Raw genomic sequence first — 72,089 nt, forward strand, 5'->3', positions numbered from 1 at the left:
AAAAAAAAAAAAGAAACAAACAAACATAGAAACATAGATAATTTTCTTCTCCTATAATTTCTAAGTTGATAAAAATCTTAATTTGATTACAATCTAAATTCTTCATCTTATACATGTAATAATTAGAAACATGGATAATATAACTAATTTACTTAGATTAGGATCGAGTAACCATTAGTATTTTATTTAAAATTATAAATTATAAATAAAAAATCATTTTAGAAAAAAATACCCATTTTTTATAAATTAGCAAATATTTTGCTCAGTTGCAGTGGTATGCCAACTGAATGCGTTCATGTGAATCAGCAGTGTGACCTTATTCTCTCCTTTAAATATTTTTTCTTTATTTAAATTGCCATAATCCTTCATATCCTAGAGGAATCTATACATGGATTATGTGCGAAATACACTAATAATGTTTCTAAACTTTAACAATATATAATTTGTAGGGACACGATTCTCAAGCGGTCCAGCGTTGACGTTGGGCTCGCACGTGATGGATCCCTCACAATAAATTTTGTAGAGAGTGGGTTTGAAAGGCTGGAGTTGGGTCACGGGACGTTAGTACAGGCCGGACATTAGATAAACCTAGACTGGAAAAGGCTTTAGTCCGGTTATCTAAGCCCATTAACTTTACGAATTGAGGGATTGGGCTCCTCGGATCCTGTCCGAGGAGCACTAGTATTTTTCTCCGGTTACCCGTCGATGGGTTTTCCATGGTGGAGCGCATATACTATCCGGGCGTTCTCATTCCTAGAGTCTTTTTTAGGAAGTGAGATGGGGGATCCCCTCCTTATTAGTTTACCTTTCCTTTTATACTAGCCTACGCTTGTTGTCCCCCGTCCACGTGTAGGGTCGATCTTTCCAGGACAGAGATTTGTCCCATCAGTCTAATCCCGAAATTGTGGGAGATGGTCAATAAAGTCTAAGAATCCGGCTCTGTTAGGTGCGGTGTCATGTCAATGAAGGGTATTAAGGACTATTTCCCTGAGATATTTTCTGATCTTTTAAGTTTGCTTGTATTCCACTTTCGTCAATGGGATTCTGGGTCTTCCGAGGACTGAGCGGTCCTCGGACGTATCTTCGGGCCACTTCGGGCTTCCTATATTTTGGACTTGGGCCCTGGCCTCCTTTAGTTTGGGGCCTGTGGATTCCCTATAAGCGAGTGAGCCGGGCCCATAAACTATTGGGCCCCACATAATTGATTAGAATTTCACATAGGATAGGTGTTTCTTTTTTCTTTTTCTTTTTGGAATAAGGATAGGTGTTTCTTTAATTCTAAACCATCTAATAATTTCTCTTATAATTTAACTTCAATATAATTTGAAATTCTATATCTAATAGAACTCTCCGAGTCCTAACTTCCAAGTTTTTTGGATAAACATGCATCATAAGTGATGAGTTTTACGTTGTTTTTTTTTTTTTTTTTTTTTTTTTTTTTTAGATAGAAACGCTACTTATTGTTCTAATCAATTTTTCTCTCCCCATTATTAATAATAAGTTTGTATCTCCCTTTTTGTTTGCAATAGAATAGTTTATTAAAACCACACTATTATAGTTATGTTTCTATTCTATGGTTTTATTTCTATGGTTTTGTTTATGAGTCATAAATGCAATTTTAAATCCATTAAATGAACCTCTATAAATATTTCACCTTTATGATTAGTCAGGCATCAATTATTATTTGAGTTTGTTTTGTATGTAGTAGAATGTTATATCAAAGCCACCATCCACACTATTAAAGGTATGTTTCTTCTCTTTGTTTTTGTTTTCTATGGTCTTTTTATGAGTCATAAAGTCAATTTTAAATCCATGAAATGCATATATAAGCCTATATAAATATTTCACATTTATAATCTGTCCGGCATTAGTTAACATTTGTAGTAGAATACTTTATCAAAGCCACCATCCATATTATTACAGGTATGTTTCTCTTCTTTGTTATTTTTGTGTGTGTGTGTTTTTATTTATGGTTTTTCTTGAGTCATTAGAAGGTAATTTTAAATCCATGAAATCTACTATATAAACCTCTATAAATATTTCACCTTCTTCTATAAATATTTCACCTTCATGATTTGTCTGCATCAATTATTATTTGAGTTAAACTTTGAGTCTTCTTCTTTTGTTTGGTTTTGCATTTATGAATTATTTGTACTCATCTTTTCTTTTTCTTTTTTTTCCTCTCATGGGCTTTATCTCTTTATTATTTAAGAATTATCAAATTTTGTATTTCCTCCTACAACAAGGGTTTCATTTTTTTTTATTTTTTTTATTTCTAGGTTGTATTTGAGTTATGCTTATATGTGCATTATTAGATTAAATTAATTTTCTTGAATAGTAAAATTTTTATGTTACTATTTCTCTTCTTTTTTTTTCTTTTTTTTTTGTTAGTAATATTATATGTGCAATTATGTTTATTTTTTTGGCAAATGAAATACCTTTGGTTAAGTTTCCATAGGTTTTTAATTATTAGATTTAGGAATTTTTTTCATATAAATATGTTGTATTATTGCTTGATACTTTTAAGAACAATAATTTATATGCAATTTATATAATCTAGATTCAAGTGATTATTAATTTATTATTTCTCAATAAAATTATACTAAAAGTTTATAACTAAAACCATGCAACGCACGGGCATAATACTAGTATATATATATTTTTCATATTTGGGATTTGGGAAGAACATAAAGAAAAGAAAAGGAACAAATATTAAGGAGTAAGCTCTTACTTGTTTTGGATTTTATTTTATCAATAACAGTGTTTGGATTTTTTACTAAAAAAAAAAAAAAAAAAAAACCCCAAAACTTGTTCCCAAAAACTATTTAAGCCTATACACCAATTTTTGTACAAATTCAAAAACTTGTATTAACAAATCCATCCAAAAAAAGAAAAATAGTTTACTAATTCAACAACTAATTTCTATATACATAGCATGTTATGCTAAATATATAGATCTGACCGTCACTAGCAAAATCAAACAAATTTGAAACTCAAATTTACGGTCCAGAGTAAAAAAAATCAAAAATTAATTCAACTCATCCAATTTTCCCCTTCATCTTCTCACCAACAATCAAAAGTAACAAGACATACTGCGATTTACACTAAAGAAAGAAGTCTATGTGAGCTCTAAGGCACCATGAAGGAGACTAGGTTGTGACGGTGATACTGGTCACGATATTGGTTGAGTCATAGTGAAGATTTGGGTCTCTACGAGAGAGAGAGAGAGAGAGAGAGAGAGAGAGAGAGAGAGAGAGAGAGAGAGAGAGAGAGAGAGAGAGAGAGAGAGAGAGAGAGAGAGAGTATTTTCAACTTTTTTTTTTTTTAAATAATGGTTTTTGAACTTGTTATAATATTTAAAATCAAAAGACAGTGGATGAAAGAACTACAATGAATATACAAATCAAAGTTATAAGACTAAAATTAAAAACTTCAAAGTTATAGAATTGAGTAGAAAATTAATAAAATTTAGATTCTACAATTTGTAATTTAGCTAAATATTTTTGAGCTGAAATAAACATGACTTTTTGTCCTAATTTGACTACTCATACCATTGCCACGAGTCCAATGCATGCAACCCTAATTAACTGTCGTCGTTAAGTTGTTAATAAAGTAAAGACAACACACTACATTAATTATATTGCTTTAAAATTCTCTAAATTTTTCAATCAAATTTACATGGAGTTTCTAAAATTTTATCTATCCATTTTTATATGAATGGAATAGATTTTGTCACATCATTAGCAATTTAAATCTAATTCAAAATAATGACAATTAATATTGTTTAAACCTTGATAATAAAGTTTCTAAATTTTACTCAAACAGAAAAATAATACTGATGCCGAGGTAAAATTTAATCCATTCATTTTTAATATGAAGTTATTCTAAATTATATCCTTATTCATAATCTTCTTAATTTCACGTTATATCTTTTGTGGAGCAAACACCGTGACAGATAAACTAGCAAAAAGGAGGACGGAGCACCAATGTAATTTCAGAGGATATAATGAATGTTCAAATTTTGTTTATGTAAAATACGTGTATGATATTTTGCAAATAGACACTCGAGAATGGACAATAATACTTGTTAATAAATAAATCCTCTTTCTTAAAAAAAAAGAAAAAAAAAAAAGGTTTATAGGTTTAATTACACATCAGATTCAGGTATCATTTTGTTGTTGTAGCCTTTGATAAGAACAAGATTTTAAAAAGAGAGGCATGGCGTGAAGAAAACGATCTTGGCGGAACAATTCATTCCTTATTTTTCCTCTCCACAGCTTTTCTTAAATGTATGCCTCTCTTCTTCTTCTTCTTCTCTTTCTTAATTCCTCTTTTTTATTATTTCCGTCTCGGTAGTTGGGGACTTAATTACCTCTTTTTTTTTCATATATATATATATATATATATATATATATAAACACCAATTCTAATTCTAATTAAATTCTTGTTTTGCAATTGCATCTATTAATTAATTAATTTATCAGAAGATATGTGCCGCCAAGATTCTCGTGTGCGTTTATCTGCCGAAGAAGAAATGGAAGCCGAAGAAAGCCTCTCAATTTACTGCAAACCCGTTGAGCTCTACAACATTCTTCAACGCCGCGCTATACGAAACGTAAATGCTTCTCTAATTCTCTCTCTCTTTTCTTTTCTCTCTCCAATTCTCTAACTCATAACACTTTTTTTGTTTTTGTTTTTTGTTTAGCCTTCGTTTCTGCAGAGATGTTTGCGTTACAAAATACAGGCGAAACACAAAAGGAGGTAAATCCTTTTTCCAGTTCTCGAAATTTTCATTTCCTTTTTGAATTCTGGTACTTAAGCTTACTTGCTTGGTTTTTATTTTTATTTTTATTTATTTATATATTTATTTTTTGTGTTGGTTGATTATGTAGAATACAAATGACGATTTCGCTATCGGCGACCGTGAATGAAGTTTTAAAGAGTCAGAATCTGTCTCCTATTTGCATTTTTTTGGCCAGATTAGTTTCTAATGTTGAGGTAACAATGCAAATATACAATGAGCTTTTTTTTTTCTTAGCTAATGCTTAATATTGTTGATGCTTAAAGTTGAGCTCATGAGCAATTTTAGTCCTTGAAGTTTAAAATGATCGTTTCTAGCTAAATTGACATGTCATCACTCCATTAGACACGTTGGGGAATAAAAACGATCACTTTTCTTAGCTAATGCTTAGTATTATTGGTGCTTAAAGTTGAGCTCACAAGCAATTTTAGTCCTTGAAGTTTAAAGTGATCGTTTTTAGTTAAACTGATACATCATCACTCATTGGAGAATAAAAACGATCACTTTGAGTTTGTTAGGGACTGAAATCGTACAATTTAAGGTTTTTAGGGACTAAAAGTAATCACTTTAAATTTCAGGGACTAAAATTGATCACGAGCTAAAGTTTAGGGATTGACAGTATATTTTGGACTAAGCTAAATAATTGATCAATTAACTCTACTAGTTTTTATTGACATTAATTTGTAGTTTGTTTTACCTTCTAAATTGTTCAATTTTTGTGCGTTTGTTTTTATTAACATCATCTTTTGACTACACAACAAAGTATTTGGCCATATACCGATTTAGTCGAGGATGCGTATTGGATAGTTCTGCTGGAGTTGAGGGGAGTACTCAAATTCAAGCTCATTTTATACTTCCCGAGATTAATAAGCTAGCGCCGGAGGCCAAATCCGGCTCACTTGCCATCTTGCTTGTCAGCTGGGGTATTGATTTTATTAAAATTTGTTTCATTTAAACAATATGGAGCAATTTTAAAAGTTTGATCCTCATTGCGAAATCGGTGGCGTTTTTATTTTCTTGCAGTTGGAGTTGAAATCCCTTTGGGAACTAATTTGTCGAAGGGTTCTTTGGATCCCAATCTTTTACCATGTAAGATACGCTTTTGTTGCTTAACTCAGTTGTGAATAAAACCATTGGGTGCATGTTCTAGCTTAGCTGTTTCTATTGCTTCACAGTTTATGAGTCATTGGCTCTCTTTTTTAATAACTTCTCTGAAAAGTCTTATAGATTTTTGTAATTTTGATTTGCTATTTTTGATCATGCAAAATGTGTGCAAGTTTTGTAGGACAATTTTAGAGACAAACTTATATATTTAACCTAGGATCACCCAGAAGGTAAAAGCTTTTGTTATATATAACATTTAAAGTACTCTACAGTGATATAGTTATTTGGAAGGAAAGAAACAACTTAGAAAAAATTAATAAATTGGACAAAGAATGCCAATGAGCTATAGCTCAAATGGCACCTTCTCATTTCCTTGTAAGAATAAGGTGGAGGGTTCAAGACTCATTGGGTGTGTGTTACCAATAAAAAGAAAGATTGGTTGATGAACATACTTTTGAAATATTGGGTTCCAACTTTATATACCGTATTGTAGCATCTGGATCAATTGAAAGTGCATTTTCCACCCCAAGATACATAGAGTAAGAACCAATATTAGTTTTTCTTGGGCATAAGATTTTCTTTTTTGATGACCTGGTTTCATTTTTACTTGACAGCAACTGGTGGGGGATACTGCTTTTGGGGCAAGATTCCATTGGAATCACTTTATATGTCATGGGAGAATTCTCAAAACTTTAGTTTGGGGCAGAGGGCTGAAATTATGACAACTGTAAACATGAATTCTTGTTTCTCGAAGGTATTGTATTATTAGATGTATTGATTATTTGCCTAGCTATGCCTTATGCTATTCTCATTGTCTAACAAGTTTACTTCCACTTTTACTCAGTTGAGCTGTTTGAATGAGGACAAATGCATCTCGGTTCAACTTCCCTCTAATCCTGAAACAGTGGTAATTTCTGCCCTCAGTGTTTACTTGTTCATTGGAGACAAATGATTTAGGAAGCATGGATACTTCATTTGGGGTGCCGTACCCATGTTGGACATGCGTCAAACACTTGATACTCTTCGGATACTTCTGCGTGGGTGTTCCAGTAGTGTTGTTTTAAAAAATTAAAAAAAAAAAAAAGCAGGACACAATTGGGACACAAGAACAAGAGGAATCAAATACCATTTTACAAAACAAAGAGAACATTCATGCTCTGAATAATAATATTTCATTTTAAAATTAATAAATATCTTTATCCTTGATTGTATTCTAATTTTTGAATATCCTTTAATAGTAATGAATTTTCTTTATTATCCATTATTACTCCTAATTTGATAAAAAAAAATGATTAATAATATATATAGAAATAAAATATTCATTATTTTTCTTAAATTGATATATGTTTAATATTATATGGAAAATAAATGCTTAACCATATATAAAAATATATTTAATAATTAATTAATATACGTATCCCTGCTGTACCTGTTTTACTTTTTCAAAAATTGCACTCATACCCATGTTTGTATCTGTGCAAGTGCTTCCTAGCAAATGAGTATATTCCCCCCCCCCCCCCCCTCTGTATATCTTTCTTTCTTTGTTTATATTTTATTTATTTTTGTGCTTTCACATTAGTGTGCTAGATCACTGTTATTGATAATATCTGTTACGTTCTTTATTGTTTGGGTTTCCAAAGACTACATTGCAGCAGGTCCAAGTAACCATTTCTGCAGAAGAGATGGGAGCCAAGGAGAAATCTCCTTATAATTCATACATATGTGGTGACATTCCTTCTTCATCGTTGTCTCATATTATTCGGTAATCTTCCTTCCTCTCTTATTTATATATGCAAACAGATTCAGACAGACAGACACATAGACACATATATTGATAATTATTTAAATATGCAGCACTTGTGTATTTTAGAAAATCTATGGTGAGTGTTGCCCTATCAAGGCTAATACAATTTTTCCTATGTTCACATACAAAAGTGGGATAGTATGTAGACGCATATCATTCAAATGAATTAACAAAGCATAATGGAGAATTTTGTTGAGCACGTAGTTTTCTATCTTTTCTTATATTTTAATGGAGAGTTTTGTTGAATTTATGAGCCAAATATTATTAATTATTTTTCAAATGGAGTCATTTAATGCATATTTTTTACTTTCTTATCTCTTAGATGGGGGATCTCTATACATTGAATGTGTTAAAATTGTGATAAAGACTCATAATTTTATTCTCACCAACTCACCAGAAAAAAGTTGCTATCTTATGCAAAAAATCGACAAGGTCCTAACAGTCTTGCTGGGAGCAACAACCCCCCCCCCCCCCCCCCCCCCCCCTCTAAAACAAACACACAATTATGTCATTATGGCCCCTGTAATCATTCTCATATATATTTCCTTTTAAGATTATTTTAAAACTTAATAGTCTCCTAGATTAATTGACCAGTATTTTATCCAAATTTGCATGGTATGGCTGTTCACAAGCCAAAAATTTAGAAATCCTTATTTCAGTATTTTGAAAAATAACTCCTCTCTCCCTCTTGCCTAATTTTACTACTTGGAATTCATATAGCACACATAATTTTTGTCTGTGCCATTAACATAAACAAACATTGATTCAAGAATGCTGTGACATGTTTAGGGTAAATTGTAAAAAATTAAGCCTCAAGTGGATCAATCCATAGCTCAATTGGTAAAAATCAAAGGTGTAACTTGATCCTGACTATATGTGTGTGTGTGTGATACTTTTTTTTTTTTTTTTGGGGATAGGTATGATACATGTTAGATGATGTGTGTAAGATCTCTATCTTGGGGGGACTTTTTCCTTTTTTCTTCTCCTCCTATTTATCAGTTTAATTGATACATGGAATTCCCATATGTACTATATTGGAGTAGCTGCTATTGTTAGTGACTTTATGTGATATGGTTAATGTCTATTTGAACTATCATATTGAGAATTAAAGAACACACTGTCGATGTGGGTGGGTGCATAGTGCAACAAATCATCCAAATTTTAGACGTTAATTAATTAAGGGTAATTTTAAATAATTCAATCTTTGCTAATTTCTTAACCATTCTTGTAGTAACTGTCAAGTTTCCCACATGTCTGTCTTTATTGGATGGCTGTAGTGTGGGAGGAGTGGTAGTCTTGTGCTTAGCATGTGCATGAATCTTACCTCCTTCAAGTCCCTTTCTAGTGACTCTTAAGTTTAGGTTGTTTGTACAAATTGAGTGTTACTAAATTTAATATTTTACACCTATGCCAACTTTGTGTATTGCTGTTCATTGTGAAAATTAGAATTTGTGCATTTGGCATGCTTATTGGTTACCGTATTCAACATTGGACCAATATATTCTTTATTTTCCCACAACTATGAATAAAAAAATTTGGCTGCTTGTGTTATCCAGGTTAAGGGCAGGAAATGTCATTTTTAATTATCGGTACTACAACAATAAGCTGCAGAGGACAGAAGGTGATATAGATTTATTTTTTCTTTTTCATTTTGGTTAATCTATATAAGTATTTGGTTTTTGTCCCCTTTTCTTATGTTTTCTTTTCTTTTTCCCCACTCTTCAACTCTTCCTTTTAATACATGAACCTACACACACACATGGACACACCCCTAGTGATGCTTGAATCCATGACTTCACCCTTCGCCTCATCCTTTTAATGGAATAAGGTGCTATTTGAGTTAGTGCTTATTGGCTTTTCTCTTCATCTTCCTGAACCTTTGTTGAGGCATTGATTATTTATTATTGCTTTAACAACATGCTGAAATTCATAAAATCATGAAGGATAGAAATAAAAAGATAAGAGCTAGAGGAGATGGGAAGTGGCCTGGTGCTTGGGGCTGGCTTTAATTTTTTACAGTTCCCTAATGAAAGGAGGGGCTGTCAAAATTTCTCTTTTGCTATGTATAACTACCCAGATTTCTCTAACGAGCACGAACTATTAGATATTCACTTGATGGAGGCTCTTTTACTTGGAGTAGTAATCATGGCATGCCTTTCTTTCTAGATTTGATAGGTTCTTGGTTTCAATGTCATGGGAAGAAAAATTACAATGTTTGGTGCCTTGACCCCTGTCCAATACTTAACTCTTTTGCTAGATTGTGGTGGCATGAGAAGGGGCAAAAGTCTGTTTAGATTCAAGAACATGTGGTCAAAGGAATTGGGCTTCACTGATAAAGTAAATAAGTGGTGGAATAATTACAATGTGGAAGGATAAGCTAGTTTTGTACTTGTGAGGAAGCTTCAAGCTTTGATGTTTGATGATGTTGGAGTTCAGAAAATTATAATGTTGGCAGAATTATCTATGCTGGATTGAAGGAGGAGGAAAACGGTTTGAGTGAAAAGGAGAGAGGAAATGGAGTCTCCCAAGGCAGAAATTGAGACTTTCAATTTTGGAGGAAATAAGCTTGACGACAATCTAGAGTATTAATATACCAACTTTTTCTATTGGTTGGCAAATGCACATGGGTTTTTGAACAATATAATGGGGGGATGGAAGTGGATGGATGTTGATAGATGAGGAGATGGATGTAAAGGAGGGATTGTACTGTTTTATGAAAATCTTTGCATGGAATTGGTAGACTGGCACCAGAGGGTGGATAATATTTCTCGATAGATGTAGCACCATTGCATTAACTCAAGTATTGCCATCATATGTGAATCATAATGTGAGTCATACTATGTGGAAAATTAAGATTAATTTGATGCCAGTCCTCCAAAATTTGAAATGTTATCAATTTATATATTTTTTGGGAATCTTATGTTTATTAATAAACATGTGATGTATAAACTATTGTCTATGAAAGCTATTTGTATTGCTGGTTTTCCAATTTCTTAAAAATTTTGGGCTATCAAGAAGTGGGCTAGCAATGTAAATCAAGCTAAGCATATACTTACACGTCCCTCTCAAGCAGACATAAAATGTATATAGATTTAAGTGGGGGTTCCTTTTCAGGCTTTGCTACCATGTTAGGAAGCAGGAATTTTTTGTTTTCAAGCTTACACTAACTTGTATGATCTAAATTGTAATGCAGTCTGGTATTTTATATGGTTCTTTTAAATTTATTTCTTACCTATAAATTTTTAAAATTTTTTTTTTATTTTTTTTAATTTCTATGAACTTATGGTTCCATTAGTCAACAAATCGAAGTTGTTAGAATAATGGTTAAATGATTAAATTCACTTATAAAAAAAATTGGTTAAATGATTAAATTCACCATCTTGTAACAGTTTTAAGTTTTGGGACAAGTGGTAGTTTATCATGGTATCAGAGCAAGTAGTCTTGAGGTCAAAACTTCTTTCTACTCTACCTCCTTTTGTTAAAAATTCCATGTGTTTGGGCCCACTTATTAAGGGGGAGTGTAGACCCGCATGTGAGGGGGTGTTAGAATAATAGTTTAACGATTAAATTCACCATTTCCTAACAATTTACACTTTTAGGACAAGTTTACTTTAGTTTGCCTAAGGTTTTAGTTAGAAGAACTAAATTCTCCTCATACTTCTGCGCTGCAAGGAACTCTAAGATATCAAAAGGCTGAGTTTCTTGCTAAACTTAATATGCAAACGCATACAAACACATGCATAGGCACATATGTATCCATGAATATGCACATAAGTGTATAAATGTTTGTGATTTGTAAACAAAATTTTATATTATTTAGAGCTATGATGTCTCTAAAAAATCTGGGTAGCTTCCAAGGCTATCATGTGCAACTTATTGGATATATTTGCACCATTTCCTCCGTTTATGAGAAGTTGGTGTGTGCTTGTTTGATGCGGCTAGCATAAATAGAATATAGAGATCTGTCTATCGTTTTCCAAAGTGGTGTGGGCATATCATCGGAGAAAAAATAATTTTTTTCTTTGTGTGTGGGTGGGGGGGAGTTCATGGCTTTGCAGAAAACATGAAGGTAAATCATAAATCAAGGTACTCTTGGTGCTTCAAAAACACCCCTGAATTCTATGATTCCCTTGATTGCTGTCAGCTTTATATGTATGGTCCTCCTTCTTATTTATTTGTGGGGTTAGCATATGTTTTCAGTAATTCTTTTTGACTTCATTATCATATTTTGGTTTTGGGCGAAGTTTACTTGTTTGAGCTTCATAAAAGAGAGAAGCAGTTTTATTTTACGCTTTCATTTACTTGTCGGATATGAGGTACATTTACAGGAACTTATTTTTAGTTATTTCAGTTTATCTGGGTAATGTACAATTTGTTAGAGCTGTACTTTTTCTAGCTGCAGCTGTTCCTTTCCTAGCTTTTTTTTCTTCCTAAAAGCCCAATAAGTAATGGAAATAAGCTCTCCCAAACAAAAATAATAGATGTAGGAGCTTATGATTAATGATGACTGGTTCTCTGGGAAACCACCCCCTCCGCCCCCCCTCCCCACCCCAAAAAAAATTTCCTAATATTTTTTTACATGTCTGTTTATTTTTTTCCTGTCTTTAACACATGGTATTATTTGTGAGCTATAACCTGGTTAATTCTGTCTTGCAGTTACCGAGGACTTTTCTTGCCCATTCTGCTTGGTAAAATGTGCTAGCTTTAAGGTGAAACTTTTTTCTGACTTATTTTCCTTTATATTTATAGTTCTTGTCATATGAAATGAACAGAGTATGTTTTCACAATGATGCTTATAAATTTTTAACCTTTTTCTATAGGGTCTAAGATATCACTTGTCTTCATCACATGATCTCTTCAACTTTGAGTTTTGGGTTGGTAATCTTCAAAAATCTTGTGTGATTCTGATATTAAGCTTTGGTGAAGCATAACTACTAAAGCATGGGTGTATTATATAGGTGACTGAAGAGTATCAGGCTGTAAATGTGTCTGTGAAAACTGATACCTGGAGATCTGAGGTGAGAACAATTTCACCCTGAAAATTACTTTGGGTTTGATCCTTCATTCTCCTTAGTAAATTTTTTACAGTCTTGCATTATTGGGTTGTATATGTATGTATATATGTATCCGCAGGCGTGTATAATATATATGTTATATATAATTTATATGCATGTGTGTTGAATTGAAACCCAGTTTTGATTCATCCCTCTGTTTGGCTATTTCTTGCTCATGTGTGATATATGATAAACCCATATGATGTGGATTCAGTCAAGATTGCCCATGTAGTACTTTAGGTGAAGTTCTTTGTTTGTGTACATTAGTTGAACTGTTGGTTGAATAATTGATCCAAAGCTTGAATTGGGTTTTCACTGGTCCTGTACTTTTTATTTTATTATTTTAAATCTTGTTCTTCTAGTAGTTCGGTGTTGTAGACAACAGCAGATTGTGGAATTTCTGAAAAAGGCATTTCCTTCTCCCTTATGAATGGACGGAGGCAAGGTCATGGTTTCAGAACCCATTGGGTGCACATATAACATACCATTAAAAAAAAAGAATAATGACTTAATAAAAGTGTTTCTCTGCAAATAAGATATGCAAGAGAAAATGGCATTGTGAACATTGCATACTTGTGAACTATATTAGATGTGTGGTCAGTACTTAACACATGATTACAATCAAATGATATTGAACATGCTGCTTCAGTTATGCTTGAAGCATGAGAAAATGGGAGAGGCTTTAATATCTGTTTTGTTAGCATAAGAAGTTACATTGTGCTAAAATGGAAAAGTTGTATTGGATTGATACTTCATTTTGGTTGAAAAATTGTAATTGGTTAATTTTGTTGAGCCTGTGTTCCTAGAACTCAAGTTTCAATTTCTGATTACGATTTGTCATGTGATTTGACTTGTGGAACATATTTTTATAATAATCTGTTATTATAGTACAAAATAAATAATGAAACATTTTAATTTTTTTGAAACTTTTGGTAGTTGAGTTTTAATTGAAGAAATATTTAAGATTTCTTGAAATCTTTTTTTGTAATAAAGTTTGGAGTGAACTATGTCGGTGTACCACATGACAAAAGTAGCTCATACGAAATGAATTTCTTAGATTGATCCATGTAGTGCAAGTATAACGTGGAAGACAACTTTTATTATTAAAACAAAAAATAATACAGTAAATGATTTGAATAATTTATAATAAATAATGAAACTTAATTTAAATTTCTAAAAACTTTTGGTTCTAGAATTTTAATTGTAGTAATATTTTTAAACTTGCTGAAACTTTGACTACAGAGTTTCATTTATGCTATGTTTGGAAGTTTGGAGGGAGGGGAGAGGAGAGGAGAGGAGAGGGGGAGTAGAGGGGAGGAGAGTAGCGGAGAGGAGAGTAGAGTACTATGAAGCACATGTGTGTTTTTGGATTCAGGTGCGGGTGCGGGACTCGGTAATTTTTGAAAAAGTAAGGTGCGGGTGTAGCAGGGTGCGGCAATTAAAAAATTATTAAAAATATTTTTATTTATATTTTTTATATATTTTTAGTATTAAAATGTTTTTAAAAAATACATTACCATGCCTTGATTCACAAAACAAAGAAAGAAGAAGGCAAGAAATACAAAACAAAACACAAAACAAAAAAGAAAACACAAAAAAAGCAACAAATATTCAGAATAAAATTGAGGAAGGATAGATTTAGGATGTTTGGGCCTCATTCAAAGCCGATTTCGGCTATTCTGGCTATTCCGGCATGATTCAAGGCCGATTTCGGCCGTTTTGGTCACTGGACGATATGACTTGATTCGGCTGATATGGCCCGATTCTGGCCGAATCGACCGGTTCGGTGCGAATTGAGCCGAGTCGGTGCGAATCCATGAAAAAAAAAAAAAAAAAAAGCTCAGACGCAGCACCAATGCGTGGGTAGTTGCGTTGGACGCCGCACCCCGTGTCGGACTCTAGTGTGGCACCCTCCCAGTCATGTCTGTGCTTCATAGGTCGAGTAGAGGGGAATGGTTATCTTCCACCTTATTTAGATGTTTTTAAAATTAAGTAAGGGGAAGGGGAATAATTAGCCTTTTCATAGTTTGTAATGTTGTTAATATGGTAAGGGTAAATTTGGTAATTCATTTGGTCAAACATTTCTATACTCTACTCTTCCTCCAAATCTCTTCAATTTGGGGGAATTAAAAATGAGAGGTTAAAAGTAGTTAGAATCCCTCCAGATCTTTCCCCCTCCTCCCTTAAAAAACATCCAAATAAGGTAATTTAACTTACTTTCCCTCTCTCTACTCTACTCCACTCTATTCCCCCTCCATCCAAACAAGTTATTAGAGAAAAATTAATAATTTTGATGTACTTATCATGCACCACATGGCAAAAGAAAAAAATATGAAAAATAAGAGGTAAAGAAAAAAAGGAGAGAAATACAAAGAGAAACAAAAAACGACAACAGTGCGTAAGACAACTTTTATTACAGGAAAGAAAAACAAAAAACGAAATACAAAGAGAAAAGGAGAGGACAATAACTTGGCTCAATCATAGAGTACATGATATTAAGAATCTTCCATATAATTATTCTTGCAAGAGTTGAGAAAATCTATGAAATTTTAGCATGTACACGTAAAATATGAAATCCTTCATAGTTATTACTGTGCAGAATTTATATCCAAATTTGTTTCTCTTCAGGCTGTTGCGGATGGTGTTGATCCTAAGCAACAAACGTTCTCCTTTTGGTAAGTCATTTACTCTTTTTCCATTGTATGCGCCAATAAATTTCCTTTGTTGTGTGCCATTTACGTTAATATATATCAATGCCTCAAAATAAGTGTGGAGGCTCATTTCTATACAGCTCAAAGCCACTTAGACGCAGAAGACCTAAGAACCTGGTTCAAAATGCAAAGCATGTACATCCGCTTGTCTTAGAGTCAGAATTGCCATCAGGAGTCTGTGAACTTCAAGACAAGGCTGACGGTATGCGTTCTTTTCTTGTATCTATATCAACAAATTGAGCTAATCTATGAATTTTCTTATAAACTTTTTATGAATAGGTTTATACATAGCGTAATTTACTCTATTAAAAAAAAATTTTGATATGAAAACACAACTCATTCATTCATAAGGGATTGAACCCATATCCTTACCCTCCACCCCTTGTTTATTGGAAAGGAGATGCTATGGAATCAAAACAAGATGAATGGAATCACTGTAATTTTTTGATAGGCAAACACAACTCATTCATTCATAAGGGATTGAACCCACATCCTTACCCTCAACTCCTTGTTTATTGGAAAGGAGATGCCAAGGAATCAAAACGAGATGAATGGAATCACTGTTTTAGCTAAAACTAAATACTCTGAATTATTTCAACATACTTAAATTAGCTGCTTTGGGGGGGGGGGGGCGAGGGGAACCCGCATACTCCTGGGTCAACCTATAGAGTGCTGTTACGGAGGCCCCAGCTGGAGAGATGGATTTTCCTGCTATCCACCTTTCAAAAAGTTGTTTCATTTATTTCTTTCACAATCTCTAGAGGATGGCAGATATCACAGGATTCAAAGCATCTATTCCTTGGGTCTGGAAAAATATTACAAACCTGCTTTCCAGACAAACAAGTAATGCCTAACAATGGGTGAAAAAAAAAAAGGAAAAGAAACATTGTGCTGGAGAAAGCTAACAATGAATGTAGTGTTGGTGTATGAACTTGCCGTAATGCTAGTGCATGACTTGTCTACAATGAATCACTGACCCTCTATGATAAAGCGTGTGACCTGAGTGTGAAGTTCCAGTGAGAGTTTGGCAGCCTCTTTAGAGCCCCAACACAGACACACGCGCCCATGCCCTGAATATATGGACATGGTTAACCCAGAATAGATCTCATACTCAGTTATGTAATAACTATTCAAAATAGTAGTTGTAAGGTGGCCTTTTGATCAATTTCCATAATATGGAAAATACTTTAAAAAAAAAAATAATAATAATAATGAGTGCTCGCTCAACTCAAATTAGTATTTATCCAAGAAATTGTGGTTGACTAAAATAATAAAATTACAAGCTTTCATTGAATGAATAAATCTTACAAATAAGTTTCAATTTAGTCACATTCTACCCTCTCAATGGGAGAGAAATCTGCTATTTGCACTTTCAATCCATTCACATTCTACCCTCTCATAGGTACATTCTCGATGATCAAAGTGCTCAAACCCTGAGTGCCTATAACCAATGAAACTCCACTGATGAGCTTCCTGATTTTCATCCCAACATTGCTGCCTAGGGGTGGGAGGGACAAATATTTTCTGCTAAAATGTAATCTGCTGTGTGCAAATTGCATTTTTGTGAATGACTTCCTGGAGTTGACTGGCAAATTGTGAAATGACCTTTTCAGTTGCCCTATCATTCTTTGTTACCAAAATAATATAAAAGTAGGACTGAATTGCTGATAAATTATCTATCCTTGTGTAACACTTGTTGAGTGACATTTTTAGAAAAGGTGGGGCAAACTAATTTTTTCATGTTTATAGGAAATCATATTTTTAGTTAAGTCTATGAGAGAGCGGATTTATTAAATGAATTTCACTGTTAATTTAGATATGTTGATCCTGAGAAGGAATCTTGCAGTGGATTATTTGTTTCAAGTAGTATCCCTTTTTTTGCACATACTCCTACTGATTTTAATAATGGACAATGAACATTTTGTTTCAGATGCTCATTCTAGCAAAGGTGATAAGGCTCATTTCTCAGATGGGAATGATTTGCAGAATGCTAGTGTTGGTGCTGCAGAGTGTTTATAATTGGTTTCATTCTGCTTTTGATGTTGCAGGGGTTTCAAGTGCTACACCACAATCATATGCTGATCCCGATTGTGTTCAATCAATATCAGGGAGCAATCTTGCACCCTCTACCATGCTAGCTTTTGCAAAGACAAGAAAATTATCTATTGAACGTTCTGATCCTAGAAAGTATGTTTTCCAGTCATCTCTCTCTAGCATGTTGTCAATTTTTTCGAAGGGTCTTGAATTCCCTATGGATGTGGTAGGTTCATTTCGATAGAGCTTTGATGAATTCAAAAGTATCAGGCAACAATCAAGATCTGCAGTAGGTCCTACATGGTTGGCAGTGGCGAAATAGTTAAAGATCCATATTGTTTCTTGGGCACATGGGTTCTAGTTAAATATATATATGTATGCATGTATGTATGTATGTATGTATGAAATAGTTAAGGATCCATATTCTGCCTTCCCAACAAAGTCTCCACTGAAGCTTCCTTATCAGAAGCATTATCAAACAAGACTGGAAAAGCCACTTTGAGAGTTTGGTCACCACACCAACGATCATGCCAAAACTGGATTCAAATCCCTACTCCCACCTCAAACCGAATAAACTGATTGAACCCCTCCCAACCCATCCTTATTCTCCTCCATTGACTGCAACCATGAGAACCACTACCCAACATTGAACTCCAATTCCCAACCCCCACCTCCCTTTTCTTCCCCAAATTTCAAGGCTACCACATGCTTCCACAACCTATTCTCCTCAACCCCAAACCGCCACAACCATTTCCCCAATAATACTTTGTTAAAAGAAGTAAGCTTTCTAATTCCTAATCCACCATTAGCAATAGGAGCACACACCTTATCCCAACCCACGAAATGAATCTTGAACTCATCCCCCATACCATACCACAAGAAATCCCTCTGTATCTTTTCAATCCTGTTAGCCACACTAGTGAGTATAGTGAACAAAGATAAATAATAAGATGGGAGGCTCAAAAGTGTGCTCCTAAGCAAAGTCAGCCAACCACCTTTGGAGAGGTAAATTTTCTTCCACCCTGCCAACCTTTCTTCAAACTTCTCCAATATAGGATTCCAAATAGAAGTCGACTTGTAAGAGGCCCTGGGGGCATCCCAAGATAAGACATAGGCAGCCCCCCCACTTTACAATCCCGGGGGCATAAACATTATGAACCACCCCAACTGGGACCATCTCAATCTTGCTCACATTAACCCTTAAACCAGTACCACTTCAAAGCAAATCAATAACATCCCGATGTTAAGGATCTGCTCAGCAGCATCACAAAACAGTATAGTGTCTTCTGCAAACAAGTGGGAATTGCATAACCCATCAACCCTACACCATTGTCCCTAAAACCTCTAATGAAGCCAGCCCCTCCATTCTCTAAATCATCCTCCCAAATGCCTCCATCATCAAAAGGAAGAGCATGGGGGATAATGGGTGCCTTTGCCTTGAATCCCTTGAGTTACTTTTAAAAAACCCAGTTGGAGATTCATTAATCAAAACCAAGAATTGTACTGTGGAAAAAATACAGGTATGTATCCACTGTCACCATCTATCACCAAAACCCATCCTCCCCAACAAGTATAGAAGGGCCTCCCAATTCACATGATAATAGGCCTTTTTCAATATCCAAATTGCAGAATAGCCAACGTCTTACTTTTTGATTAGACTATCGACACATTCATTAGCAAAAAGGTTTAGGCAATGTATTATTCTAAGCACTCTGATGTCACTTACAATATTATATGTCCAATTTCTTCAATAAAATTTTATTATTTATAACAAACATTTCATGTCCATTTTATATAAGACTTATCATTTTGAGGACTTAAGCTATAACGTAGAAGGTGGTCAAATTAATATAGAAAAATTGGGTGATGATTTGCCAAATTTTTTAGATAGAAATTGCTATTTACTAGTAATGCTAAATGAGAAATCTTTTTTTCTTTGGGGTTTTGTGGGTGGGGGGGAGGTGGGACAACAACTTGAGTTTTGGCTTTATTAATAGTATATGCGTGGGAACCATAAATGCTAAATGCTTAAGCTGATAACAAGTGGGCCAATAATGTAGTTCTGGTTTAACATTCTAACGCCCTCCTGGGCCCCCATCCAAGCCTATGGGCCTTGTAAATTTACATATTGTTAGAAAATAGAAAGATTCTAATATAGGTTGTACCCTTGTGATGTGTGGGTTATACTCTTCTAGAAGGGTTAGAAGTTTCTAGGTAGTTTCCTAGTCTTGAGGTGTCCCAGCCAGCTGTCCATTTTGAGAATATTACTTGTCCTTTTGTAACCATCACTTTCTATATAAGGTATGAGTAGTAAGAGGGCTGAAGAAAATATACATACAGCTCCTCATTTTTTTGTGTAATAATTTATCTTTCCATTAACCTAGGAAGCACAGATTACGGACACAGGTATGACATGGCGATATGAAAATTTTTGAAAAATTAGGACACAATATGGTGGGGATATGTATATTAACATTTATTTTTCATATTTTGTTAAACACATATCAATTTAAGAGAAATAATGGATAAAACTATAACAAATTCAAAAACAAAAATACACCCTGCCCATATCTTGTCATATCCTGTGTCCAATACATGTCGGACATAGACACAGCAGCCCAAATGTGGTCTCCGTGCTTCCTAGCCATTAACATATAATGCGGGTCTTGCTTGTGCACAACATATGATTTTATCACCAATTAGCTTTAGTACAAACAGGAACTCCTCCCCTAATAAAAATGGGGTAGAGCGTGCCAAGTTGTGTACAGAGTCCAATCGGAAAAAGCAAAAGAAATTACATAAAACCAAAAAATAACAAATTTGAATGAAAGATCTCACAGAAAACTAGTGCTTGATATCATGTCAGTGAATCGTCAATCTGAGAAGCTGAAGCTGATAAGAGCTAGGCTGACTACTTATATCAAGTTGGACAAATCATCAGTAGTCTCTATTGCCTTCCTTGTTCTCTCTTTAAGCAAGTATAATTGTTGAAAATGCAATGCCAGTCATTTACCAAAAACCATGTTAGCTTCTTATTTGCAAGAAGTATAAAAAGATTATACAGAGGTAGACAACTTTTATCTCCAAGGCATTTGCAATGGCATACCTTGCTCTGAGGCCCATTGACTTGCCTAGTTTCAGGACCTTAGAATTTCCCAAGTTAACATACTGCTTTAGTTGCATGCCTTGCCATTTGCTCAAACAAGTCAATCTATCTTCAAAAGGAGAAACCTTCGGATGCTAGAAAATAACTTTGAAAGAAATAAGTAAGCGTGGTAAAATTCAGTTCCAAGCCCTAGAATCCTCCTAGGATATTTTAAAATAACTATAACCAATAGGGACTTGGATTTTGGACTACATCAGATGACCAAATCCAACACTTATTTATTACTGACAGCATCTAGAAGATTTGGATTGTCTGAATCAGACTATCTAATATAAATTACTTTATTAATAAATCTAATTTTCATCAATTAGCCTGCTATAAAATATGAATACATATTTGATTCCATGGCAAATTCAAATGTTATAATTATTGTTTTTTAATCTTTTCAGCTGTGCCCTCTTGCGGAAGCGACAGTTCTTTCACTCACATAGAGCTCAGGTGTCAAGTGATTTTCATATATGAATGATGATCTTTGTTCCTAATATCTTATTTGTTTCCAGGCTTTTAGAGTTATTGGATATATCCTTTATGTTTCGCAATCGTCTGCTGTAGTAGCTTATGTTCAAATTGATAGGTACTTGAATTTTCATGTCATCTTGTTGAAGTGTGTGGCAGACAAATTCACTATTTTATTGGGCAGTTAGACATCTTTGAACTTCTATTTTCTTAGCACTTGTAATAAACTAGTACATTATTATGATTCGGGTTTCATCTCTTGAAGCATTCTAGTATCTGCATTCAACAATTTTTTTTTTTAATAAATTTTATTCTGGTGGAGAGATCCTAATTTGCCATGGTAGGCAAAGTAGACAGATTCACTGCCCATGGCATGTCCAAACATTGTAATGTACTTTAAGTTCAATTCATGGTAAAGGACTAGAGTTTTGAGTTATTTTAATAGATGAGGAAATTAAATGCCTCTGCAGAGGTACTGATCTGCAATGGCATGAAATTTTCAAGCACATGGGGTACATTAACAGGTTATTGATTGAAAGTGATAAATGATTCTAGCATTGGCTTTTGGTGCTAAATCCATGAAAGATGGTAACATCATTTTAAGGATAGAGGGTTTTTAGTATTATTTTTAGTGGGATTAATAATTGGCTGATTGGGAATAATATTGTTAGTTGTTTCAGGGGGCTTTTAGTATGGAAGAGGGAGGTGCACCTAGAGAAGTCAAATGTAATTCTTGAGAGAAATGGCTTGAGGGTAGAGTAAGGCATTCCCATACAGAATATTGTGTGGGTCCATGCTTCTATGAATGTGCTTCTTTTGGAATTTTTTTGACTGCGTTCTTCATTACTCATTCTTTTCAAACTACGAGCTTCATATGTCAGTGACTTAAAAATCTATGCATTTAGTGGGTATTGTCAATGAGCTATTGGCCAAGTTCTTGGTCAATGTGCTGAAGATAGTTCTGTGTAAGATGTCTAATTCTGACAGGTGATAAAACTTGGGTTTAGATTATAATTAGGTGTTCCAAGAATTTATGCAAGCTGGATTTTAGAAGCCTTTTAACTTACAAGCATGTTAGTTGGGGATTTTTCAAGTGCATTTTGAAATTCCTGGGCTTTGGGTGAAAAGAAGTTGGATCTACTGTTGCATTTATATGGTCAGGATCTCTATTCTTGTCAAATGGAGTTCCTTGGGTTTCGTCAGCAGTCTTTGGAGGACTAAGATGGAATTTTTTTTTATAGGTAAGATGGGGGGGTTTACTATCCCCTTTTCTTTTTGTACTGGCCTTCTGGAGTTTAGAAGGATGGCTACTAGAGCTACAGAGTGAGGTGTACGGTCAGGCTTTCAAGTGGGTGGCATGGGTGGTGTGGAAGTGATTATGATCTGGCATCTGTTTGTTGATGGTACCTTAATTTTCTGTGGGGTGGACCTGGGTCAGTTTGACACCTAGAGTTGGTTCTTATTTGCTTTGAGACAGTTTCAGGTTTGAGAATTTGAGCAAGAGCAAAAACTGTGCCTGTAGAAGGGGTATATACTATATAGGGGACGGAAGAAGTGGTGGATTTACTAGGTTGTGAGGGGGGCATACTCTGTCTCTAGGTTTGTCATTAATGATGGGGTGGTATGGGATGTTTTGATACTGAGGATGGAGAGGAGAAATGTGCTCGTTTGGTGCAGCTTTTTATGGGACGTTTGAAAACATTGTTCCTAGAAAAAAGTGCAGTTCTAAAAAGCTGTATTTTGAAAAAGTGTGGTTTTAAGCCCTCCTACCAAATGAGCCATAGTAAATATAGTTTCTGGTTTTAAGGTGAAAAATGAATTATACCTCCAATTGTTGGGCGAGAATCATTGAGGAACCCTATAATGAAAAATTATAATACTTAGTTAGGACAACTAATTTGTTATGGTTGATAATTAGATGGGAGATGAAAATCAAAGCTAACATTTCTTGGGAAGATCAAGAAAGCAATGAATGTCTTCAGGGGAATACAAGATTGACAAGTCCTACAGTTTCAGTTTGGATTTGTTTAGTTGTTTTAAGATTATGTGTTTATGAACAAAGTTTATGACCTATTTTGTTTTTATAGTAATGAGGGGTACTTGGTGGTGAATTTAATATCTTTCCTGCTGCTGTTGGCATGATTTTTATCAAGGCCATTGCAGCTTCTGTAGTGATTTAACTAACATCTTATTATTTAATTTCATTTTTGTTTTGATACTTTTACTCAAATATATTCATCAAAATATCTGAAAATAGATGTTATCTTGTGGTTGAAGCCAATGGCACTGGAGCAAGTATTATCAGAACGGGATAGTGAGGATGAAGTTGATGATGACGTTGCAGATTTTGAAGATCGAAGGGTACACTTAATGATTTCAAGACTAATACATTTATTTTTATTTTTATTTTTAAATTCGCAATTGTTTTTTTTGTTTAAACAACAAAGCTCTAGCTGCACCTAACAAGATAGATAATGGCTGGCCGAGGCAATGAAGGTTAAAATTTTGGGTAAGAGAATAGTTGATAGCTAGTTGAGGCATTTGGTAGCCTTCAAAAAGTATCAATTGGCCGGGCTCATAATTTTAGGACCTGATTGATCTGATTCTAGGACCTGCAATGCACAATTGATCTGATTCTAGGACCTGCAATGCACAAAATCAGTGATAGTGAGTGAAATCAAAGAAACGAAAACAATATGAGAAACAATTAAAATAAAACTTAAAAAAATATACATTGTCAATTCGAGGCTCAGTACCTAAAAGTGTTTTTTGGCTTATACATGAAATATTAAAAAAAATAAAATCAAAAGTACCACCAGCTTGCATGCCAACCAACTGAAAATTGACTGTGACTTTTCAGATGTCTCAACCATATGTTCTGGAATGGTTTTCAAAAGTTAATTGTTAGTGATTGTAACAAGTTGCATACTGTTTGTACATGGCTTCCAATTAGTGGTTCTTCCTTTTAAGGGAAATTACAAAGATAAAAAGAATTGCTTGGTCCAGTTATCCTTGAGTTGATGGTCAGTTTTCTGGACATAGTTGGGCCTCAGGTTGGGTAATATGGGTTCCTTCAGTTTAATAAGCACCTTTGACCATCTGTTACTGGCAGATGTTCTGTTCTTCCTTTTAAGGGAAATTACAAAGATAAAAAGAATTGCTTGGTCCAGTTATCCTTGAGTTGATGGTCGGTTTTCTGGACATAGTTGGGCCTCAGGTTGGGTAATATGGGTTCCTTCAGTTTAATAAGCACCTTTGACCATCTGTTACTGGCAGATGTTCTGTTATCTCAGATAACAGAACATTTATCTCTCCTTGTTAGTGGCTCAGAGGATTAGATTGCATTGATACACTCTAGCATGCTGCAGATGCTTGATGATTTTGTTGATGTGACCAAGGATGAGAAGCTAATGATGCATATGTGGAACTCGTTTGTGAGGAAGCAACGGTAATCTACTCTATCCACTTTCCTTTGAATTTCTTATTTTTGTTTCTTCACTAGGTATTTTCTCCCATTGTGGGAAGACATTCCATGTCTCTCTAAATTTCCCAAAAGGGTAATATTTTCTAGTTGTTTGAATCAGCCAAACTGAATGAAGTCACTAGTGCCATATCAGGGGTGTTTGGCCTACAGCATTGGTTCATTTTGGTTTTGAATCAATTCTAAAAAGAAAACAAAAGAGCAGTTCAACTTTGAACCAATTTGAGTTTTATGCAAATTGTCAAACCACTGAAGTAATTCATTTGAATTCTTTATGAAAAAAGCACGCACTAATTGTGGCTTTCTAAAATGAAAAAAAAAAAAGGATCAGTTTTGATATTTTGTAAAATTTAACAACATAAAAAGTTTTTGCTTGCTTATGCCCCACCCAAAAAAAAAAAAAAGATTTTTTGAAACTAATTGTACTAGTCAGAGCTAGCCTGCTTCTATGGTAAGCCAACCCCTTGCGTAATGTTTTAAAATTTAGCTATCCATGGCAACATCCTTGGCTATCGTGTCTTTTCTGGCTGGCCCAAAAGGTGCTCCTTTTGGGATTCCCCTTGTTTGGTGTGCAATCGCTGATTCATATTGGTGTCTCATGCATGTCTGAATCATGACTACAACCTATTTTCAAGACACCATTTTTATGGAAAAAGTTCCATAAGTTGTTTGCAATAGGATGAAATTTAAAGCTGGTATATGCATCACTAGAGTGCTTGTTGGATTTTGTGTGATCTTGTGGCAGTCCTCTTCATTGCACATTTGATCATAGTGCATGATGGTTTGGGAAAGGACCACCTCCAATTGAATCCTCCAGTTCCCTCCCATTTTTAGCCGGATGTGCAACACATGGAGGGAATAGAAGAATTCAATGGGAGGGGATCTTATTCCGGTTTGTCTCACTATTACCATTATTCATTTGAGGTTTTTGCTTTGAATGATCATGTCTTTGGTAATGTCAGGGTGCTAGCAGATGGTCATATTCCTTGGGCATGTGAGGCCTTTTCAAGATTGCATGGACCTGACCTTGTCCGTAACTCTGCCTTGATCAAGTAAGCTGTTCTTTGATTCTAAACTGTGGTCATGTACAATGCAGTTCATCCCTTTAAGTTTTATGCTCCATACTTCTGGTGAACTTGCCCTTTTTCACATTGAGAAGTTGGCAGATGTTTTTCTTTTGAAATATAAAATGTAGTCAGAACTCTGGCATGTCCAAAGCTTTTGGAAATATGGAACAAGATGTGACAAGGATTTATATGTGGAGGGTGTGTGTAATTGTACACATGCTATGTATTTATGTGTGTATATACATCATATATATTAACTTCAATCTTTAATTTCTTTTTGATCAATAAAATTTGAACCTAAGTTTTAGTTTACTCAATACACTCTTTTATGATAAAGGAAAAATTTTCATAAAAAGATTTCAGGTATCTTGTGAGCTGTTAGAATGAGTTATAAATTTTTGTGCAAGAATGTGAGTGTTTTTTTAAATAAATAACGTAAGAACTTTTTATTAAAGAATAGCCAACCCAAGTACACTGGAAATGTACTACAGTGGCTGAAATTAGTAACCCAAATTACAATGATCAAGAAGAACAGGGAGGGACAAAGAAGTGCATGAAGGTAAAACTAAGCTCCATTCAAGGAGAGTATGGAAGAAAAAGGACTTTATATCAAGGACTTTATGTGAGTGTTATATATAATGTTGGTGTTGACTCACTGAGATTGTAAATCAAGGGTTACTAATACTAATAGGAGTCATATTACAGAACCTATTTGTACTGGGCCTCAGCTGCCTGTGATAGATATAGGGAGGAGGGGCAAAGGGGGAAGGGGGGAGGGACTATGCTTAGGACTCACTTGAGGTGGGAACATCTAAAAGTTAAGACCTAGGTTTTTCATCTTATGGTGATGGTACTTTGCTGCTGCTGCTTTTTCTCCCCCCTTCCCCCCTCAGATGCTTTGCAGCAAGGCAGAAAAGGATCTACAAAACAGATTAGCTGTGTCCAGTAACACTTCTTTTGGGAGTTTATAGGAGAATGGAATAGAAAGGAAGGAAAATTTTCTTTTATTTTCCTTTTCATTCAATTCCATTCCTCCCCCTCCACCTCCCTTTCCCAAAAAAAGAAAAAGAAAAAAGGAGAATTGCAATTAACCCACCGTTGTCAATACTGTACTGGAGACCATTTCGGTTTGATCTAAGAAACAAAATATCTCGGTATTGGTGAATACTAGTGTACTATTTCGGGTTTACCATAATTAATATATATATATATATATATATTTCACCATCATGTCAGAAAAATAAATAAACCAATATGAGAAAGAAAATCATGTTGAAGAATGGATGCCCATGTGTAGACAAGGCATGATTGTTGGAGCAAAAAAAAAAAAAAAAAAAAAAAAACTTGATAAAGAAAAATAAAGAACAAAATAGACAAACCATAAGACATGTGTAAGACTAAGACATGACCTCTTGAACAAAACTACAAAAATAAGACTTAGGGAAGACCTAAAGCAAGACAGGGGAAAGAGAGAGAAGACTTAATGTGATTGATAGGTGACGAAATCGAAAAAGTAAAAAAGAACTGAAGAGCATAAGAACTGAGGAACTGAGTACTTGTCGATAAGAAGAAGAATAACAATTAAGAGAAAAAGGAGTGTGAACTGAGAAGTAGAAGAAAAGTTGTCTTGGCTGGAATTGAGTTTACTGGCTGAAACAGTTCAGAATTTTGACCGGTACATCTTAGATGGGGTAAGTATATTAGATTGTTGGTTGGAACTAGAAATTCTGGCCATATCAGCCAGTACAGTATGGAATTAACTACTTTGAATTAATCCCTTAGTGGTTTGGTCCTATCACGATTTAGTTCATGAACTTTTAATTGCTAGATTTGACAACCTGAAGTTTGGATTAAAATTATATCGTTAGGTTTCGTCCAAATTTACAGATTTTGCATTTTGTGGTCAAACTTTCACTTACAACTTTCCTGCTTGTGGTTTGATCACAATCTGCAAGTTTGCTAGTGTTGGGACTCTTGTGAAGAATTTGTATGGTTTAGTATGTTTGGGCCTTCTATCCAGCCATGTCCATGCTTCCTAACTCAGGTTTCCCTTCACGGGCAATTGCCTAGTTTTCAGTAGGATTACAGTCTATGTGAAACTGCCTTAGAGGCAAATCTTGACTCTCTCTCTCTCTCTCTCTCTCTCTCTCTCTCATTACTTTCTTGATTCATAATCTTGGTTTTGTTTCCCTCCTGGCATTATGTTCTGGTTGGACCATTATAATACAGTCAAATTCAGAAGTTTATTTCTGTATCTAATTTGGCAATTCATAGACTGTCGCTTTCTAATTCAAAAATTCCGGGGAAATCTTCAAATGGAGCCATCTATTTGGTCATAAATGGAAATTGATAAGTGCATAGGGACTGAAATTCTAATCTGGGTTTGTTAATTTTTGTTAGGTTATTTCGCTTATAAAATTATTGGTCCTCCAAATTCTTTGTGCCTCATAACAAATTGATATGCTTTTGCCTTTTGTGACACAGACAACAACACATGTTTCTTGTCATCATGTCAATTATTTGGTTGCCAAATGAACATTATATGCACTTGCAGTAAATTACCTTATTCAATAAAAGTTGGGCTTGTCTTTGATTGAGATCTTTGGATAGAATAGAATGGAGGAAAATAATACATGTGGCTGACCTTGACTAATCTTAATGAGGATCCATAGCTGACCCCAAAAAATTTGGGACTTAAGGCCTAGTTGTTATTGTTTTTGTCTTTGATTGTGATAAATGTGTGATAGAACCTAGGGTTTTTGATGTAATCAAACAGACCAAAACAAGGTTTAGATATGTTAGGGAAAGATGTCGTTGTAGATTTTTTTTCTTTTTTCTTTTTTGAGAATGAAATTTTCTATAATTTTTAAGTGGGGATTTGGGTCTTGATATGTTACCAAATAGATCCAGATGTTCAAATATTCTCTTCTGGCTACCCATGTTCTATAAAGCCTATGAGGGGGCTTGTTTCTCAATTCTCATACATCATTAGTGAAAAGATTACTAAAATATGATTATTTAGAAGAGCTTTTGTTTGCTCTCTTCTCACCCTCATGGCCTCACTCCTCTCCAACTCGATTATCGTTGCATCCCATTCCCTCTCTTGCATTTTTACATACTCTCACCAAGTGATTGTCCTGCTCTTACTCTTTTGTTGGTAATTTTTTCTTTCTTGTATATCTTTCCATATCTTAAACCTCCTCAAATGTTCTCTCTAGTTTCTTGTTTCTCACTAATTCTGCTCCTTTCTATGTCTTCCATTTCACCTTCTCTATAATTCCTCTCTTACTCTCTACTAATATTTATATATATAATCACAAGTTTGCGCAGTCAACATGTTTGATGAATTTTCTTATAACACAAAGCTTTAGTTACTTTTGAAGATTTAAAAGGCTACTCATTATGTGTTGTGTACCATTTGGTTAGAGAGAAGCAGTAAGATCTTTGATGGTGTTGAAAGGCTGAATCATGTACTGAAGCAAATGATGCTGAGGTCTGTATACGAGTAGATGACTGTCTAGGGAAACATCCCTTCATCTTCTAGGTTACTTCATTTTGGTATTGGACTATGTTCTGATCCTTCAATGAGTTTTGATAGCATCAAAGTACCTGCGAGTCCAAAAACAAAAAAAAGACTATCAATATGCCATGGCTGGAAGAGATCTTCACATCAATTTTCAACTTGAGGGTAAAATGTACCCAACAAAATAAGATTGAAAGCAGACCCCATGACAAAAATTAGATTTATCAGGCATTTACCATGGAAATTGCTTTAATATATATATATATATATATATATATTTTTTTTTTTTCTTTTTCTTTTAGGATGAATAGTATAATTGGGATGTTTGATGGTGTTTCTTTCTCTCATATCTTTATATATCCTTTAATGTTCTCTCTCTCATATTGGCCACATTATAACATCAGAGGGATGTTTCCCTAGACAGTCTAGGGCAACATCTCTCTCTCAGATCTTCTGAGTTTGTTTTTGTATATTAAACTATTATACAGACCTCTATTCATTCTAGTATAATAGGGATGAATAGTACATGTGGCTGATCTTTGAAATTGTTTCTCTCTCTCATATCTTCCTATATCCATCTGCGCTTTTGGCTCTCCCTCGAATTTCATCTTCACTCTAAATCTTCTCCCCTTTTTCCCCAAATAAGAAAGGGGACAAGTTAGTTTGTTACTAAGTTTACCTCATACCACAAGTTTTTCTATGAATGTTCATATGTGCCCCAGCCTTCAGCTTCTGTCATTTAGATGCTTTAACTGTAATCAGATTTTGCTTTTATACTATCGTGTAAGAAGTTGAAATATTACATTTATGATGGAAAAATCAGATCTGAAGTATTTACTTATGGCTTGACAGGTGTTGGAGATTATTCATGATCAAGCTGTGGAATCATGGTCTCCTTGATGCGCGTACAATGAACAATTGTAATGTTTTTCTTGAACAATGCCAAAGCCAGGATTTATGTCCTAAAAGCTGAAGAGATGAATTACATTCAAGCAAAGTACGAGATGCTCCCTCACTTGTGTTGTAATCTTGATCAGTACATTTGCAGCATCTTCTTCATTTTCATTTTTGGGCCATAAGCCTACCCGGCTATTGTATTCTTGTAATGATATAGATCATAGATGGCACATGTCATCAGACCAAAAGAAAATGTGCCTTGTATAATTCAAACGATAAAGGAATAATTTTTTCCCCATCATGTAAGACTAACTTTTTAATTGAGGCTTATTTAGCCTTGTAGCACTTGTTAGTTCAGCCTTGAGCCTTGTAGCTCAATTGACATCTCAACATTTAGTGTTCAAATTCTTTCTCACTCAACTGTCGAATTATCAAAACAAAAACCCGTCAGGCTAGCGGTGACAGGCCTAGCAGGTGGCCCTTCCTTTCTCCCTTTACATGGGACTCTGTCCATTTAAGTTTGATAGGGCTTTAACCCTACCAACATTTAAATTCGAAGCTGTCCTGCAGAGGCAGATCATTTGGGAGTTTGCTGGGCATGATATCTACATAAGCCTTAAATTCCCGTTGGATCTTAATGGGATAATAGGCTACTGTCTTCTAATGCAAACATAATTAGGCCAATGCCTTTTCACCACCTTGAATTTGCAAGGCTGAAAGGAACTTCATAATTTCATATTGTTAGGCTGCATGATTTTTACAGGGACTCATGCTTGGAATCTCCATCACCAAGAGGGACAACTCACTGTTCGAATTGGAATATCAAAGCTTCAGAGTTTACAGCCTTTAATCGACCAAATTGTTTTAACAGTTGTACCTAGAACAGGCTAAGACTTTAACAGCTGTATCTAAACAAAAAACAAAATACAAAATAAGCTGCTGAAAAAAAAAAAAACAAAAAAAAAAACCACCCTTCTGGTCGGCTCTGGGGTTTTCTTGAAATCTTGTTGTCTAGTCTCTAATTAAGTGAGATTGCCTTACATCTTTTATTTCCTGTTCATCTGACACCACAAACAGAAGCTTGCGTGGGATTTCGTAAAATTTAGGAGGAATTTCTGCTATTCTACTGTCTGTTTCGTTGTATTCGAGAGAGTTGGATTGTTGTATTGGAGAGAGTTGGATTGTGCGTAAGTAAATATTTCAACGGAAATAAAATTTAGCTACAAATTGAGTTACAGTATAATACTACAAATTTATTCAATATTATATTATTGGATGTGAATTTTGTCAAAATTACATTTTCTTTTCATATCTTCAATGTTTGCAAATTTTTAAAAAAATTAAAAATCAATATCTATATCATCAATCAATTGTGTAAATTGCAAGTTTTTGTAGTTTAAAATTATGCATAAAAAAATATATAAGTAAATTATATAGTAATTAACATTTAATTGACACAAATTTTAACATGTGTATTAAAAGTATAATGATCATGCAATACAAGTACAACGGTTAGAATTCAAAATATGTAGTATTGTTAAATTTTTTAAAGAAAGTTGTAACCTTAAGCTACAGTTAAGTTTGTAATTAAACTTTATTCTTTCAATTAATGCTATTAAAATTAAAGAATACAATTGTAGAGATAGATGTTGAGATGCGGATGCCAAAGAATAAAGATCATGCACACAAGGAAATTACATGGCAGGCTTACTTAAATGATAAGTCTTTTTTTTTTCTTTGTTTTTTTCGTTAAGATATGCTAATTGAACTACAAAATTTTTGACAAACAGATAAGTACTCAATGATTACATTTTACAATTACATTTATAATATTATTATATAGCTCGGGTTTTACGTATGTCTTTTTTTAAAAAAAAATTATACTAAAATGTGTTAATTGAACTAAAAATTAAGGTCTTTACCATAGAATAAGTTCTTAACGGTTACATCTATGATATTATTATATAATATCTGATTAACGAATGCCTTTAAAAAATCAATTAATAGTGGTGAATTTTTATAATTTGTTGAACTAGTAAGCTGTGAACAACGGATAATCATTTCACATGAAACAATAATATTAATATCACATACTTTATTACAATTATCCTACTGTGAATAATGAAGAAAAAAGTTGTGATTACTTCAATCACAACTCCTATATCATCACAAAAGTAATATAGGTTAGGAGTAGGAATTCTCATATTGTTTCATATGATATTAGATAAAAATTAAGTAATTTAAGTCGTGGTTTTCCAATGAATGCATTGCGCCCACCGCCCACGGCAATAACCCATTAAGGTCTAGGTGGCACAATGACTTGCAACCGAAGAGTTGACACTAGATTTTCTTTGTTTTTTTATTTAAAAAAGAGAAAGCCAATGTGCTTCTGATGACTCCGATCCCAAGAAGACTACACTTGAAACTACCTCGATATTCTAAAAAACTCTGCCCCAACTTTTTTTCACATGCACCCAAAACCATTTTGTAGTCAAAACTTGGAGTAAATCAGTGCTCTTACATTGTCCTTTTGTTACCAAACCATAGACAGAAGAAACGCTTGCCAATGCCAAACGACACCACTCTCACTCACTCACTATAGAACTGTTGCAGAGCTCAGACTGCTCGGGTATTTACTATTTAGTCCTCTGACACGTGCAAACGAGAATATTTTAATAATTTTTCTTTGTCGTAAACGTAGGCCTGGTCATTAATCATTTATACACGTGTGGATCACCGTACGTTTGCTATATTTAGCAAACTTTGTTCGTTCTGTGAAAGGTCGATACGCCGTCGTTTCCGTTCTTGTACCTTACCGTGGTCTGAAACGTCCGTTAGTGTTGCTTCTCTGAGATCTCTCGTGTTTGGGTCAGTGTGGATTTTGTCTTTGGATGATTGGATGCAATTGCCTTTTTAACTGTTTTTATGGTCAGAGTTATTTAATCAATATACATATGTATTAATTAAATATATTAATTGCCCTATAATAACTTTGGATACCGCTTATTTTGCTAAAAATTGAAACTTGAAAACAATAAAAAATCATTTTCTGATTACTGTTCACTTTTAAAATTACTATTCACATGGCTATTTACACTTGAACAATGCAATAGGTGCTGATTAAAATAAAAAAATAAAATAAAAAAAACGCTTGAAATGTAGACACGCAAACCAAACAAAAACCAAGTGTGTTATTTTTCATTTAATTGTAGTTTTCACTTAATTACAAAAGAAAAAGGTTAAAGTTACTATCAACTAATAGGAATTTTGCAACTCAACTGATATCTTTTTATGTTTTTAATGTGTAGAGTTTAAATCTTTTCTCTTTCAAATATCAAATTATATATATATATATATATATATATTACACACCACCATTCAAAGAGCTAGAAAAAGAACAAAGTTCCAAAATTTTAAGGTTTAATAATGGTTCGAAAAGAAGTTGAAAAGATGTTATAATTAATTAAAATATAAAATAAAGATATAAAATTTGTAAATATTAGCAAATTAGCTAAAAAATATATTTAAAGAACACTTTATACTACTTTTGAATAATGGTTCGAAAAGAAGTTGAAAAATGTCAAAATTAATTAAAATATAAAATAAAGATATGAAATTTGTAAATATTAGCAAATTAACTATAAAATATATTTAAAGAATACTTTATACTACTTTCAAATAAATTTCCATAATTTTTGTAAGGATAATAGAAAATAACAAAGTATAATTTTTTTAAAAAAATAATCTTTAAAGTAGAAAGCATTTTAATTTAAAATAAAATACCATTTTTAAAATAAATTCATAAATAGCATGTTAACATGCAAAAACACATTCTTAAATCACAAAAGACAAAATTTAGCTATAAAACTAGTTGTAGCTTAAAATTACAACATTACTTAATAAAATAAGCATTACTACATATTTTGAAAATTTAACCGTTAAATTGCATGATCTTTATACTCTTAATACACAAGTCAAATTTTGTGTTAATCAGATATTATTTATTATATGATTTATAAGCTTCAATTTTATGCATAATTTTAAATTAAAAAAACTTACAATTTAAACAATTTATTGATGACATAGCTATTGGTCATTAATTTTCTAGAAATTTCACAAGCATGGGTGGGGCAAAATTGCCATCCCTAATGAGGGATATAAGAAGAAGATGTAATTTGTCAAATTACAAATAAATTTAACAAAAAACCTAAATTTGGTAAAATAGACAATTTTCAAATGTAAAAAACTGGCTTGATCAATAACCAGGTTCACAATTAACCCGATCATACCAAACTGTTCTGTTTGGTTTTGAAAACCACGGCTATAAATTTTATTATAAAATTTTACAAATAGACATAACAATTAATGATCGTAATTGGTTACACATCACAAAATAATAAATAAAATTTTGATTACTTTATTATTTTGTATTTAAAAGCTAACATATTATATATATATATATATATATATATATTTATTTATTTATATTAATGAATTAAAAAAAGGGTTCATACGGTACGGTATCATTGCCCTAGCTCACTTAAATCCGAATTCTATGGCGTGGGACCACCGAAACTACTTGTGACTTTGTATATATAAGGTTAGGTCAAGTATTTTGTTAATGTCACATTTTCCAATATCTTTTCATTTATTAAGTATTTTGTCACAATGAATCTATGAAGAGTAATGTAAGAGATACAAATTATTTTATAAAAATATTTTACAAACTGCTAATGTGGTAAGTGATTATTACTATATGAAAAAGTGATGTTAATAGTAGGTCTAAATGAAAACGAGTAAAAAGTTGGCATCAGTTTTTAAAAATGTTGTAAACTAACTTGTGACTGTAGCATTACTCATCTATGAATTGATCATATTTTTTCTTCATACCGATCATGCTTGTTAAATATTAAGTTAATTGAAGATGAAGAATTAGGTTATCTATTAATTTCCCATAATTTTATTTTTAATTATTTTGAAATATACTAAATGTGTGAGTTTATGAATTAGATAATAAATTATAATCAATATGAAATTCAGCTTATATAACAAGAATATAGAGAATATATAATCTAATAATGTATATTTATTGAGCTAGGATATACTAATATTACTTGAAGTAAACATTACGTGTAGTGCAAGTAAAGTAACCCTAAAATTAGTCTTGGGTTTACCATACATACATGCATACATACATGCATGCATACATACATACACACACACACACACACACACACACATATATATATATATATATTCTCTAATGGGTTTATTGCAACACACAAGTTTTATCTAATAATGATGTGGCCACTTAACGATTTTGGAATCCTTCCAATTTTCTCTAATTAATCTATTTATTCTCTATTCTAATAAGTTTTCTATGCTTTATTTGTTTTGATGGAAAACCTTGTGTAAAAATAGTTTTTCGTATTTTTCAGTGTTTGGTAGCATTAAAAAAAATAAGTCAAAGGAAAACTATTTTTAGTCAATAGAAAACGTACACATGACTTATTTTTAGAAATTGTTTTCCACTATTTAAGTTAAATAAGAGAAATTAGGAGATTGTTTTTCAAGTTAAAAGATTATTTTTCAACTCATTTAAAATTGTTATCATACATAGAAAAATGATATAGTTTTATAGAAAATAATTTTTGAAAAAAACTTATTTTCTAAAAAATATTATTGCCAAAACAAACCAAGTGCAATTCATCTCTACATTCTCAATTCAAATAATTATTCTACTATGTTATCATAGTTATGTCTTACCTTTTGTGCACAAACAACTTTTTAAACTCTCAAATTTGTTTCTCAAAAAAAAAAAAAAAAAAATCTCAAATTTAAAATAGGAGATATGACTGTTATGATGAAATCTCAACATAAATGTTAAATGGGTGGCTATGATCTTATCAGTACAAGATTGACCTTAATTACTGCAAGTGCATATGGATCTGCCTATGATGAAAAATTACTATATGCTCTCATTCAATTCCTTAAGTTCATCTTCAGTAACATTGACCAAAACCAAATAATGCCAACTAAATAGAAAGTGGAGATATCAACAACAAAAGAAAGAAAAAGAAAAGGAAAGTGAAAGTGAAAGTGAAGATTTTTATCGGCGTGCTAGAGCAAAATCCGCAGAACTTTGCTGATTGGTCACGAAATTTCGATACTAGAAGATTTCTAATTGCTTTCTACCAGATAGTCTGGCTTATACATATATATCCTATATCAGATCTCTGCAGATATAGGGCGATTTCATGCATGGATTCTGCAAAGAGCATCCATCTTTTGTAGCGTTGACCTTTCAAGAATGGTTAGATGAGATGAATATTGTTTTATTACTTTCACCAAAAGAAGCCAAAGTTAATATTGTAAAGTTAATAGCATATCACTTTGCAAGAATGGCCAACTCCACCTGGCTAAGCTGCAATCCATGGCTTCAACAAGTGGCAAAGAAAGCATGCAAGCAAGCCATGCCCATTAGAGGGAACCCCATTAAACGTCCGTTACCGTTAGATATGAAAGGTCCATTGCCAAGCTCAGAAAGTAACTCATAATGGTTAGCTTTTAACTCAAGCTGAGTTCAATTCTTATCCTTATAAATAAATGCACTATTCCCTCACCTTCCTACAATTCAATGCTCTTTCTCTAACGCTCTCTGCCTCTGGATTTCTCTTAAAGTAATGGATCCGCTAGCTGTTTCACTTCTTTCCCAATTTCCTTTCTTCAGCTTTGCAATCAGAAACATTTATCTCTAGGCATCAAATTGACAATAATCAGAGGTATTATGAAGAGACTAAAAGCTTCACAGATTTTTATCAGATTCCATCTAATTAGATTTCAATTTTCTTCTTAATCTTCCTTGCAATTTGTATATCATCACAGTCCATTATTCTCATGCATTGATCTTGAATTACATATACACATTAAATCCCTTTAGAATTCATAAAATATCATATAAATTAAAAACATCCTCATAATTTTTTTTTCTTATAGACCCTACAAATCATTTGCATGTACGCATGCAGTTTGTGTAATTGACATCTTTCCCTTGTTACAATTTTGCCTTTTTGTTATAACAAACATGATGAAAGGCATAAATCCCAGCATCTACGGATTCTCCGAACACCAATTTCCCAACCTCGTACCTCCGGAATACTACAACAACACCATCAACAACGATCACATTGACGAAGCTATCTTCGGCTCCGATGAGTTCCGAATGTACGGCTATAAGATAAAACGGTGTCCGAGACTGCGAAGCCACGACTGGACCGAGTGCCCCTATGCTCACCGCGGCGAAAAGGCTCAGCGCCGCGATCCACGTAAGTTTAGCTACTCCGCCGTTGCATGCTCGGCCTTTCGAACCGGCAAGTGCCTCAAGGGTGACACCTGTGAGTTCGCGCATGGAGTCTTCGAGTATTGGCTTCACCCAGCTAGGTATCGCACGCGTGCATGCAATGCTGGGCGTCATTGCCAACGTAAGGTATGTTTTTTTGCGCACACGCCTGAGCAGTTACGGTCTGAGACTAAATACAAGTGCCACTACACGTACCGACCAAGAATGATCGACGGCGGAGATGGGGTTCGCGATGGATCAAACGGTCAGGAGGATGCCACACCGCCGCCTTTGCCTTTGCCGGTGCCGGTTCAGTTGGAGAAGAAACATGTTGTTGAGAGTTGTTGTGATGGGGTTTCGGAGGTTTTGAAGAGTTTGAGGGGTTTGAAGATAAGGGATGTTGAGGATAATTGGGAATCATCAGAGTCAGATTTGCCTCAGATCGATTGGATTTCAGAGTTGGTGCAGTAAATATATATATATATATATATATATATATATATATATATGTAGGTGTGAGAGATCTGATGAGAGTAGATTTCACTATTTCAGAGAGATGTTTAATTGGGGAGTAAATATATGTGTGTGGTAAATTAATTTCTTACGTTTTGGTTGAAGATTGTTTAATATATGAGTGTCCGCAAGGACTTCTTTTAATTTCCCTGTAATTTGTACATTTGATTTTGATATTATTTATGATTAAGTATCTATGTTCTCCTTTGGTTTGTATTGTTTTAAAGTTTTTAATTGTTCTTCCTTAATATGTGTTGCCAGGAATGCATAGTGGAAGATTACAGTTCTGTTGTCATAAATCTGGGTGAAAATCAATCTAAACTCCTCTTTATATATTTGGATCCAAATTAATGAAACTGCTACATATTGTATTTTCTTCCATTGTTGTTAATTAATTTTAGGTAAACTTACGATGTTCAACCTCTAAATTTAGCATGTCATCAATTTTCATCTTATAATTTAAAGTTTAATTTGGCAATCAAATGCCAAGAGCGTGTAAGTTACTTCCCTTATTCCCAACTATTGGCGTATTAAAAAAAAAAAAAAATTGAAAAAGAAAGATTGTGGAATAACAATGACCGTCTAATGCTAAAGTTATGGATTTATACTTTACTTATGATGCATGAGAAGAACAAAGTACAGAAGAGAGAATAGTGAATAGACCTTTATATGCTACCAAAATATTGTATAATTATCATCATTTTTGAGACATAACATATTGAAGTAGTCCAATGATCATTGGTTTAAAATTTTGATACATATTTCCAAATTACTAACTTTAAAGCGTGACAACAACTTAAAACTTCACTTTATAGAATCTTACCAAGAAGTCTATTGATACTGAATACTTTACCAAAAATTTTCACACCTTCCTTTGTATTTTTGTGTTACGGTGGGCCAGTCCTGTGAAGTGGCAATGCTATGTGAAAGGAAGCGTGAAAAATTCAATGAAGAAATCGGTGCCCCTAATCGTATAGAAACCGTGAAAAAGGATTTTTAGCCAGTTGCTCTTTGGTTTTATTGTAACTTCCACTCTTGTGGTGGATATATATCTGGGCTTCAAATTAACTTTGACATCTTCATTCTTTACTTAGCAAAAAAAATTAAACTAAACTGGAAATTTAAAGTATTCTTCAATTGAGAAATTTATCATTAGAATTTCTCTTTCTCGGCTATCAACTACGTACTTATATTATTTTTTTTAAAAAAATTAGGTTTTTAAGTATTAATTTTAATAACTTAAATAAAGAGTTTAAAATTTTGATAATATCATTTCCCAAACTCTCTCTATTTTATTTTACCACTTCCATTCGGACCATTCCTCTCTCTCTCTCTCAAAAATAACTATAGATTTTTTATACACTCCATCAACGTCTACTTTGAATTAATCTCCAAAACATTTTATATTGTTTATATGCACAAAAAATCATTAATATTTATATAGGCATGGTGACAACATAGATTGTAGTGGTGGCAGCGATGTTAAAGGAGTGATGGCGAGGACAAAAATAAAGATGGTATGATGTTGGTGGTAGTGACAGTAAAGGTGTTGCATTAATGGTGGAAGCAACTATATGTGGTGGTACAGTAGTGGTGAAACTGGTTTGGTGGTAGCAATAACAATGGTGGTGTGATGGAGAGGGCGAGGGCATAATGGACTGGTGGAAAACATTTTCATTATCTGAAAAGAGACACCTTTTTTCATCATTGTCCAAGAAAAATACATTTCTCACTAATTTTGTATTCGTTATACCAAAATACCAAATAATTATACCAAGTAAGTGGTAGCAATAACCACTTATAATGTTCACCTTCTTTTCTTTTTTTTAATAATTTTTTTTAAAGTTAATTTATTCATGCTCAATCACTACACTTAGTAAATAAATCACTTTTAGACTTTATAAATTTAAAAATTATTCATGACAACCCAATAAGTTAATGAATTTTGAAGTCTTAATTAACTCATTAATGTGCATGATACAATGATATAACCTTAAGCACACAATATCAAATTCTAATGTTCATTGCATTTAGACATCGAGAGTTCTTTTTTTTTTTTTTTTTTTTTTGGAACGGATCTGATGTTGGAGAAATTATAAGATCCACATGGTGGACAAGTGATGTGGTCCACCATTCCACTAAAAAACTTCCACTTGTTTAAAATTGTTAGTTAGAAAATTTTTTTAAACAGAAATTAATTATTGACTCAGCAATTTTAAACAAGTGGAAGTTTTTTAGTGGAATGGTGGACAAGTGACGTGGTCCACCAGATGACTCTATAATTTCTCCTAATATTGGTTTGATGGAAGAAAAAGACAAAATTTCTCAGTGAGCCAAGACTGGACTTGGTTCTTTTTTTTTTCTTTTTTTTTTGATAAGAAAACTTACATTAGACCTGAAATTGAAATACAACAAGGCAAAGAGAGCAGCACAGTTACAAGCAATCCATGTGGATCAAATTTCTCACTACTGGAGGAGACACACCTCTCCACACCATGTTTATATCATTACATGCATCTAGCAAAACGGGCAAGCTCATGCGCTACCCTGTTATAATCCCTTTTTAGGTGCTTGATCTGCTAGCTATTAAACCCGTCAAGAAAACATAGAATTCCATGGAAAATATGGCCGATTTCTCCTCTGAAATCCTTGGATAAAATGCTTTGAACTACCGAGAGTGAGTTAGATTCAACAATAATTTGGTGAAGGTCCATTTCCTTTGCAAGTAGGATCCATGCTTCCACGGCTAAAACTTCAGTCTCCTCCACGGAAAAATTGCCTGGGAGTACTCTGCAAAGGGCAGCAACAGCCTCTCCTCTAAAGTCCCTTATAACCACTCCAATACTTGAGCGTCTTTCATCATTTGCAATTGCCCCATCAACATTTATCTTGTATACCTCAATTGGTGGCTTTTTCCAACAAACCTCACAAGACGAAGGACACAACAAATAAACTTCGATGCTTCTTTATAATCAGAAAGCATACTTATTGCATAATTCCAGACCTGACCTGCCTCCTGATTGACTGACTCAAACACTCTCAGATTTCTATTATGCCAAATTACCCAAGCTACCACAACCATAAGCTCCAGGTCTCTAGGAGTTCCTGCATATAAGAGTTTTAAAGCCAATTCAGAGAAATCTTGGTTTTCAGCCCCAATTACAATTGGGCACTCCTTCCACTGATCCCATATTTCCTTCACAACACCACATTTGAAAAGAGTGTAGGGAATGGATTCAGTTTCCAGCCCACACACGGGGCACATTCCATCCGTTTTTACCCCTCTCTTTCTTAAATTTAGCATCGTTGGCAAAGCATTAATACAAGCTTTCCATGTGAATATTCTTATTTTTGGAGAGATTTTTAACTGCCAAATTCATTTCCATAAAGGTGTTCTAGGATCACCATGAGAGCACTCTCCACTTCTTGATGAGTTTATCACAGTGAGGGCAATATAATACGCACTCTTCACTAAAAATTCTCCTCTTTTGTTTCCCACCCAAATTATTTTATCCTTTGGAAGATTGTAGCATAGTGGAATATTGAGGATTGTTTCTACCTCAAAGGGGAGGAATAAATACTTCAATGTATCAACTTTCCATCTTTTAGTATCTTCATCAATTAGGGTAGAAACCATAGGGAAATCATCAAAAGGTTGAGGGGGAGAGATTACCTTATAGGTTGTTGGGGTGGGGAGCCACTTGTCCTCCCGTATGTGGATTAGTCTGCCATTGCCTACTCTCCATTGGGTACCCTTCCAGATCACTTCAAGGCCTTTAAAAATACTCTTCCATGTATATGAAGGACTGCAGCCCAACTTTGACTTTAAAAAATCCCCATTTGGGTAGTACCTAGCTTTATAGACTTTGTCACAAAGGGAATCCAGATTGGATAGGAGTCTCTACCCTTGCTTGGCAAGCATTGCTAGGTTAAAAGCTTGGAAGTTACGAAAGCCCATACATACCACCATTTGACTTTGATTTACACATTTTCTCCCAACTCACCCACGTGATTTTAGACTCTTCTTGTTGTTGCCCCTACTAGAATTTCCTTATCATTCCTTCAATCTGCTCACACAACTTTTCGAAATTAAGAAGCAACTCATTGTATAAGTGGGAACCGCTTGCGCTACGGCCTTTATATCAGGATCTCCTTTCCTCCAATGGACAATAATTTTCCTTTCCACCCCGCTAATTTCCTCCCAACCTTTTCCTTCATTTTAGCAAACATTTCGGTTTTAGATCTTCCAATGATGGAAGGAAGCCCTAGATATTTACTATGCCTAGTGTCTTGCATTGGGCCAAGGATGTTTAACACCTCACATCTTTTTTCATGGGGAGTGTTGTGACTGAAGAAAACTGAAGACTTCTTGGCATTTACTTTTTGACCAGAGGTAGCTTCGTAAAGCTCAAGAATCTCAATGAGTTTATGGCATTCTTGATTAATAGCTTTGCAAAACAGTAAGCTGTCGTTCGCAAAAAATAAATGAGTAACCATAGGACATCCCCTGCAAATAGAGATTCCACTCAACATCTGATTCCTTGCTGCATCCTTAATTAATGATGAGAATCCATCTGCACATAACAGAAACAAGTAAGGAGATAAGGGGTCTCCTTGTCGAAGACCTCTTGTAGGAAAAATACATCTGTGGATTGCTCCATTGATAATCATAGAATAGGAAACAGTAGTTATGCACTGCATAATTAGTTGAATCCATTTTTCAGGGAAGCCCATTTTTTCCATTAATTTCTCACAAGATCATAGGCCTTACTCATGTGGAGCCTAACCGCCATAAATTTTTCTTTCCCCTCCTTTTTATGTTGTAGATAGTGCATCAATTCAAAGGTGACTAATACATTGTCGGTAATGAGGCTCTCTGAAAGAAATGCACTTTGGTTTTCAGATATAATCTGAGGGATGATGTTTTTTAGGCGGTTTGCAATTACTTTTGATACCAGCATGTATACTACATTGCTTAAACTTATTGGCCTAAAATTAGACATTTTGGACGGACTATTGATTTTTGGGATCAAGGTAATGTTGGTTCTATTTATATCAGCAATTGACATATTGGAATTTAACACATTCAGAATTGCTTCCACTTCTTCCCTTGTATATGTTGATATCAATCTTTGATTCATCTCATCAGTTACTCTGGTAGGGATTGTGTTAGTGACTTCTGAAATTCTGCTAGGGTGGGAGGTAGTAAACAGCATCTCAAAGTAAGAAATAGTTGTTGGTACAATGCTCTCATTTGTATCATACTAGTTCCCATTCTCATCCCAGATGCCACTAATTGTTTTTTTCTTTCTCCTCTAAGAAGCCTTCGAATGAAAAAAACTTTGTGTTGCGATCCCCTTGATCATACCAAAGAACTCTTGACCTCTGATGCCATAAGATCTCCTCGCAATCAAGAAGATCATTAATCTTCCTTCTTAAAATGTTTATCTCCTTCCCCATGATTCCGTTCCTATCTTGGAGAGTCAGCGCATTAAGAGCTTTCCTTTTGCTTTGGATTTGCTTTGACACATAACCAAAAACCGACTTATTCCATCTCGCCAAGTCCGCTGCACAGTTTTGAAGACTTGTAGCTATGCCCTCAGGTATGCCTTGGTGTAAACTACCCTCCCATGCATTTTTTATGATTTCCTTACACTCCTCTTTTTTTGTACACATTTCCTCGAAATGGAACCTACACTTTCATGAAGGTTGCACTACAATGGAGTCAGCAATCAATAAAGCACAATGGTCAGAGGTTGAATCTACCAAATGGAGGACTCTTGTTCCATTAAACATGTTAATCCAATCGTTGGTGGTGAGAGCTTGATCTAACCTCAAATATACATGATTAATTTTCCCCTTCTTGCATGTTACACCACGTGAAGTCAGGACCGCTATACCCCAAATTTGTAAATCCACAGGCATTAACCACCTCCTTAAAGCCATCCATTTGCTTTTGGGGTCTTGGAGCCCCACCCCCCCCCCCCCCTCCCCCCAACTTTTCCTCCCCAGACAGAATCTCATTGAAGTCACCAAAGCACAACCAAGAGAGTTGAAATTTTCTGTTCAAAATAGCAAGTCCTTCCCATGACTCTTTCCTTCTATGTGCCTCTAGGTTTCCATAAAAATCTGTAATTCTCCACTTGAAGCCTAAGCCTTGCTCTGTGATAAACGCATCAATAAAACTTCTAGAATATCCCATGATTTCCAAATCAACTTCTCTTTTCCACAACATTGCTAAACCTCCTCTCCTACCCTTTCTGGGTACAATAAGCCCATTAATAAAATTGATTTTTTCCATTACTTTTTCCATAGCTTTCTTCTTTATTTTTGTTTCCGAACGGAAAACAATTTTGGGATCCCATCGTTGGACTAATTCGCCCAACACTCTAACAGTCTGAAGGTTCCCAAGCCTCCGGCAGTTCCATCCTAAGGAAATCATTGCTTTCGACGGTGCTGCTTAGCAGCCACCGCCGTTTCCTCACAAATTTTCTCTTTTTTCTTACCTTCACCATCACAGCTTTTCTTTTGGAACCGACCTTCACTTTCTGCCAGCGCCTCTGTATTCTCACGTCTCTTCGTAACCACTATTACCTCCTGGGTCTTCATGCTTGCTTCTTGGGCCTTCCTAACCTCCCTAGCAATCTTTTTTAAATTCCCTTTACTCGCCCCACACTTTCCTTTACTTGGGCCGACTAACACATCTCTGCTTTCATTGTTTTCCTTGTTCATCATGGGCTTAAGTGGACTTGTAACTTCTTGCTCATCCTTGTTGGGCTTCATGGACTGGCCACTATTGATAACCCTTCCTCGTTAGTTTTGAACAACTCCTTGACTAGACAAATTTTGGTTACCTTTTGTACATTACGTGGCCCCTTTTCCTTGCTTAATTCCTGCTTCACAATTTCGGAGTTGTCCCATCCACTCTGGTTGCTTGCTGCACACATCTTTGACCTTCCATCATATCTCTCTTTTCCAAAATTTTTCCCTTCTTCGAGGTTGTCTTTCCCGCCTGGACTACCACTTCCTTCATTTCCACTTTGAACGGAAACAACCAAGTCCTCCGCCGTGGCTTGAGACTTTGTTCTAGGCTCGACTCCACTCTTTGGCTTGTGACTTCTACTTCTCGAGGCTCTCATCCTTCGTTTGTTCCTTTTGAGGTTCCCCCTGCCCTCATCCACTCTCCGTATTGACGATCCAGAGGTTGCTTCTCAGTCAGCATACAACAATGCTTTTTATCATGTCCAATTTTTCCGCAGGTGAAACAGAACCTGGATAATCTCTCATATTTAAAGGATACCCAACATCTTTCTCCATCCATATTTGTAATATATCCACCCCCTTCTTAGTGGTTTCTCAATGGGTAAGTCTACCCTTACTCACATAAACTTAGCTTGCTCTGCTTGCCATGACCGTTTGTCCACCTCAGTAACTCTTCCTATCTTGCCACCAATATCATGTCCAGCTTCTTTTGTCATGTGCTCGACTAGTAAGCCCCAAACTTGGACCCAAAATGGTGCATGGGTGAAGACCAAATTGGCTGTTGATAAACCCCTTCTCCATCAGCATAAGAGCAGGAGGTTATTTTCGAAATTCCATTGCCCACTTCTCTCAACCCACTCTAGCTGATACATTGAACTAAATTTGAATTACAAGATATTATTTCCAACCTCAACTATTCTAAGGTTAGAACCCATCTTCCATGCCGATCTCAAAGTATTCTTGAGGGCTTGCTAATTTTGTTGGTGATCTACTAGCAATCTCCCAAACAAGCTTAGCGCACATTCTTCCAGCAAGTTTGGTGTACTGTTGGATGATATGAAAATATCTTCCTCTTCTTCTTTGGTAAGCTGTAGGTTTTTTAAGCTGTCAACAACGGTTTGCTCTATATCATGTGATAAATTAGCGATGTGGTATTTAGAAAGGAAACGTGACAAGTGAGAGGGAAGGACCCTTAGGCTCTGAGGCTTAAGGGAGAAAAGGCTCGCTCCATGTCGAGAGAGAAGGAACTCGAGAAAAGTGCAATGAGATTTCCTGGATTTGGTTTCGATACCATATAAAAATTGTTGAGTGAATGATTAAAAAACAAAAAGCAGAAGCAAGATTTTAACATGATACATCCACAAAGGAAAGTCCTAATTAAACAGTTATATATTTGATAAAATCTTTTAGACATTGACAGTTTAAGAAATTAGACGGTGTCTGGTTTGGGGAATTTATATTATATTCCAATAACCAGATTTTTTGGAATGTAATACTTGAAAATGTAGTTATGCTCATGTTTGGTTTGAATAGAAATCTAATACAATTTTTGGGAATATTAGATTATCATTCTTAAGAATGTAATAGTAATTATTGAATTTTTCCAAAATATTCTTAAATTTATACAAAATTTCAAATGTGTTTTTCATAATTTTTTAATTTATTTTTTTTATAAAAATAATGAGAAAAATAATAAAATATATAACAAAACAAGAAGAAGACACCAAAAGAAATACATGGTAGAGCTAGAAAAGTTTTTCAAGGGGACCAAGCTATATATATATATATATATATATATTAAATCCTAAGAATAACACACACACATAATATATTTATATTTCTTACACATGAAGAATATATGTTTGTAATATTGATTTAACATATGATATCTCCTTATGTAAACAAAAATATTTACATCAAGTAAGTCTTTACATCTTTGCAAAAGAAAAGAGAAAAAGAAAAAGTCTTGACATTATTGAGGTAATTACACTTCCTTCTATTGAGATTTTGGGAAATGACATTGTATCTCAAACCTGAAGAGAAAAAATATTTTCCCCTCTTCACATTTGTTTGATTTTAAGGGAGAAGAGTGTTTTTTTCTTTCAAGTTTGGAATGGAGTGTCATTTCTCCAAATTTCAAGGTAGAGGAAGTTACATATGGTATACATTAAACACACTTTGATTTAATGAGTATGTATGATATAAGAGTAATTAGAGGGAACAAAAATATTAGTCAACTGTATAAATGAATTACATGTTTTTAGTAAAAATCTAGGGGGCCATTACTTAAATTTATATCTAATTTTTTTATATACCAAAAATACAAAAAGAATGGAGGATTTTTGAAAAGTTAAAGGGAGCCACGTCCCTGCCTCCCTTTGCACTTGATAATAAACACATGCATTTATACATTCCCAATCAATCAATTTGGCAATGGCATTTAAAGTTAAAACATGTGACTTATGAGAGTATAATGTTTTACACATTTGCTTAGATACAACATAAATCTTACTTTGATAGTATAATGTAAACTAAGAATTTTCCTATATAAATTGCTTAAGTAAAATTATGGTAATAATAGTACACATTAAGAAATAGGAATAATTACAAATGAAGTAGTAATAATTATGGGAATACCAGCACGACTAAGAAGAACACCATCAAGGGTGATGGTGTAGTGGTTATTGAGTATACTCACAAGTGATTTAAGGGATAGAGGTCTCAAGTTCGAATTCTTTAATAAAAAACGCTAAAGAAAATTAAACCTATCACCCGTGGCCCCTAATGCCCACTAGCTTAGTACCCTCGCTAATTTCAAATTAATAGACCCTCAAATGCCCATTAGTGCTCTCATGGGTTTGGATAACAATTATAGCTCACCGGTATCTAATGAAAAGGATACTATAATGGTAACACCTATGTAATAAGCCACTTTAGTGACCCCTCTTTACTCTTTTATTCATTAAAAAACAAAAATAAAAAACACCAATATACATTAGAGTTATTTAATGTCTACAAACGTATAGTACATAATTTTCTATAACTATTTTATGTGGTAAATTGTGATTAGTTATGTGTCACTTTTACATAGATCAATAACTCTTTTTCCACCATTCAATGTGTGCCACATCAAAGATATGACAAAATTATGGTATAAAAAGTTGTGATACTATATTTTTTCCCTGTACAGTAAACACAATTAAGCAACTTGATTTCCTTGATGGATATATATAGGTATCTATGCTGACATGGAAGGTAAGTAAGCACTTGGAACCATATGTGGGACCCAGGGGTTCAAATATAGCTAGCCAGCAAGGCAGCCTCCATCACCAACACCCACGTAAGAGTATATCCCTTGTTCTCACAAACATAGTTCCTTCCTTCATGCGCAACGTGCCTCTCTCTCTCTCTCTGACAGGCCATAATACAAGCACTAGTACCACATTACTACCACCCAATTCACACAGTAATCCCTCCCAACCCTCTCTGTCTTTCTCTGCCTCTAGATAGTTTTTCTTATCTTCTACCATCAACAATGTCCTCCTCCTCAAGGTAATTACCAAAAATCTTCTCTCTCTACACATGCAATGTTTATAAGATGTAGACTAATGAGGTTTTTGAATTTCCCACATTCTTTTTCTTTGTTTTTTTGCATAAACAGGTGGGTAGAGCTATCATCAAGAAATTCACACAAAAACAATAACATTAACGCCACCAACAACAATAATAGAAGTAGTATTAGAGATGAAGACAACCCTATTGCCAACTTCAAAGAATGCCATATCTGCAACCAAGTTGGGGTCCCAGTTTTTCACTCCATTCGCTGTGACCCAACAAACAAACCTCACTGGGAATCCTCAGCTGGTTCTTCCTTAATCTCTCTCAAAAACAGCCGATCCTACAGCGACTCACCATGTTTCAGCTCCGATTCAATCGCTCGGACCTGTTGGTGGGGTCCAATCTTGTGTCGTGTCCTGGACCCACGTAGCAAGAACATCAGGAGGTGGAACCGTGGGGTCTTGCTGGCACGTGGCTTGGCCTTGGCAGTTGATCCTCTCTTCTTCAACGTGATGTACATGAGTACTGTAGAGAATGGGCCCCCTTGTTTCTACATGCATGTTGCGTTGGCTATCGTACTCACTGTGGTTCGCACTTGTGTGGACCTGGTTCATCTCTGCCACGTGTGGCTTCAGTTCAGGTTGGCGTACGTGTCTAGCGAATCCATGGTGGTTGGGTGTGGGAAACTCGTGTGGGACGCACGTGCGATTGCCTCTCACAACCTGCGATCTTTTAAAGGCATCTGGTTGGATGCTTTTGTTATTCTTCCGGTTCCCCAGGTTATAATTAATTTCTATCTCATATTCCTATTTATCTTTTCTTTAAAAAAAAAAAAAAAAGATTCCCATTTTAGCGGTGTGTAGCCAACTTGCTGACTCACCAAAATCGATCCGACCCAACCCAACTTGTCAAGTTAGGTTGGTTTTTAGAGCTTGGTGAGTTGGGTTGGATTGGGTTACAAAATTTTTTTGATAGCGGGTTGGGTTGGGTTTGAGTCATAAAATTCCAAATCCGACTCGACCCACCCATATATTTAATATATATTATATAATTAATAAATTTTTTTAAATAACTAACTCTTCCTCCTATTCTATATAAAAACCAATAGTAATGTATATTAGTTTATATATTAATGTATAACTGAGTTGGAATATTAGTTCATATATTAATGTATATTTTGTTTATCAACTTAAGTGGTAAGTGTGATATATTTTTTTTTGCTCAATTTTATAATAATAGTAATAAAAAAATTATTCAACCCATGGGTTCAACTCGACTCAACTCGACTCATATGGGTTGGGTTGGGTTGGACTTATGTGATGAGTTGGGTTGGGTTGAATTTTTTTAACCCACCATAGTGGGTTGGTCAAAAAATCTCTTTAACCCGACTCATGCACACCCCTACCCATTTATCTCTTTTTGTTTCGTTAAACTTTATATATAATTAAAAAAATTAATTTCTTTTTGGAAGGATTTTTTTTTTTTTCATTTAAGATGGGTAATTAATTAAATATTGTTTCACATTCTCTAACATAAATTGTTCACATAATATCCACAAGAATTTTTTCATAAAAGTCCTTCAAGCAAGACATATTGGGTTATGCAATTGCGGATCACTCACTTGACACTCCCATTTTGAAAGCGTATTTAAAAAAATGTTGACATGATATGAAAATGTGTAAGGTTGTAGAAGAATACAAATTTTCTATCCAAATTTTTGTTTTCCAATTCATCTTTCACTAATTATAATATGCCATGTGCTTATTTATTTATTTTTTTCATTTTAAGCTTTTGTAATTCATGGCAAGCTCCGTCCTACTTTTTTTTTTTTTTTTTTTTTTTTTTTATTGCATGTTTTGCAAATATAACTTACCATGTATTTTTATTACTTTCCTTATAAAATAACAAAAATTTGTGCAAGAATGAAAAAGAATACAAATTATCTGTTTCATTTTGCCATATATTCTTTTACCTTTTCTTATAGAATAAGAAAAGTTTAAAATTAAAATAAAATTCAAATAGATGACATATTATAATTAATAGAGTATAAAGTAGAATACAAAAAGTAGGACATATGATTTGTATTAAAAGAGAAGGCCAAAGCTATACTAAATTGATATTCAAATGAATAAAATCCCTATGCTTCCTATCATTAAAATAATAATAAATGAAAAGGAAGAGAAGAATGGTCAGGAAATAATTGTTGGGTGCACGTGGACACCAATGTCCAGCCCACACCGAAGTAGTGCTCATTTAATGAGTTTATGTTTGTGTGTTTCAAGCCACGTGAAGTTGAAATCTCCTAGTTCAATTAGAATTATGAAATAGTAGTGCTCTTCAAGAATTATAATTAAAGTTGAGTTAGGAATCCAAATATTTCTAGGAAAAGATGTGAGGCAGCAGACTTATTATATAAAGTAAGGAGTGGGTGCCGCATAGAAGTGTGCTAAAAAAGAACACAAACAAGAAGAAAAGGGTGTGTCGCATAGTGAAGAAAGATGAGAAAAGGTGAGAGGAGCAACAAGGATTGCTGCACAAGAAAAAAGAGAGCAGCTAAGAGGAAGCCGCTTAAAGAAAGATGACAGCCAAGAAAGAGAGTTGTGCGTGGAGAAGAAAATAAAAAGAAGAGAGCAAAGTGTTGCTGCCTTTGAGAAAGATAATTAGTCAAAGATAATTAGTGTGTGTGTGAGAGCTAAGAAAAATAAAAGATATTTTTCTTTAACCATGAGACATACATAAGAATTATTGTAATTGATTTGATAAATAGTGAATTGATTCGGAGTTTTTCCCGTGGTTTTTCCCTTCAAAGAAAAAGGTTTTTCCACGTAAATATTTATATTCTTGTGTGTGATTGCTATTTTGAATTGATAGCTTTTGTGATAATATTATTCGAGAACCAACAAGTGGTATCAAAGCTAAGGTTAAAGTGGAAGCGATGGCTAGAGAAGAAGGCAAGGCTTCAAGAATTGAGAAGTTTGATGGAATAGACTTCGGGTATTGGAGGATGCAGATTGAAGATTATATCTATGGGAAGAAATTACATCTGCCACTTTTGGGGACAAAACCTGAAACTATGAAGGATGAAGACTGGAACCTTCTTGATAGACAGGTATTAGGAGTTATTCGATTAACTTTGTCAAGATCAGTTGCGCACAATGTTGTGAAAGAAAAGACCACAGTGGATTTGATGAAGGCTTTGTCTAGCATGTATGAAAAGTCGTCGGCTAACAACAAGGTGTATCTGATGAAGAAGTTATTTAATCTGAAGAAGGCAGAAGGCACTCTTGTAGTGCAACATTTGAATGGGTTCAATACAATCACAAATCAATTATCCATGGTGAAAATTGAATTTGATGATGAGGTTTGTGCATTGATTGTTTTGGTTTCTTTACCAAACAGTTGGGAAGCCACGAGAATGGCAATGAGTAATTCTGTAGGGAAAAGCAAACTTAAATATGATGATATTCGAGATTTGATTTTAAGTGAAGAGGTTCGTAGGAGAGATACGAATATAGACAATGCACAAGATCAAGATTTTGTCACGAAGAACAAGAGTAGAGATAGAAACAGAGGACCTAATGATCGAAAATTCAATGGTAGGTCACAATCAAGAGATATATCTTAGTTCAAGGAAACTAGAGAATGCTTCTATTGTGGGAAAAATGGTCACTTAAGAAAAGATTGTTGGCATTGGAATAAGGAGCAAAATAAAGGAAAATATGAAAAGAATGATGGTAAGAAAAATACTATAGCTGCATTGATTGCAAAGGATGTTGTGGTACTCTCCATTGAAGAGCAAAAGTATTGTGAGCATGTGGCTAATAATGATGTTGAGTGGATTGTTGATTCTGCAGCCCCCTACCATATTATCCCTACGAAGGGGTTGTTTACCACGTACAAAGCAGGAGACTTTGGTACAATGAAGATGGGTAATTCTAGTTACTAAAAAATTATGGGAATTGGTGATGTGTGCATTGACACCAATGTTGATAGCATTGTGATGTTGAAGGATGTGCGGCATGTTCCAGATTTAAGGATGAATGTGTTTTCTACATTGACTATGAATCAAGGTGGTTATTGTAACTACCTTGGTAATAGAAGATGGAAACTTACTAAGGGGCCATTGGTTGTTGCAAGAGGACATGCATGTTGCGGTATGTACAGGACTCATGTGAAGATCTGTAAGAAGAAGTTCAATGAGATTAAAGATTTTGAGAAGACTCCAAAGACGAGTGTTGGGATTAATGGTGTTGAAACTAAGAGGGTGAAATTCTCATTACCTAATAGTGCTTCAGAAGAGGAAGTGGTAGGTGACGAAGAATATGAAGATGCTAAGGCTACATGGGATGATGATGAAGTGAAATATCCTAGAGGTCTTGAGCAGGGGGAGCAATATCCTTCACTAGAGATTGTTGAACCTCATGAGAAGAGGACTACTAGAGAACATTGAATTGTTAGCTTCAAGAATAATTGGGCTTCTGATGAGGGGGAGCTTAGGGATTGGATTAAAGAAATCCAAGATAAGATTAATTCTTTGAGAATGGAAGGTATTGACATTGATGAGTTGTTCTCAGTGTTGGTGAAAATAATGAAGAAGGCCAAGCTTGGAGTCGGCTTGATTGACATGGAATTGAATTGAAGAGATAGAATGAAGATCTCCTCCCATTGGTGGGCTGGAGGGGGAGATTCTTAGGTGCACATGGACACCAATGTCCAGCCCACACCGAAGTAGTGCTCATTTAATGAGCTTATGTTTGTGTGACTTTCAAGCCACATGAAGTTGAACTCTATTAGTTCAATTAGAATTATGAAATTGTAGCGCTCTTCAAGAATTATAATTAAAGTTGAGTTAGGAATCCAAATATTCCTAGGAAAAGATGTGAGGCGGTAGACTTATTATATAAAGTAAAGAGTGGGTGCCGCATAGAAGTGTGCTAAAATAGAAGAACACAAACAAGAAAAAAAAAAAAAGGGTGTGTCGCATGGTGAAGAAAGAAGAGAAAAGGTGAGAGGAGCAATAAGGATTGTTGCACAAGAAAAAAGAGAGCAGCTAAGAAGAAGCCGCTTAAAGAAAGAAGACAGCCAAGAAAGAGAGTTGTGTGTGGAGAAGAAAATTAAAAGGAGAGAGCAAAGTGTTGCCGCCTTTGAAAAAGATAATTAATCTGTGTGTGAGAGTAAAGAAAAATAAGAGAGATTTCTTCTTTAGCCGTGAGACATACACAAAAATTATTGTAAATGATTTGATAAATAGTGAATTGATTCGGAGTTTGTTTCGTAGTTTTTCCCTTCAAAGAGAAAGGTTTTTTCACGTAAATATTTGTGTTTTTGTTTGTGATTGCTATTTTAAATTACTAGTTTTTGTGATAATATTATTCAGGACCCAACAACAATTAGTTATACACTTAACTTTCAGAGTATTTTCTGTCATCTGTGAAGTAGCCATTAACTTTGCAAGAATTTCCTTGTGAAAAAGCATTGCACCATGCCATGCCATGCCATATTCTTGTGCTTTCAAGAAAATTTGTCAGTGATAAAAATAGGCTGCTTGAAAAACTTCAAGCCCCTAACATGGAAGTTAGGAATAGAGTAGTGCTAGAAATATTATAAATGTTATTATATAAATTTTATAAACTGACGTGTCAAATAATTAAAAAAAATAATTTACATATTTATTTATTATATTATTTAAGTGATAGTAAGTTTTGTGTAATAAAATTATTAATAGTTTTAGCATTTTCCAAAAGAATGAATATTGTATTGAACCAATGATATTAATAAGGTTTTTTTTTTTTTTTTTTTTTTTGGGGGTGGGGGGGGTGTGGGGTAATGCAATAATGGTATTAACGAGCTAATTTATACAGAATAGAACTTATTTTCAATATTTAACTCATATTTCTTCTTTGGCAGGTGGTAATATGGTTGGTTGTACCCAAATTGCTCAAAGAAAATCGGATTAATCTGATAATGACCATACTTCTAGTAACCTACTTTGTTCAATTCTTCGCCAAACTCTACCATAGCATTTACTTGTTGAAAAAACTGCAAAAGGTCACTGGTTATATCTTTGGCAGTGTTTGGTGGCGTTTCAACCTTAATCTCCTTGCATACTTGATTGCTGCTCATGTAGGCCTACCTTTATCCCCCAATATTGTAACTTAAAATTTATGCATTATTAATTATTTGACTCCAAATTTTTATAGAAATAAAGATAGGTTCGGTTAATGGGTGCATTTAGAAAATTTGTTAATTAACTATTTTAGGAAAGTTAAACTGAATTTTTTATCTACAGGTAATCGGTGGATGCTGGTTTGCCCTTTCTACACAACGTTTAGTGTCATGCCTCCATCAACAGTGTGACATGAGTACCAAGTGTAATCTGTCTTTAGTTTGCTCAGAGGCAAGATGTAATAACCAGCATATTCAGTTAGCATCTGGAAAAAACTTAATGGGAAATCAATGTGGTGCTAACTTAACAGCAATAAGGTCATTTTGCTTGGATGAAGACGGGCCATATAATTATGGTATCTATTTGCAGGCACTTCCAGTCTTAACGAGCAATTCCCTGGCTGTTAAGATCCTTTATCCTCTATTCTGGGGCCTTTTGTGCCTTAGGTAATCAGCTAAAGTACTAAAATTATAATATTCTTAGATGGAAATTTAAAATCCTGAGTAAAATAAAATCAATTCATGAATCTCTCTATTTAGACAAGCTTAACAATTAATTTAAACATTTGAGTTTGATTGACACCTTTTGTAAGTGAAAGGATATTCATTTTTAACCAAATGGAGTACAAAAGGTTGGTGGGAATTTCACAATTAATGTGTGAAAATAATGCCAAAAGGAAATCTCAAATTAATGCTACTCCATGAATCTTTGAATTGTAGTTGTGTAATGATTAACTAAATCTTTACACCTAATTTTTTTTTTTGTAATTATATCTATTATTTTATATCATTGATTATTTTACAGCTCTTTTGGTAATGTACTCGCGCCTACAAGCAATGTGTTGGAAGTGATTTTTAGCATATGCATCACACTTGGGGGATTGGCGCTCTTCACTACTTTAGTTGCCAATATCCAGGTGACCCATACGTCGCACTATTCTCGTTTCTCATATGATGGCTCCTAAATATTGTAAAAAAGTTGAGCCTGTAGTATTGATCCTATTGGATATTAGAAATAGGCTAACGATAAGGAGTTCCCAATTTAATAAAGGTATTTTTGCACACGCTCATGGCAACTAAGAAAAATGTGCTACTCAAACATCGAGACATGGTGTGGTGGATGAAACGAAGACAGCTGCCGCTTCATTTGAGACGGAGAGTTCACCGATTTGAACGTCAAAGATGGGCAGCCATGGAAGGGCAGGATGAGATGCAGTTGATCAAAGATTTGCCTGATGGCCTCCGTAGGGAAATTAAACGTTATCTTTGCATAGATCTTGTCAAGAAGGTAACAAGAACCATCTGCCAAAACTTCATAAACATTGTGCATTATTAATTGAACATGTGATTCGATCTTTGGATAAATTGCTTGTAAATTAGGATCAAATTAAGGCTAATAAATTCAATGAGTATCTATTAGAGTTCATTCCTCTACATGGTTTTGTATTCAATATTAATTATTTTGAAAATGAACTTATGTTAATTATTGTATTTTCTATTTCTTAGGTCCCTCTATTCCAAATGTTAGATGATCTTATTCTTGACAACATCTGTGATCTAGTCACGCCTTATATCTACGGCAAGGGTGAAAAGGTGAGAAACTATGCAATTACGTACACCATTACCATAGACTTTTTAGAAGTTGTTAAACTTTTTGATATTCCTATGAAGCAGATTATCAGAGAAGGAGACCCTGTGCAAAGGATGGTGTTTGTTGTTCATGGTCGTGTAAGACGTAGTCAAGCCCTTAACAGAGGATTCATTGGCAATAGTATGCTTCAACCTGGTAGCTTTTTCGGTGATGAGCTTCTATCATGGTGCCTCCGCCGCCCATTTATAGATCGCCTTCCATCCTCATCCGCAACATTTGTTTGTGCAGAATCCATAGAAGCATATTGTCTTGATGCAGACCAACTCCAGTATATTACTGATCATTTTCGATACCAATTTGCCAGTGATAGACTTATGCGGACAATGAGATATTACTCATCCAATTGGCGAACATGGGCAGCAGTGACTATACAAATTGCTTGGCGTCGCAACAAGACGAGAACCAAGGGTACTGTGAGTCTTCTGATGCACAATAGAGGCACTGATAGCCTGCTCAGACATTATGCTGTATACTTCATGTCACTCAAGCCTCAAGATCGCCTTGAATAAGGCAATTGTGAGCAACGTTTGGTTGTTCTTACCAATTATTTGACAAACTCATTTTCTCTCAATTTCTTTTTTTTGGAATTACATGGATTGTACAGCAATAAGTGATCTGAAATGTACAGACTTTCTTTCTCCAAATGATTAGAAATTTGTGTACCTAAAAAAGGGAAAGAAATTTCTGTCAACTTAAATTAATTATAGGAGTTACAAAAAGGAGTTTGGATCCTTTTGTTATATGGGTGGCAAACAATGGTGAAGTGGTAACTAATAAACTCATTAGTGCGCAGATGAGTATCCATCTTATATTTAATGGCAAACAATGGAGATGACAATAAGGTAACATAGATTTGTAACCAGAGTCCATTATATCATCTTCGTGCGTTTTTGCCACAAAAATTCCTACAAACTAGACAATCAATGTTGGATTATTGGAATATGTGAGACATGAAAGAGATGATTGATTTTGGTTGGCCTAAGGTTCTCTTATAGGTTAAGGTTGGCCGAGGGTTCTCTTATGGGCACTTAACCCATGATTCATGAAACAACAGTTAGAAGTACTTTTGGCATTCATGTCCCTTGTATGCACGATCATTATTTTCTTTTTCTTTTTTTCCTTTTTTTTTTGCCGATAATTGGGGGAGGGGAGATTGAAGGGAATTTAACCAAAATTCCAACCTGTGAGAAACAAAACAAATAGAGAAAACACACGTCAAAGAAAATAATCACACGCACAAGACAATATTTACGTGGTTCGGCAATTTGCCTACGTCCACGGAGTTGCAGGGATTTCACTATTATCAGGGAAAATACAATAGTGCACGAGAACACTCTCAAGAAACCCAAATCCCAATTACACCCTAGCACTCTCTCACAGAAAAAATAAGAATAGAAGCTGGTTGCCTCTCTTTTCTCTATTTTCTCTCATGCGGCTTGCTCACTAGGTTAATTGGAATTTTTCTTAAATCAATTCTCTTCTTTTTAGCCACATATAATTAAGTACATATATATATTACTTTATGTAAAGTCGGCTGAGTGGGATTCCTAATACAACTTGTATTAGGTCAATTTATGGCCGGATTGGGCCTTATGGGCTTGTGGCAAATTCAAGCCACACTAACAAATCTCCACCTTGGCTTGAATTGATCAAGCTACACTAGCAAACTCCTCCATCAGCTCCACCTTAGCCCTTAAGGGCTCACAAGCTGCAAACATCAGCCACAATCCTCCATAACACAATCCCTCATCCTTGCAACTCGTCCTCCTATCCTCAAGCTAGAAGACCAATTGAAGCTGCGCACAACTTCAACTTCTCAATAGTGACACCCTTAGTCAACATGTCTGCCGGGTTCTTAGATCCACAAATCTTCTCAAGCATTACCAGCTTATCTTCAACAAGGTAACGGATAAAGTGGTATTTTGTCTGTATGTGCTTCGACTTTGAATGAAAAGCCGAATTTTTGGCAAGAAAGATTGCACTCTGACTGTCACTGTGTAGAATGCCCATCTCCTGCTTCTTACCCAATTCATCTAAGAAACCATGTAACCAAATCATCTCCTTTCCAGCTTCAGTTGCTGCAACATACTCAGCTTCTGTACTAGATAAAGTAACAATCTTCTATAGATTTGAAGCCCATGATATAGCTGTACCACCCAGAGTGAAAACAAACCCTGTAGTACTCTTTCTACTGTCAATATCACCAGCAAAATCAGCATCTACATAACCCTGCAGTTTCAAACTTGCACCTGTGAAGCAAAGACATGTATCTGATGAACCCTTCAGATATCTCAGAATCCACTTGACTGCCTCCCAATGCTGCTTTCCAGGCCTACTCATGAATCTGCTCACAACTCCCACTGCATGTGCAATGTCTGGCCTTGTACACACCATAGCATACATCAAGCTGCCAATAGCTGAGGCATAGGGCACCTTGCTCATATGGTCCATTTCTTCTTCTGTCTTCTGTGATTGTTCTTTACTTAGCTTGAAATGACTACCCAAGGGTGTGCTCACTGGTTTAGCTTCATTCATGTTGAACCTACTGAGAACTTTCTTCACATACTCTGACTGTGAAAGCTTTAATGTACCATTAGTCTTGTCTCTAATGATTCTCATACCAAGGATTTGTTTTGTAGCTCCCAAATCCTTCATTGCAAACTGTTTGGACAATTGCTTCTTTAGATTATTAATCTCCTCAATGCTAGACCCTGTAATAAGCATATCATCCACATATAACAGTAATATGATGTAAGAATTGTCAAAAGACTTAACATAGCAACAGTAATCAACTTCACATCTCTTGAACCCAATTCTATGCATAAAACTGTCAAATTTCTTGTACCATTGTCTAGGAGCTTGTTTTAGGCCATACAAGCTCTTTCTCAGTTTGCAGACTAAATTCTCTTGTCCTTGAGCAATGAACCCTTCTGGCTGAATCATGTAAAGGTCTTCCTCTAAGTCACCATGAAGGAATGCTGTCTTCACATCTAATTGCTCAAGATGTAAGTTTTCTGCAGCCACCATTCCCAGTACTAGTCTGATTGTTGACATCTTCACAACTGGAGAAAATATCTCTGTGTAGTCAATGCCTTCCTTCTGCTGGAACCCTTTAACAACTAATCTGGCCTTGTAACGTTTGCTACCATCATGCTCATTCTTTATTCTGTATACCCACTTGTTGTGCAAAGCCTTCTTTCCTACTGGCAATTCAGTCAGTTCCCATGTCTGATTCCCCAACAAGGAATTCATCTCATCCTTCATGGCTAACTCCCACTTACTTGAATTTTCATCTTGCAAGGCTTCATCATAACACTCTGGCTCACCACCATCAGTCAACAGGAGATAATTTAGAGTAGGTGAATAACGCTGTGGAGGTCTAATGTTCCTGGAAGATCTGCGGACTTCAGCTACAGGTGTACTCAGATCTACCTGTGAATTTACATTCTCTTTATCTTCTTCACCCCTTTTCTGGACAGTACCTTCAGTCAATTCATCTAAGTTGACAAACTCAGATTTCTTTTGATCTATCTCTGTAACATCTGACACTACAGTTAACCTGTCCTTGTACATAACCTGTTCATTAAATATCACATTTCTACTTCTGATGATTTTCCTGTTTTGTTCATCCCAAAACCTATAGCCAAATTTCTCATCACCATAGCCAATGAAAAAACATATTTTAGACTTTGCATCAAGTTTACTACGAGCATCAGAATCAATATGAACATAGGAAACACAACCAAAAACTTTTAAGTGTGAAAACTTTACCTCTTTACCGCTCTAAACCTCCTCAGGAAGTCTGAACTCCATGGGAACTGAAGGTCCTCGGTTTATCAGGTAAGCTGCAATGCTAACAGCATCAGCCCAAAAAGTTTTTGGTAGTCCAGCATGCAACCTCATACTCCTAGCACGCTCATTGAGAGTTGTGTTCATGCGCTCAGCCACACCATTCTGCTGTGGTGTCCCAGGAATGGTCTTCTCCATCCTAATTCCCTGTGCAGCACAATATTCACTGAACCCTCCATCTATGTACTCTCCTCCATTATCTGACCTCAAACATTTTACTTTCAAACCTGTTTCTGTTTCAACCATGGCCTTCCACTTCTTAAAGGTTTCAAATACATCAAATTTATTTTTTAGAAAATAAACCCATACCTTTCTGCTTGAGTCATCAATAAAAGTGATGTAGTACCTTGAACCTCCAAGGGATGCAACTGGAGAAAGCCCCCAAAAATCAGTGTGTACTAACTCCAATTTTCCAGCCTTCGGTGTCCTGCCAGTTTTCAAGAAGCTCACATTTTTCTGCTTTCCTAAGATGCAACTTTCACACATGTCAAAATCAATGGACTTCAATTCTGGTAGTTTTCCTTTTGACAGCAGCATCTTCATCCCTTTCTCACTCATATGACCAAGTCTGCGATGCCATAGGCTTGTATCAATACTTGCATCAGTAACTGCAATTGTGTCTCTTGGACTTGAGGTCATGTACAGAGTACCAGTCTTCTTTCCACGAGCCAATACCTTAGCTCCCTTTGTAACCTTCCAAGTACCACCAACAAATAGTATTGCATGTCCTTCATCATCAAGTTGTCCAACAGAAATCAGATTCGTCCTCAGGTCAGGAATATGTCGAATCTTCTCCAGTAACCAAACAGACCCATTGGGCAACAATATTCGAACATCTCTCATACCCACAACATCCAAGGCTGAACCATCAGCCAAATAAACCTTACCAAAATCACCTGCAACATAATTCTGTATGATTTCTCGGTGTGGAGTGGTATGAAACGAAGCTCCTAAATCCAAAACCCAATCATCAAGTGGACTGTCTACTGCAAGAAGTAATGCATCATGTATCTCTTCTGTTACAGCATTAGCAGAATCATCTTCATTCTTCTTCTTAGGACTTTTGCATTGATTCCTAAAGTGACCTATTTTCCCACAATTCCAGCATTTTACTTGTTGGCCTGATCTAGATTTACTTCTGTTCCGATTAGAATTTCTGGATTTTGATCTGCCTCAATTTGAATTTCTGTTATTACCTCTGCCTCTTGTCTCAAGGTTTAGGGTAGAACCAGATCTTGAGGATTCACCTGCATCTCTTCTGCGAATCTCCTCAGCCAGAATTAAATCTCGTATATCATTGTACTTGAATTTTTTCTTTCCTGTAGAATTACTTACTGCCATCCTCATTGCCTCCCAACTGTTTGGCGAAGAAGCCAAAACGATCAGTGCACGGATCTCATCATCAAAGTCAATTTCTACAGACGACAATTGATTTGTGATAGTGTTAAATTCATTCAGATGTTGTGCTACTGATGCATTCTCTGCCATCTTCAGATTGAACAGTTTCTTCATCAAGTGCACTTTATTGTTTGCTGACGGCTTTTCATACATACCAGACAAAGCCTTCATCAGATCTGCTGTGGTCTTCTCCTTTACAACATTGTGTGCAACAGACCTAGACAGAGTTAACCTAATAACTCCCAATACCTGTCTGTCAAGAAGAGCCCATTCCTCAGCCTTCATAGCCTCAGGTTTTTCCCCTAGAAGCGGTAGATGCAACTTCCTCCCATAAAGATAATCCTCGATTTGCATCCTCCAAAATCCAAAGTCTGTGCCATCGAACTTTTCTATTCCAGACGCCTTTCCTGCTTCCTCTGCCATTGCTCTCACTTAAACCTAACCCTAGGCTCTAATACCAGTTGTAGGGAATTTAACCAAAAAACCCAACCTGTGAGAAACAAAATAAACAGAGAAAACACACGTCAAAGAAAATAATCACACACACAAGACAATATTTACGTGGTTCGGCAATTTGCCTACGTCCACGGAGTTGCAGGGATTTCACTATTATCAGGGAAAATACAATAGCGCACGAGAACACTCTCAAGAAACCCAAATCCCAATTACACCCTAGCACTCTCTCACAGAAAAAATAAGAATAGAAGCTGGCTGCCTCTCTTTTCTCTATTTTCTCTCATGCGGTTTGCTCACTAGGTTAATTGGAAATTTTCTTAAATCAATTCTCTTCTTTTTAGCCACATATAATTAAGTACATATATATATATATATATATATATATATATTACTTTATGTAAAGTCGGCTGAGTGGGATTCCTAATACAACTTGTATTAGGTCAATTTATGGCCGGATTGGGCCTTATGGGCTTGTGGCAAATTCAAGCCACACTAACAGAGATTTGAATCTTGATATCTCTTTTGGATTTATCAAAATGTGCCAATTAATTGAATTAATAAGCTTTTGGTGATCATTATTCTTTCATTCCTTACACATTTAGTGAATGTTAGAAATTGGGAATAAGTGAGCTAGCTAGTAACCTTAATCAAGATTAATTACTTACCCAACTCTAGGGATGGACTAGGAATTTTTGTTTGGGGGCTAAAATATTACAGTATTAATATACCAATTAAGATAAACTTGATGCAAGATATATTAAGACCTGCCTATATACATACATGTGGATATATATATATATATATAATAATCATGAATATTAAAATTTTAATATTGGAGTAAATTATAACTCATAAATATATACTACATACCAATTCATAAACTTCAAGCGGGTACCATGACCATCTAGGGACTATGCCTCGTGAACTAGAGGTCATTAGTTTAAATCTTCCATTTTCTTACATTTCGTTAGAGATGGGAAGTGTAATGAAATGAAAAGGATTAAGAGGAAACTTTTTAAGAATATCAAATCCATTCTATTGTCAAAGAATTTAGTAGGAAGCTAGGAATGAAATAGGAAGAGAGTGTTCATTATATTTCATTTCATCTTATGAATCCTTCTTAAAATTAGGAGGAATATTCATTGTTTTACTGAAATAGAGGTAAAATGTAAGGTGCAAGGTTGTAAATAATGGGAGGCTAGGAAATATTTTTTATATATTTATTTTAATGATAGAGGAGCAAAAGACCAGTACGCAAAGTATTGATATGTTTTTATCTCTTTTTTTTTTTTTTTTTTATTATTATATTCATTTTTGTTTTGCATTACATGAATAGCTTATATGGAAGCCTTGGGGCAGTTACTAAACTGCTTTTTTATTTTATTTTATTTTTAATTTTTAATTTCATAGTTGGGAAACGGAGAAACGGAGATTTGAATCCTAAATATCTTTGTTGAAAATATAAAAGTATTAGTTAAATTACAAAACCACCTTGCTAAAATTACAACTACAAAAAACAAGGGCTATAGCCGTGTTTTCTATAGTCGTGTTTTTTAAACTGTGGCTATAGGTCTGAGCCTATAGTTGCGTTTTTCCACCCGCGACTATAAGCTAAGACCTATAGTTGCATTTTTAAAAATCGCGGCTATAGACTCGCTTTGGGTTGCGTTTAAAACGCGGTTATAGATTGGATCTATAGTTGCGTTTTTTAAATGTGGCTGTAAGCTTAGTCCTATAGGTGCGTTTTTACAATGTAGCTATAGGCTCAGACCTGTAGCTATGTTTTTTTGAAACGCGACTATAGACCATCTTTGGGCTGCGTTTAGAAATGCGGCTAAAGCCCTCTACATTGGTTTTGTCAATAGTCGTGTCTTTAAAAACGCAGCTATAGGTTTTTTTTTTTTTTTTTTTCATTTTTTTTCTTGCTAAATCTGTAATTCCTGCCCAAATAATTTATGCTATGTTCCCAACCAATAATTATTTGCAAGCACTCAACAAAAAATATACATAAACAGTTCCCAACCAATTGCCAGCAAACAGATAATTTCATTACCAAAAACTAAACAAGTTCCCAACAAAAAATTGCCAAAAGTAGGAGATTAAATTACTTCTCTAGAACAAGTTCTAGACCACCATCCTGTACAAACATGCCAAGAGGGTCGACTTCTACACCACCATCCTATACAAACATGGCAAAAGGGTCAACTTCTACAACACCATTCTGTACAAACATGCCAAACTTTAGGATCACCCCTTCTTTATTTATCAAAAATAAAGTAAAATAAAACTTAACAAAATTTAAAGAAGGAAGGAAACTTTGCAATTAGCAGCAGTCATGTGTTACTCAGTGTTAGTCTTACTAAGCATAAGCCCCCACAATTTTAAATCACTAGAAGCAAAAGATGCCATAATTTTTTAATCGCCCATTTAGCCTATTGTATCACCTTTTGTTTTAATGTTATACAATTTGGAATTTACACATGATAATAATTACTGCGAAAAGGAGAAGGAAAAGAATGCACAACATTCAAATAAATATGGGATTGGTAGAAACAAATTGTAAGCCATCTAGAAGTCCTCCATTGTCTATTCTTTGTGTTGTAATTCCTAAAAGTAGAGGAGTGGGGGGTAGATGAACCACATAACACAAATACAACTCAACAAAACACCACATAACCCTCAATCCCAATAGTTGCCTCACCACCATGAATGATTTTTTTTCCTCTTCAAAACCTATGTGCCAGGGACTAAAGCAACAAACCAAAGAGTGAATTGAAGGAGGCCAAGGAAGTCATTAGGCCCCAAAGCCCCCTTATTAGAACTTTTCAATTTGTTATGATAGATAAACAAAAATTTTACTTTGACGATTAGAAAATTATTCTTCATATGTCCTATTGAACAAACTGAATATCTTTGCTTTGGTTCCCCCATCTAAAGTTTCCTAGACCCGTCGCTGTGGACAACACTTTTGACATTAAACTTTTAATATTGTTTGCCAAAATGCTAGATCTAACAAATAGAAAATTTAAATTCAAAAGAACTAGAGGGGCATACAAATCAAATGTAGCAGAGGCCCTTAAAATACAAGAATAAACTTTAGCTGTGAATTATGGGTTTCTTGGATTGTATGGCAGCTGGGTTTTCGATAAAATTTGGACTAGGGTGGCAAGTGAAACTAAGTTGGGTCTGTCAAAGACGGTTGAACAAGATCGAATTTTGCTCTCTTACCAAAGTTGATGTAGCACAAAATTTTCTAAAGAATTTTGCAGGAAAGAGGAAACTCCCCATGTCCACAGGTAGTATACTAGGGATGCTCCAAAATTCAATGAAAGTTTCATAAATTTAGAAATTCCTCCAAGAACATGAATGCTGAATTCCTTCTAAAGTACATTGCTTTCTTTCTTTCCAAAGGGTCCGCATGACATATAGTGGAATGGCTCCTCGTAGATCAGCAAGATGTTTACCTTAAAGCCCTCTCCAACATGCCAGCAAATCCACTACCCTCTGTAGACTTATCCTAATGGAGTCCACACAAAAAATAAATAAATAAATAAATTTATAAAAAAAAAAAAAAAAAAACCATAAATTTTGCGCATAATCACAGTGAATTAGGAACCTCTAGCAGTTGTCAATGTGAAAAGAGCTACTTTAGTAGGAAACTTATTCTTCCAAATGCTTTTCCGTAGAAAGTATAGTGGGTTTCCAGTAGTAAGAACCTAATAATAAGACTTCAAAAATACCAATCCTAATAGGGGATACAACACATCCAATCTTCCCCATCCCTTGTAATTTTGGTGGAGTACAAAAGGCCGAGAAATTATTGTAAACTCCCCATATGCCAATCATGGACAAACCTGGTGAACAAGATGTCCTAATGAATAACTTCACCATTCCAAATCATAGTCCACCACAAAAAACATATTTATTTTGGGCTATACAATAGTGTTGAAGAAGCCTCCTTAAATCTAACCTCCCAACACAATAGATCAAGCCAAAAACAAACATGGAAGCCACTTCCCACCTATCACTTGACAAAACATTAGAGAACCTCCCACATGTTTCTCAAGAGACACACCATAGGGCTCCTTAAGCACTCCTAAAACCAGATTGCCCAGTTCATTTCCACACTTTATAATTACTACGGTTCTCCATAATGTATATGTTTCCATGGCATAAGGCCAAATCCACTTTCCCAACAATGCATTAGTAAAGCGTGCTAGACCTAATGCCCAATCTAACATATCAAACCAGGTCACAAGATGTCTTCCTACCGAGCAAAATTTAACACCATCTTCTAGACCTCCCCAAAGAAAATCTCATAGTAATTTCTTAAAATGATGAACGATAGTAATTAGCATGGGGAATAAAGAGTGGAAGTATGTGGGCAAACTAGAGAGAGTACTATTTATCAAAGTGGTTTGGCCTCCTTTTGATAAATATAGCTTCTTCTAGTCTGCAAACTTTCTTTTCATCTTCTCCAGCATTGGTCCCATATTGCTTTGGACTTATACCTAGCCCCCAAAGGAAGCCCCAAATATTTCACAAGCAAAGATTTTGCAGCCCAAAATCTCATCCAAAGCTGATATTCTTGAAGCATCTCCAATTGGAACCAATTTACTTGGATTAATCTTTAAGCCAAACACAGCTTCAAAACATAGAACAATTCATTTCAAATAGCCCATTTGTATTGCCATTTCCATAAAAAATCAAGCGTCATATGCATACAAAAGATTTGTGATCATCAATAGGTCAATGCCCTTCCTCCCACTGTAAACCCCTGAACATGCTGCCTATATACAGCCTTCAAATACCTCCATCATTATTACAAATAAGAGTGGCGATAGTGGGTCACCATGTCATCAGCCCCATAAATTAACTATTAAAAAATCCAAAAGGACTCCTATTTACCAAAATAGAGAATATAGCTGTGGAAATACCAAAAAAAAATCCATTTTCTCCACTGCTCTTTAAAACCATATTTCTCCAACGTGTAAAAGAAGCTTCTAATTGATGTGCTTATTCAATTTAAAAAAAAAATTATAAGTGTCTCAACTATTTTAATGCCCACACTACTAAGATTGGCTGGTTATTCAATTTAATTATAGTAGTTTGCTTTTAAAATCATCAAAAGAATAAATAACAGAAATTGGGGGAAAACAACAAAGATACAATCATCAAAACAAACATAATAGATGCTACTACAAGAAAAGAGTCTACTAGCGAGGGCCATATGCCCTCGCAAAAATTCAAATATCATCACAAAAGGTTATTAGTGAGGGCATATGGCCCTCGAAGGCCATCGTATTTGCTTTTGTTGCTAAAAGAGATTTTGCGACCATACCTTTGCAAATAAATAATTTACGAGGGCAATCCACCGTCGCTACTGAACAAATTCACCTTCACAAATATAGTACCAAATGATGAGAAAAGTCGATGACTTATTTTTAGTGAGAGGAAACAGTTGTCATTAACAACTATTTGTGAGGACCTTTATACCCTCGCAATTAGTTATTTGCGAATTCCAAATTGACGACATACTTTTTAGTGACAAATAATGGCATCGCTAAAATTTATTTGTGAGGGCTTTTAACCCCTCGCAACTTATTTTTAGCGAGGGAAAGTAGTCGTCATTAATAATTATTTGTGAGGACATTTATACCCTCGCAATAATGGCATTGCTAAAATTTATTTGTGAGAGCTTTTAACCCCCCACAACTTATTTTTAGCAAGGGGAAGCAGTCATCGTTAATAATTTTTTGTGAGAACATTTATACCCTCGCAATAATGGCATCGCCAAAATTTATTTGTATGGGCTTTTAACCCCTCGCAACTTATTTTTAGCGAGGGAAAGCAATTGTCATTAATAATTATTTGTGAGGACATTTATACCCTCTCAATAATGGCATCGCTAAAATTTATTTGTGAGGGCTTTTAACCCCTCGCAACTTATTTTTAGCGAGGGAAAGTAGTTGTCATTAATAATTATTTGTGAGGACATTTATACCCTCTCAATAATGGCATTGCTAAAATTTATTTGTGAGGGATTTTAACCCCTAACAACTTATTTTTAGCGAGGGGAAGCAGTCGTCGTTAATAACTATTTGTGAGGACATTTATACCCTCGCAATAATGGCATTGCTAAAATTTATTTGTGAGGGTTTGCAACTTATTTTTAGCGAGAGAAAACAGGTGTCGTTAATAACTATTTGTAAGGGACTTTGTCATCACTATAAAGTTCTTTATGACCAACTTTTTAAGTATCGGTGGTAATATTTTATATAATTTTTGAAATATTTTATTATTTTTTAATTTTTAATTTATTTTATATTATTTTTGTTTAACTATCATGTTACAATAGTACAATAACTACTAAAAATTGATACAATAGTCCAATAATTACTAAAAATGATCCATCGAAAGATAAAAATTCATATAAGTTCAAACTTTAAAATATAAAATATACAAAGAAATCCTGAAATTAAACCTTGTTTTAAACTTAAACAACTATTTTATGACAAGATCTATATTAGTCTTCCTTTGAGTCACTCTCCAAGTTGTTTTCAACCTCTATGTTATTGTTTGAGTTGTCCTCTTCATCTCTGCTAGTACCATCCTAAAAAATAAATAAAAAAACATTAAACATGAGTTAAAATGAAACAATTAAAGTGAATTTGTATTTATATCAATGCTTCAATAAATAAGTACACATACCATATCAAATCTAATCATATAATAATATGTCATAAACAAAAGTAAATTCCTTATGGTGGATAAGCTATATGCAAGGAAAGCTGTATTGCATCTTTACCTTTTTAGTAAAGAGGTTCTAAGACTGGTAAAAAAGTCAAGTTTGCTATTCATTGCTTTGTATTTAAACAGTGTACAACATCCCTACATATTGCTTATGGAGGCATAAAGCGACCACAAGAGCAGTTACCAATTCTGATATCCCTAAACCGCTCAGGGTAACTTTTTTAAAAAAAAAAATTAACAATAACAATAACTTAATTTGATTACTTAAACCACTATCAAAATTAAATATAAATTAAAATAATATAACAATTGTGTAAAATGTAAACCACAAAACACATATGATATACAAAATTAAATACAAAACCTATACACAGCTGTCAAAATAGTAGATAATGTCATAGTTCTATTATCATTTATCAAAACTAAATATAAAATAAAATAATAATATAATAGATGCAAGCTATAAAGCACAAAAAACCAATAGAAAGCTGTAGAAGATTCAAGAGGCAAAAGCATAAGTTTGAGATTGTACCATGGTAGCTAGATCTATGTCAGATTGTTGTGGTATGCCCATCAACTGCAACTTTTGTGCAAACTTCTCCTCAAGCTTCTCCACAACTTTTGCAAGTTTGGAATCCATTTCCTATCTAAAGACGTGCCTCCAAATCTTTTTTTCCTTTTGTAAAATCTTCTCTGCAATGTTTGCTACAACCTTTACCAGATGAAGTTAAGCCGTACACATCCTTAGCCTTAATACCTATTCACATGCCAAGAATACGACCATGACTTGGTTCACCAACCACTTCACAAAAGATCTGATAATCATTTGTCTTAGTACCTTTAGAAATAGCTTTGGCCTTTATCGCATCCATTTTTTCCTACACAAAAATAAAAACCACGTGGATAATCAAAACAACAAAAAAACTAAAGTTGATAACAAAATTAAAATTTTGGTATAAGTTGCATACATATAATGTCTTAGCATGATCAGTTGCCCATTCTTTGCCATCCTTCTTTGTGTGAAATTTCTTAAAGCAATCAATGGGGCTAGGCTCAGAGCCCGTCTCTAGATACTGCAATATTTAAAAGAAAAAACAGCATTGGTAAACTTATTAAACAACGTAAATACACAATAAAATGTAAAACTATTTGATGATAATATAATATACCATTTCATATCTGTACTTGGCTATTGGTACAGAACCTGTAGTGGAGAAAATTTTAGACTTATTTATGTTGTCCTTATTTGTCGATCTTGTCTCCTGCACGCAAAATTCATACACTAGAACATTAGTTTCTATGAAAATATTAACAAATAATGGTTAGAGAGAGAGAGAGAGAGAGAATTTATGACATGTATTCCATTTACACTCACCCTGCAATCTCCCACCATCCATTTATCCACCATCTCTTTCCAAAAAGGGGTGGGAATGAAGGAAGGACCATTCTTGTAACGATCTTCTTTCTCTTCACACTTCTGAAAAATTGGATTTCTTATGCGAAACTGTAAGGTTGAATTTATTCAACCATCTAATTGGCTTTATTCCGTGCCAAATTTGCTTGTAATTCAGCATTTAGTAACCCTGTATTTAGGTGGGTGTGTTGTAAGGGTAGTGAGTGAGATAGAGTGAAGATTGCTCAAGAGTGTGCAAGAAAACAGAGTGTCGCGGCTGGGACTCGCGGGTGCAAGCCGCCAGAAGCTGCACACGTGCCAAGCATGCTGGAAGATGAACAGTCATGCTAGCTGGAGCACTACAGGACAAAACAGGACAACTGGCCATACGGTTAACTCGCGACTGGATCTCGCGACTTGGTCAAGCCGCGAGGTCAAGCCGCGAGCCACCCCTGTTTTGGAAAAACCTGACGTTTCACATTCCTCTTCACTCCAGTATAAATACCCTTTTAACCCACGATTGAATGAGAGCTTCCAGAGAGAATTTTGAGAGAGAAACCCTAAAGAAAAACCAGATTGTTTCACCCACAATCTATACCTTAGAGTCTCATCAAATTCCCTCACTCTCTTCCTCTCCATTGTCAAATCCTTGAGAGGCATTATACCAAACCTGGTTCTCACCATTATCATCTCTGTGAGACAGTCATTTGGAGTTCTGGGAAGCAGTTAGGAAGGAGCCAATCTTCATTGGTTGATGCTACGGTGTAGTAGCGGAATCCGGGAAGCTAGAAAAGAAAAAGGTTCGGCGCAACCTCGTTGGAGCAAGAAGCTTGGAGGGCTTAGGTGCACTGGGTAGATTAGGCTTGGAGGGTCTATTGTTGTCCTTGTATCCCAACTGTATTTTCTAGTGGATTGATTACCGCTTGGAGGGCGGCGGAGAGGTTTTTCGCCGAGGTCTTCGGTTTCCTCTTCGATAACACATCGGGTGTTATCTCTGTGTTTGCATCTTCCTTCCTCTCTATCTCTGCCTTTACATTATCTGCTGTGGTTTATTTTGTTATGGCTTAGATAGTTGTTTAACCAATTTCATATCATAGCATATGTTAAGTTTCCGCACACTTGTTGTTTGACATATTGCTTGTGTTGGTTAAGTTGGTTTTTGGGGGTCTAAACGTTCAAAAGTGTTTTTGTACACGTTTTTGAACTTTCAATTGGTATCAGAGCGGGTACATTGCTGTTGGTTTTATTACCTCAGTGTGATCCTAGACCCCTGAGTTGTGGTTGTTGTTTTTGTTTATACCATGCTGAATTGTAGCTCAAGTGTTTGTGAAAATGTCTCTATGCATATGTCTGAAAGGTGTCTTACTGATGATCTTGTAGAGTTATTAATAACTAAGAAACATGCTAGAGTTTTTGTTCACATGCTGAAATATCTTGAGAATCAGAATCTTGTCTTACACAGTAGCATATCTGAATCAAAATCATTGATTAAGAAATATAAAAGAAAGAATAGAATGTTGTGTGAGATGATTGAGAATCTGAAAATGAAAAATCAATCTAAAAGTAGCATGAAACCTGATGATGAGTTTGTGTTTGAAGGTCAAGATTGTCTGTCACATGTGAACCTATTTGTGCATACCTCATTAAAGGTGTTTAATGCATGTTTGTGGTATCTTGATAGTGGGTGTTCCCGCCATATGACAGGGGATAAGTCACTGTTTAAGTCACTCAAAGAAAAGGTGGGTGACTATGTGACCTTTGGGGATGGAAGCCATGCTCAAGTCCTAGGCAAAGGAACCATTGAAATACCCGGTTTGCCTCTGTTGAAAGATGTGCTGTTCATAAAAGGGCTGAAGGCGAATTTGCTGAGCATCACTCAAATTTGTGATGACGACTTCCTGGTACAATTCTCCAAGAAAGGATGTTTGATCATCAATAAAGAGGGGATTCAGGTTTTGGAAGGAAATCGGACTACGGATAATTGTTATGGAATAGTTCCGACGGCACCAATATCGTGTAGAAGTGCTCGGGTGGATATGTTGGAGCTGTGGCATCACAGATTTGGGCATGCCAACTTCAAACAAGTAGCAAAAGTCTCCAAACTTGAAGCAGTCGAGGGACTTCCTAAGTTTGGAAAAGTAAAGAAGACCATTT

The 72,089-nt window shown here is 34.9% G+C and overlaps 3 protein-coding genes and 1 long non-coding RNA gene across 6 annotated transcripts; 3 read left to right on the plus strand and 1 right to left on the minus strand.

Moving 5' to 3' along the window:
* The first annotated feature begins 4,127 nt into the window (after positions 1 to 4,127).
* LOC126700326 (polycomb group protein EMBRYONIC FLOWER 2) lies at positions 4,128 to 30,488 on the plus strand. 3 transcript variants are annotated; one of them, XM_050398419.1, is made up of 22 exons: positions 4,128 to 4,289; positions 4,485 to 4,615; positions 4,706 to 4,761; positions 4,893 to 4,998; positions 5,565 to 5,724; positions 5,825 to 5,890; positions 6,520 to 6,659; positions 6,750 to 6,812; positions 7,546 to 7,667; positions 9,266 to 9,330; positions 12,366 to 12,418; positions 12,530 to 12,583; positions 12,668 to 12,727; positions 15,392 to 15,438; positions 15,555 to 15,676; positions 17,405 to 17,422; positions 17,523 to 17,661; positions 21,064 to 21,112; positions 23,408 to 23,491; positions 24,499 to 24,578; positions 25,574 to 25,663; positions 30,054 to 30,488. In XM_050398419.1, the coding sequence occupies exons 2-22, from the start codon at positions 4,490 to 4,492 to the stop codon at positions 30,172 to 30,174; spliced, it is 1,821 nt and encodes a 606-aa protein (XP_050254376.1). In that variant the 5' UTR covers positions 4,128 to 4,289; positions 4,485 to 4,489; the 3' UTR covers positions 30,175 to 30,488. The 3 variants fall into 3 exon arrangements, with proteins under 3 accessions (XP_050254376.1, XP_050254378.1, XP_050254377.1); XM_050398420.1 differs by having other exon boundaries at positions 4,129 to 4,289; positions 4,488 to 4,615; XM_050398421.1 differs by lacking the exon at positions 17,405 to 17,422.
* A 6,550-nt stretch (positions 30,489 to 37,038) lies between these two features.
* On the plus strand, positions 37,039 to 37,909 carry LOC126699442 (zinc finger CCCH domain-containing protein 54). Its single transcript, XM_050397272.1, has one exon. It carries the CDS (start codon positions 37,183 to 37,185, stop codon positions 37,906 to 37,908), a length of 726 nt encoding a protein of 241 aa, XP_050253229.1. The 5' UTR covers positions 37,039 to 37,182; the 3' UTR covers position 37,909.
* A 10,338-nt stretch (positions 37,910 to 48,247) lies between these two features.
* Positions 48,248 to 56,782, plus strand: LOC126700927 (cyclic nucleotide-gated ion channel 2-like). The gene is made up of 8 exons (XM_050399091.1): positions 48,248 to 48,264; positions 48,374 to 49,049; positions 54,178 to 54,393; positions 54,560 to 54,882; positions 55,241 to 55,352; positions 55,487 to 55,723; positions 55,942 to 56,028; positions 56,110 to 56,782. The coding sequence occupies exons 1-8, from the start codon at positions 48,248 to 48,250 to the stop codon at positions 56,593 to 56,595; spliced, it is 2,154 nt and encodes a 717-aa protein (XP_050255048.1). The 3' UTR covers positions 56,596 to 56,782.
* An 11,413-nt stretch (positions 56,783 to 68,195) lies between these two features.
* On the minus strand, positions 68,196 to 69,795 carry LOC126699408 (uncharacterized). The gene is made up of 4 exons (XR_007646788.1): positions 69,712 to 69,795; positions 69,511 to 69,615; positions 69,075 to 69,420; positions 68,196 to 68,402 (listed from the first exon to the last, which is right to left on the minus strand). It is a non-coding gene; the product is annotated as an uncharacterized LOC126699408 (long non-coding RNA).
* Between the last annotated feature and the right edge of the window lie 2,294 nt (positions 69,796 to 72,089).

The sequence above is a fragment of the Quercus robur genome, chromosome 9 (genome assembly GCF_932294415.1).
Source record: "Quercus robur chromosome 9, dhQueRobu3.1, whole genome shotgun sequence".
Taxonomy (NCBI): domain Eukaryota; kingdom Viridiplantae; phylum Streptophyta; class Magnoliopsida; order Fagales; family Fagaceae; genus Quercus; species Quercus robur.

Excerpts from the sequence above, each read along its gene's own strand:
- LOC126700927 (XM_050399091.1), top strand. Across the intron at positions 54,394-54,559 it reads CATACTTGATTGCTGCTCAT|GTAATCGGTGGATGCTGGTT; the intron begins GTAGGCCTACCT and ends TTTTATCTACAG. Across the intron at positions 54,883-55,240 it reads TGGGGCCTTTTGTGCCTTAG|CTCTTTTGGTAATGTACTCG; the intron begins GTAATCAGCTAA and ends ATTATTTTACAG.
- LOC126700326 (XM_050398419.1), top strand. The coding sequence starts at position 4,490 with ATGTGCCGCCAAGATTCTCGTGTGCGTTTATCTGCCGAAGAAGAAATG. Across the intron at positions 7,668-9,265 it reads TCGTTGTCTCATATTATTCG|GTTAAGGGCAGGAAATGTCA; the intron begins GTAATCTTCCTT and ends TGTGTTATCCAG. Across the intron at positions 12,584-12,667 it reads TCTTCAACTTTGAGTTTTGG|GTGACTGAAGAGTATCAGGC; the intron begins GTTGGTAATCTT and ends TGTATTATATAG.
- LOC126699442 (XM_050397272.1), top strand. The coding sequence starts at position 37,183 with ATGATGAAAGGCATAAATCCCAGCATCTACGGATTCTCCGAACACCAA.